Raw genomic sequence first — 72,089 nt, 5'->3', positions numbered from 1 at the left:
CACAGCTTTGTGCCAGTCTTCCAGATAGAGCAGCAAGTCAAACATATCCTCCTCTGAGGGATGGTCCTGGAGGCAGCATCTTGGGCATCAGAAAGAGATGGAAAGAACCAGTGAGGAGGCCACACTGCCTGTGCTGTCTGAGCAGAGGACAATCTACACCTGTGATGGAGAGAAATGGGTATCCAGAGGCAGCACCTTTTAGTGACATTTTAAGAAAAGGTCTGCCAGCTGGCGGTAGGAGATCTGGAAAAGACAGAGTATAATGAACGCACTGAGAGGTCACAAAGATCCCCTGGCTTTTTTGCAAAGGTTTTGCAAAAAGACCTCTCTGTTTTTTGGAAGTGCTTTCTTGCCTTCTTTAGTGGAGGCAGTCAGAGGTAAAACAGAAAGCAAAGCAAGTACAGGTTGAACATTCACAGTCAATAGATAATGTTAACAATCATTAAGCACTGTCGCCTGACTCAGCCAAATACCAGTTGTCTCAGCCCCAGATTAAAACACTGCCTAACAACCTTTTGGAGTACACCATTTTACAAAAGAGAGGCTTGACTATTTCTGTTTTCATTTTTGGCTGGCTTTTTCGAAGGTATAGGCAGTATCAACATAATGTGAAAGACACAGTCACCCCCAGGTTTGACTTTTCAGAAAAAAACAGAAAAACGCTTATTCTGCACTGTTTGTAAGGGTAACATTTTCATAATCATTGAGCAAGCCTCCCATAGAAAGACTTCCCACTACCATCTTCCTCCTACTTCTGTAAAAGTGTTATGAAAAAAGCTGGTAAATGGTAACTTTAAATTGCAATACAGTAAGGTAAGTAGGCTGCGAACAACAAGGAATTTTACCTAAAGTATCTTTCTAAGTCTGAAACAAAACAAAGCCTATCTTATCTCCACATCAGTTTACATGCTGTATTCCAGCAGGCTTCCACATTTCATTTTGTTTGAAGAAGTAAAATAAAAAGGTTTTACAGGAATTTCCCTTATTTTAAAATTACCTAATTAGTCCCCAAGTTTGCATAGATTTCAAACAAAAGAAAAATCAAGTGCAGTGAGACATAGCCCTTCCGTGCTTTTTTTATCCATCTGTTTCTCTGCATTTGGAGCAAGAAGGAAACATGGCAGAACTATTTAATGCAAAAGGTACTGAGAACATGGAACAAGTTACCAGTGTAGGGAGTTAGGGAAGAACATACATGTGTTCAAATTACCGGAGATTTGTTTCTCTGGTAGGGTGGACTGAAGGATGAAAATGCAAAACCGTGGGATTCAGCTAAACTAAACAAAGGAATTGATACTATATTTTGGACCGGATGCCTTTTTCCTGAGAAGATTTTGCTTCCAAATGCTTCAGGTGCAAACTTGTTTTCTGCTGAGACTGAGAGCCAAGAGCCCTTGATATGGCTTCTGGGTGTGACACGTGACTGCAGGCAGGGGGTTTCTGTTGTTTTTCTTCTGATGCAAGTCTTTCTTTTTTTATCTCTAAAGTATGTGCACTAGGAAAGGAGTCCTACAGGCTTCAGCTGAGGACTGGATTTTAGCCAGACCTGAGTGGGTACAAAGGGAGAGAAAAACAGGCCAGGGATGGGGATTGATAACGAGCTCCTTCAAGTTCAACGGGGAGGCTGGTGGATTCAAGGAGGCTGCCTGAAACTGACTGTAGACTAGGCATCTGTTCTGTAGAAAGGTTCTGTAGAAAAATCTGTTGGGCAAGAGCAATGGTTATGCCACATGCATAACAGAAATCAGAAAAACACGTACTCCCTTACATGTTTCGGTTCTGAGGCAACATTCCTCTGACATCTACAGAGGCAACACAACTCTGAATCACCTGAGGACTGAGGTTTACCTACAAGGCATCATTTCAACCCAGATTATTGCAGGGGCTTTGATATTAGCTCAAACACAGAACTGAGCTAACATGTCTGCAGGACTTCTAAATTAGAGCTGGCTCGCATCCAGACAGTTCGAAGCACAAGCAAAGGAGCCTCAGGTCTGTCTGAGATGTCCATATAGATGGATTCTCAGATAGAATGTTCTGAAGTGTTGCCTCTTGTGGTTACAGCTAGTGTGTGGGTGGCTGAGTTCTCTGAATCACACATTGTAAAAAGAGCAGTCTGACAGTTCCATTAACAATATAGATGGGTTTGGTTCCAGTATGAAAACCCTTCTTTTTGGAATTCCCCAGATCTGAGGAATGGGTTCAAGGAAAAAATCTGATTCCGAACTTGAAAGGAATTCACGTCTTTCACTCAACATTTACCACTAGGAGATGTTGCTAACTTTTACTATAAGAGCTACTGACCAATAACTCCCCGAGTGTTTCCCTGGTACAAAATAATGGCAGAGGTTGCTAAAATTCATCAGGCCATGTGAACACAGGGTACTCACACCACAATATAATGAAAGCCACTAGAGCTCCAACTTCATGTGGCTTTCACGGACCCACAGCTTTGTTGTGGAATTTTGCCTCTGCCCTGCACGAGTCACTGCTTTAAGAGGAATACGTAAAGGAGTCACTCTCGGTTTTCAGAGCAGGAACAGCAGGAACATCTGAACTGAACCATTCCAGGTGCTTGTTAAAACAGGTTTAGCCAAATGAGAGAGGAGAAAGGTCTATGAGGGTTATATTGCAGAGAACAGGCAGTCTGATATGCCACTGCCTGGCATTTTGTACTGTCATTAATTTCCACATGTGTAAACCAGGAGCAAGACTCTGCTGCTTCAAAATTCTTTGACCAGTTACAATGAGGACTACTCCTTATCACTGTAAATTAATATACAGATTAAAAGAAAAAAAAAGAAAAAGAAAAAGAAAAAGAAAAAAACAACCACAGAATACAGGCCTCACTCAGCCTTTACATCCAAGGAAAAGTACAGCTTATGTACAATGAAATTAGGCAATAAGGCTTTTCATTGAGGATATACAGATTTTCCTTACACACTGGATGTTTTCTCCTTAATACTTAAAACCCAACATTAACTGAGACTGCTGTATTGCTCTTCACTAGATACTGGTCTGAACCAAACCAATGAGTAGAGTGATGAGTTAAAGATCACACAGAAGTGTAGACAGCTGTTCTACATAAGACCAAATAAAACCCTGCAATGAAGATTAACCAAGAAGAGTTCTTCAGAAGATGCAAACAGGAAAGGACAGGTTTTTTATGCCTCTGCAAAGTACAGAAGAGAGGTGCTATCTGAGGCCTGTAAGTAAAAATGTGTATGAGCAGAAAAAAACAAGCTGGAGTGAGGTCACATCTTAGTCAGTGCCATTCTGGGAACCTGACTTCATTCTGTGGGACCCCAGCAGTGATGCTTTAAACGGCAGTCCTGGGCCTGAATGACCAGCAGACAGAGGATAAGAAGAAGGAAGTGACTGTACAACAGACAACCATTATTCAGCCTTATTACAGTGTAGTTGCTCAGTGTGGTTCATGTGGATTTGCCTAGGCTTGGAAAATATGCAGCAAACATTGACTCTGTTGGAAACTGATAGACCTCAAAACGTGATTGTAAAGAAGCAATTATTATCAAGCAAGACTTTTCTGCTGCGTATCAAATAACACAATTCTTGCACAATGCAATTTAACATTTTTATCAGTGACCTGGAAACAGACACAAAATGATAAAAGAAGTTTGGGAGGCAGATTAGGCTTTAAAATGGGCTGAACACTGACATGAAGAATTCAGGATCCTGAAGAATAAGTATTCAGCCAAGCAGTACATGTGTCAAGAAAGACTGTAAGCCATGATCTTAGAAGAGGACCATCCTCTCCAGAGAAGCAGGGACTCTTCGAAAGCAAAGGGAGAAGCTGCTGCTGTTAATCAGGTCATGCGAGTTCCTGGTGTGGTGCTTTTACCACAAGTTGAGTTGTATGTGTAATTTACGCTGACATGAGCAACATTGCTTTGTTCAGCTGTCATATCCACATGTTAGAGAGGATTTTGATAAATTGAAGGAGGCTAAGACAAGGACCCTGAGAATAACTGAAATATTGAAAAATAGATCTTTGTATAGGCACAAGGTCATTATCGTGTTTTAGCCTCCCAAAGAAAATGTTAGTGACATGGTTATTATATTTAATTTTATTAACTAGGAAAATGAAATAGCAGATTCTTGAGACTAGCAGCCAAAAATTTTACAAGGTGGGATGTCTGAGCACTGCATCTAAATGAATTCTGATTAGAAGGTGGATGCAACTTTTTTAATGGTTAAGTTTAATAAACTTTGGAACATCTTACCAAAGGCTGTCACTTCTTCCCTGGAAATGTCAAAATCTTGGGTTTAATGAGTCAAGTGAGTCAGGCTGAAAAATTTGAATGTGAACACATGACCTTCTAGAGCCCAGACATATACTGATTCCAAACTTTATGTGCATACTCCTGCACATACACCTGGAGGCTCAGGTTTGAGAGCTTCCCAGCCACAGCAGGGGAAGAGGCACAAGCACAAACTGCCTTTAATGTCTTTGCCATTCCCCCTGCCTCGGGTATAAGTCAGTGACCAAAAAAGAAGGTAGTAAGGCTCAAAAGAATGGCTTACAGATGCCAAACACAAACATGGTTCTAACACCCATCCTTTCTCACACAAAGGCAGCTGGAACATTGTGGCAGACCAGGTGATTGCACTGCTTAGTTTTCCAGGATGAAAAGGGTGGGGTTTTTTTGCGAAGGGTCATGGGTGGGACATTATTTTGTTCTGTTTTCTTTTCAAATATGCCACCATGTTGTTTCCGTGTTTTGAAGTAGTGAACTCCTGCTCTGTGCAAGGGAGAATGGTTTTCCTACACAAGGAAAGGGTGAATTTTTATGAACCATGGAAAGTCATGCTGTTCGTTGGCAAAGGCATGAGTATACACATTTTTGAGTTCATATTGGAGAACATAAAACCCAGTAAACATCAGAGAGGAAAGAAGGTTGCCTGGTGTGGTTATGATCTGGACCATGACACACATATTTCAAAATGTTCTCTTGGGAGAAAAAAAATCTGAAAATATTACAGAGAAGGGAGCAGAGAGGCAGAAGGGTTCTGAGAGAGGGTAGGTGCCTTGGGAAACATCCTTGAGGCTATGATGAAATATCTGTAACTCATAATACATAGCAGAGCCAAAGTTTAGGTTGGTTGAGAGGTTTCTTGCCCTGTTCTCTTAACACTTTGAAAGATGGGCTGCCTCCATGGGTGCATGTGTTTTGTATACTGCTTTGTAAATCTATTCCAGGTCACAAGAGATAGGAATGACATTTTGTAACATGATGTGTAAGTAGAGGTGTTGTTGTCTAGTAGACCTTCTCTGGTTTAGATCCTACTGAAGATCACGATAGATGAATTTTGAAAGAACCAGTTGTTCAGATCAACTTAAGATCAAGCTATCCTCTGCTCTGTCCATATGTTATATCTGCTAGGCACTGCTTTTTTTTATTTATTTCTTTGCACATCTTTGCAGCATTTGATGGTATTCTGGGTGTCCAGTAACGAGGGAGATAATTTCCTGTGGCACATAGCAGTATCATGTACTAGAGCTTCAGGGAGATCTACCCATTTCATTTTACGCATACCCCCTCACAGAACAGTGGTGAAAATGGAGTCATGATACTTAGTGATTTCCATCATTTAACTTTCTGAAATAGAAACCATAAAGAAATACTATGCATGCCATAGTACCATATAGTCAGGAACACTAGACAAAGTCTTCCACTGTACCAGTCTTGTTGTTAAGGGAGAGGATCTGCCTACTTTGGTATAACAGGATGTACTGCATATTTTGTAGCTTTGCCCAGTGCTCCAATCCCTGTGGGCTCAACCTTTTCAACAACAGCAATAAAAGAAGAAAAAGACTGAGGCCCTTCTCTTATATGACTTTTATTTTAGGGGGATATTAAATACAAAGGGTTTCACTCTCAGTGGAAATTGTCCAACTGACTCCAGGATAATGTGTAATCATTAGGAACTGGAAAAACTCAAAACTGCCTGTCTGTAGTGGCTTGGATAAGACCTGCTGGGTGCATTCCAGAAATTAATATTGCAGCTGTGATGAGACTTACTTCTGGTCTCTTCTTTCATGGTGAATTGTGCCCGTATGTCCAAGACCAGCATAAGCCTTATGCACCATTTGAGACCCATTTAATCCCTTAAAACAAGACTAACATAGCATTTAAATGTTACATGGACCTCTGGCCCTTTTGACAGGAGTGCGTGCAATACAAGATATGTGCTAATCATTAAAATGTATACTTTCCACTATTTTGCTGACAGTAAAATACATTCATAAAACTACCTCCCTGTTTTACATATGCTTTCTCTTATAATTTCTTCACAAAGCATCCTAGCCTGCAGAAATGTCTAAAACATTTGCATCTGGAAAGGAATATTGTGCAGCCTTCAGCTGGCAATGCAGCCTGTTTGTGTCCTTCTGATGTGCCTCAACAACAGTAGCAGGACTGTCCGCTCTAGGAAGTATTGCAGCTGGATAGGAGGAGATATGGACAGAAGAGCAATTGGTGCTAAGGATGTGACATCCACTCAGTATGGCTTTAGGCAGATTTCTTTTGTCTAATTCTAGTCCAGTCTTGTGCCTTTTATGCTCAGGGGAACGTATCTTCTGGTTTAGGTTCATGCCAGAGGAATCCTGTTTGTGTGCTCCATGCCCCCTACCTGGTGCAAACAAAAGTCACTCCAAAAGCACATTCATGGTCCTACCCTAGATGCACCCTGTGCACACTTGCATGCCTTCTTAGACAACGTACAAGGTAAAGAAGTGCTCAAAAAATGATCCTACATGTGGATTACTGTTCCAGAAGTACATGTGGGGAGGGCAAGTTGCAGGGTCTCCACATTTCACTTTCATAGCAAAGATTTCTATTTCAAGCAAAGACAAGCCAGAAGAAGCTTTGTACTGGGCAGTGGTGCCACCTGAGAGTGTTGGCCCCAGCTCCAGCCTCAGAGGACCTGCAAAGTTGTCTCTCCCCGAGTTTCAAGGACTCAGATGGAAAAATCCATGCACACGGCAGTAAGAACTTGATACCTTAAGCAGTGCAGCGTGTGTATTAATGCCAGGTGAGATCTGGCAAGTGAATGTTTGTTTTAAATTTCTCTTTAATCACTCTTACATTTTTAACTTTGAAGTCTGGGGAATTACATTTTCTGGTTTATGCCTCAGATGACATGGAAAAAGATATTCCACCTACAGTACTGGAATATCATTTATAGATGTGTAAATTCACAAAGCTATGCCTCTAACAGTTTGCCCACATGGAACCATCCCAATTTGCATCAACTGAGAACTTGACTGAAAAAAAAAAGTAAAAAAAAAAAAAAAAGAAGAAGAGCATTTAAGGCATTTTTTTTAATTATAAGTGCTCCAGTATTTCAGATCCAGGTATTTCAGAATATATCCAAGAACATATATCCAGCCTATGTGCAAAGAACAAACAAGATTGGGGTAGAAGTGAATAGACGCTATTTTCCTGCTCAATCAGTATTGAATTAGTTTTTGTTTAGATGTGGCTCATTAAAAATTTTAAGGCACATAGCTGCCTGAAAGGGTGGATTCAAGAATGGAGCTGGGAGGACAGGAAGAAATCGAACATACAAATCTTTGGAAAAATATTTAAAGAAATAATGATAAAAAGCAGTAAGGTTTGAAGGGGTACAAGAATACTTGGATTTAGTCAAGCTCTGTTTTTCTACTACAGATGTTCTGCTAACTAGAGCAGAGATGTTCAGAGACCACATATTGGCTGTAAAATCCTAGGACTGAGATTAATTAAATGTCTGCTGCTCCTCATACAAACTAGACTCCAGAGTTTTTCAGGACTTCTAGCCTTCCGAAAGAACAGCTGTAGAATACATCATGTGTATATCTTGCACTCTAAAAATGTATTTTTATAACAAGTGTAATTTTTTATAAAGAAAGTTTACCATCTTACCCTTCCTCTGATTATCTTGCTGCTGTTCTGAAAAAAAAAAAAAGAAAAGGAAAAAAAAGGATAAGAGTCTGATACTTACTATACTAACATCTGATACTTCCTGCAGAGCACTGTCTCCACCCAACATGTGGTTTTAAACAAAATTCATAGCAGGTTCAATGGTCACAATTATTCACTTATGTTATGGTTTATGTGAGTTCATTTCTTGCAACAGTCGTAAGAAGGTGACGACACCATTCCGGTCAATACGTAGGAAATACGACTTCTCACTTGTGCTTCCTTTCTCCTGACTGGACAATGTCATAGCTTCTTTTGATCAGTAAACTCACTCCTCCTCTTGATCATGCAATACAGGCAAGAAGTATATTTTTATTATCTGATACATTTTTATATATGATTAATCTTGCAGAAATCTCTTTTCCTCCTCCATAAATGGATACCCTAACAATTTGATTTCTAGCCAGGCCTCAGACAGTTTCCTACATCAATTTGATATGGTACCCACAACTTCACAGTATTCTTGTGTTGTTACACTAAAAGGATACTGCTATTTAAGCAGTGCCCAAACCAGCTTTAACACTGTACCCCTCATGGCTGCCTCCTTAGCTCTTACAGAAAAACGAGGCTGATGTCAAATGTAAAATCTTCAGCCTGCTGGAACTGTTATATACTTGATACATTACATACACATGCCACTTATAAAAACACAAACCCCAAGCCAAAGGCGTCTCCTTCTCTCCCACATGGCTGTAGTTGAAGAAGATGTCATTGACCATAAAGAAGCAAGTAAAACATTTTGCCTTAAAGCTACAGTGGTTCACAAAAAATAGATTTGCATTTCTTACCAAATATGACTGCTTTAAGTTTATGATTTTGTTGTAACCAAAGATATTTTTCTTCTAAACCTGGCCAATTACAACAACTACAGGTGGTCATACACAGTGGTGGCTTGTGAGGGGCACAGAGGCACAACCTGACTAATGCCATCCAGGAACTGTGCACTGAGGAACACCAGCCTGTGTCTTCATTGTGAAAATACTTTTTGTTTTTTCTGAGGTAAACGTTACTTGACCTTTAAATAAATAATGTAGGGCCTACAAAAACTTTGGACTGGACTCCTTAGAAGTGCCAGCTGTGTGTGGAGGAAATGCCAGCTGTGGAAATGAGAGAATGTGCAGCCCGCAGCAAGCTTCCCGCTACTGCCTTTGCCACATGCAATATGAGAAGGACGAAGAAGTGAGCTCAGTCTCCAGAAGCACTCAGTTCCCAGCGCATCTGGTAAGACTGGCAGGAACGGTGCACCAATAATGGTGATGTTGGCTTATTTATCAACCACAAAACCATTTCAATATCAACAAGCAAGTTAGAGTCAGTCAAAACAACTGCCAGGAGGTCTCCATCTGAATGGGCTTTCATAGCATGCAAGCCACGCAAAGACACATAGTCCAAATAAGGGACAATTTTGACCATGCCGCTGTCTTAAGGTGGGGGTCAACAGCTGTGTAACTTCTTCCAAATGCCGCTGTTATCTAGTCCTTTCCAGAATGCTAGCCAAAAATATTAATCTTTAAGAGTTATTTGCAAAATAACTTATAATGAGTATTTTATTTAATAATGAGCACTTTAGAAATGTCTTCAGTGGCTTTAATGCGTCACTATAGGAAAGCTTTAAAGTTAATAGATTAAACATTGTAATAATAATATTTGTAGTATTAAAACTGCTGACAAGACCACTAAACCATGGTGGATTTGAGAAGCAGCAAAGTATTGCCGATAGATTTTGGAGGGATAAAGATTTGAACAGCCTCCTGTTGCAGGCAAGCTTGATCTTGCTGATATGCATATTAAAAATGTCCCACTAAGTTAACAGAGGCTTTCAATTCTTAGAAGCGATAAAATTGTCCCATATAAGAAGTGTGTTGCTACAGGTAGCATCTTGGGTAGGAAATTACCCAAACCTGGGTCCAGTTCCCAGAAATAAACCTGTGTTGATAAATAAGTCCATCAAATGTTTTTGGTTGATAATACTTTAGAACATGTCAACCAGTCAATTTTCTTGGGTTTGATCGGCACTTCCTATAATTTTCTAAAAAAAACTGATATCTCTCATAGTAATTGCTGTCTCCCCTGTGTAAATGCATAGAACTGTCAGGCACTCCTAGCACCAGAAAAATAAAAGCTGACCAGAATTTTATTTCCATTTCCAAGGAGGAAGAGTTATGTTAATGGTGAAAGAGGGGTGGTGTCGGGTGGGACATCTCTGCTAGGCCTTGACTGTCAGCTGCTGTAGGCAGACACAGGACTAATTTGTTTACTGTTGACACTTGGATTAATGGTTTTCTACCCCTAGTAATATTACTGAGAATTGAAAAAGAGGTGATGTAAAACAGAACCTTTCTATAAGACAGTTTGAAGGGCATGTGGATAAAATTATTAGCAACTTTGTCAGTATCTCCATGTCTCTCAAGCTATTCCTTCTTATCAGTCCTTACAATACTTAGAGCAGTATTTCTTATGCAGCTAAAATGCTATATAATCAAGACTCCTCAGCAAACAAGGTTATTACTTGAAGAGTCATAAAAGTTTTCATGGACAAACCCAAGGGGTGAAATACAACCTCAATGAAAGCAGCTTGCAGCTCCCAGACTCAAGAGGACCACGTCTTTTTACATCAGGATTTCATTTCAGTCAAAATGTACAAAACTTGTGTTGTACCTTAAAGCTAATTGAGGATTTGTGGTTCTCTGTCTCTCAATTGGGAAAGGTCAGCTTTGAGATTTCCAGGTCAGAAGTGTTTGACAGGGATTTAGCGTCATCTGCAACTCAGGACATGCTAACAGGCTTTCTTGTTTAAAGGCAATGGTGTAACTGTAAAAAGGGGCTAAGAGGGCAAAATCGGGAGGAAAAAGAAGGTAATTCATTTAAGTGATCTATCCTTTTGCTTCAAGATTCTCAGACTAGAAGAGGGTTCCTCTTCTTGCATGAGGCATGACTGATCTATGTTTCCATTATTGCACCACTGAGTTACTACAGTTTTCAAATGTAAAGAGGAAAGACTTCATATCTGTGGGGTAATCTGCATGGGATAATTTGTACCTTCCTGGAAAGCCTAGATCCTTGTCTGGTGAAACAGGGCACTGTGGAAGCTTAGCCAACTTCTCCCATCATTTGGGAAATCAAAGACAACACAGGAGAAAAGCAGTGAGATGCACCATTTAATTACCAGTAACCCTTCTAAGCATTCTTATTTTTCCTAGGCTATATAGCCGGACAGTTGGAGTTATGCTGCAGCATGGGAGAAAATTACACTGGCTTCTTATGCACCATATGCCTTTTCATTGACAAGCTAACACTTTTTAAATGAGAGTGCCTGAGGTTTTTATCCAAACCGCATTCCTTATCCCATATCTCAACTTTAGCACCTCTCCCAGAGGAATCTGGGAGTTTGGACCCAGATCTATATGTAAATCCAGGGCTTGAACAGGTCCCAGTGGAGTCAGGAAAAATTTTAGATATCTACTAGGCTCAAATGAAAAGTAAAGTCACCCAAGAAAAAGCGGGATATAAATTACAGGTTCTTTTTAAAATCAAAATATGGCTTCTTCTTTTTTCTCCCTGTCTTTAATTTTTTTTGACTGTCTTAACTTTACAACCAGCTTAAAGTAACTGAGAAAATATTTAAATTTAAAAATATTGAATAGTCCTGGACCAATGCCCAAAAAATGTCATGTGACCTCCCTGATACATAACTCCTCACTTTGGAACTTACTGACTCCAGTCAAGAATTTTTGGTGATGATAAAATACCAAAATGTAGAAGAAGAAACAGCAGCAGGTTGAGAAATGAACTTTTGTTTGCAGGTATCACCATTTCCAGAAAAATGGAAAAAGAAGAAAGAACACCTGCAGAACTTCAGTGGATTAAATATTTCACAAGTATAACCTCACAGTTATGTTAATGTAGTCATTTACATGGCAACACTAATTTTTGAAATGTTTGTTGCATTAGTTAACTTGTTCTTTACAGAAGCGTTAGGGTCTCGAAGCAGCCCCTGGGAGCTACAGAGGCAGATGCTGGTCTGCCACCCTCTGCACATCCCACCACCATGGTCCTGATTCTGCAGAGTGTTACAGATGTGCCCACTACATTGCAGATAGAGCGATTAGGCTGCTTGCAGGCTGGGACAGGATTGAAGAGCTGTATCTACCTTGGAGGCCTGCAGCTAGAGAGCACCTGTTCCCAGCACACATCTTGGGACGTGAAGAGGATACATAAAATAAGCACTTTCGTGTTGTATGAGTCCGTGCTTGACTTGGTGCCAAGGCAAGGCAGCTGCTGATGGTGGGTCCCGTACCTCACCAGGAGGGAAGCCAGTGGAGTCAGACTCCTCTGGGGTCTCGCTCCTCTCACCTTCCCAGAGCCTAAGCTGCCTTTCAGCCCTTGATCTCGGCAGAGATTGATTAGTTTGCCAGTCTCCTCGCACTCAATGTTAAGGTGGAAAGCGCAGATGAAAAAAAGTAAATGCGGACATCTGCTCTTTGTGGTGTCCCTGCGGGAGCACGAAGCGGGGGAATGAAGACGAGGAGATAGGGTGAGTGGATGTGTGTGTCAGTCGGCGGGGGGATGATCTAAGTATCTGAAGTCATTCCAAAGGTCAAAGCAACCATTAACTCTTCCCCACCCTCTGTCCTCCTCAGGGGCTCGGGGGAAATCACAGTCCGCCCAAACTAGTTGACAGCTTGCCCGGACTTAATGACAGGCTGGGTGCAGACCAGCCGCGGCCGCCCAGACAAAGGGAGGAAGTTTGGTGCTGCCGCCCACCGAGAAAGGTGCAGGGGCAGGGGACACGCCGGGACCCGGGGGGCAGAGGCCGCTCCGCTCCCCGCCCCCCGCACGGGCGCTCCGCATCACCGACGCTCTCGGAACAGCCCCGGCCGCTTCCCTCCCTCCCTTCCTCCCCTGCCAAAGCCAGGCGTAAACCTGCCTCCTCCAGCGAACATAGCAAAATGAACGGCAGCCTCGGGCAGGAGAGAGGGGGAAGCAGGCAGGACGTGAGGTAAGCGCCGCTCCACTGTTCCGTGCCAGCGGTGACATCCCAAACACCGGGTGACTCTGTGGCTTTAAGCGATTCGAGGGAAATGTTGCGCTTTTCATACACAAACATTTTTTTTATTTTTTTTTTCTGCCGGTCTCTCTTTCCTTCGCGGCTTCCTCCTTCTTTTCCCCTCTCTTGCCTCCCTCTCTCCCGCTCCCTCTCCCTCCGTTTCTCCTCCCCCATGCAGCCCCCCCGCCTCCCCTTTCCCCCTCCCCTCAAGTTTCTCCCTCTGTCTGATTAAATGAGAAGGAAGTGTGGGAGTGGTGGTTTTGAAGCTCTCCCTTTAAGAGGCAGCCTGCAGTGACGAATTGTTGAAATTGCCATTGCAGGATGGCATTCCGCTATAAATTCATTGTTCCACCTCCTCTCATCTTCACATTTCTCTCTCTTCTCCTCTTGTTCACATCGACAGACTGGGGATAACAACAACAACAACAACAACAGCAAAGATACAGGGAGGGGGCTTTTACAGAAATCCGGGACGTTTTCCGCTTCTTGGGTTGCTTTTTTTTTTCATTTTCTTTTTCCTTTTCTTTTTTTTTTTTTCTTTTTGACCATCTCACCGGAGACGATCGAGGCGTTTCTTGTTGCCTGAATTTCTTCTCTCACCTTCTCCTTCTTCTCTTCAAAACAAAAGGGGGCAAAAGAAGGAAGGGGAGCCACCGGAGCCCAAGAAAGTGCCGAATCGCAGCAGACCTGCCCCCTGCCCTGCTGCCGCTGCTGGTGATGATTCAGTGACTACAGCAGAGAAGTGGAAGAGGAGTGGGAAGTGCTCAAACTTCCCGACTTGCCGGGTCCAAGCCTCCTCTCCTCCTTTTTCTCTTCCCCCCCCCCACCAACCCCATCCCCCGCCAACCTTTGCCTCCCCACCAGCAGTAATCTGGGGTTTTTTTGCCTCTCTCTCTCCTTCCATGTGCACCCGGCTCTTCCCTGCAGAGAAACACAAAGTTCACACGCGAGCGGCTTTTGTTGACATTTTTTTCTCTCCCACTCACACTTGACGCGAGTTTGGGAGGAAGAATTTTCTTCTTTTTTTTTCTCCCCCACTCCCCCCTTTTTTTTTTTTCCTCCCCCTCCTCCTTCCCCCTTCCCTCTTTCCCTTAACTACGTTGCTGCACTTCTCCGACCGGCTCTTTCCACCCCAATCCCCAACCCTCGTTATTATTACTACTATTAATTATCACCACACCGTGGCCGCTCCCGACGGCGAGGCAAGCATGCTCCTGAAGCTGCTGTCGCTGCTGCTGCTGGCCGCCCAGCTGCACCTCTCCCTGGCCCAGCCGCCGGCACCTGCCGCCGCTGCCCCGCCACCGCCCCGGCCCCGGCCAGACCCTCCCCCCGGGCCGCCCCGCCGCCCCCCGCCGCCCCGCGGGGCCAGCGGTGTCGTGCGGCGCCTCGACCCGACCTACGCGGGGGGCGGCAAGGCGGGGTACGTGCTCTACGCCGGGGGCCAGCGCTTCCTGCTCGACCTGGAGCGCGACGAGGCGGTGGGGCAGCGGGCCGGCGGGCCGCCGCGCTGCTACTACCGCGGCACGGTGGACGGCAGCCCGCGCTCCCTGGCCGTCTTCAACCTGTGCGGCGGCCTCGACGGCTTCTTCGCCGTCGGCCGCTCCCGCTACACCGTCAGACCGGCGCGGCGCGGCGCGGAGGCGGCTGGCCCGCGGATCTACGGGGAGGGCCCTGCCCGCGCCCCTCACCTCTTCCGCAGGGACCGCTTCAGCTTCGAGACGGTGCCGGCCCGCACCAGCTGCGAGACCCGCGACCCGGTGGCGGCGGCGGGGGCAGCGCAGGACGGCCGGCGGAGGCGGCGGCGGCGCCGCTCCGTCTCCCGGGCCCGGCAGGTGGAGCTGCTGCTGGTGGCCGACGCCTCCATGGTCCGCAAGTACGGGAAGGGGCTGCAGCACTATCTGCTCACCTTGTCCTCCATCGCGTCGCGGCTCTACGCGCACGCCAGCCTGGAGAACCATGTCCGGCTGGCCGTGGTGAAGGTGGTGGCCCTGGGCGAGAAGGAGAAAGGGCTGGAGGTCAACAGGAATGCCGCTACCACTCTCAAGAACTTCTGCAAGTGGCAGCATCAGCACAACCGCCTCGACGATGACCACGAGGAGCACTACGACGCTGCCATCCTCTTCACCCGCGAGGTAGGCATCACCTGGACTGATGGCAACTTGGTGTCCCTCGAGTGATGTGTCATGGGGGTGATGGGGCTGCAATGAGGCCGCCCTGGCAGCTCTCTGGTCATGTTGCCCTGCTTTGCCTGACAGTTGCCTCACGGCTCACACCTGCCTTTCCATCCAGTTGCACTGCATCTCAGGGTCTGGCACCCAAGCACGCAGCTGCCAGGAATGGAAGAGGGGTTGAAAACCCAACAAATTGTGTCTCTATGTGTGTGTGCCCCCTCTCCTGCGAGGTCATCCCCACTGATGACCACAGTACACAGTCATTTGTGCCAATGCGGTGCTGGGACTCCTGCCAGGGTGGAGGGATGGCAATTTGCCTGACTGGGGAACTTGTCTGGGGTCGCCTGACTTATCTCTGCTTGAGGGATGATGTTGTTCCATCTTCCCCAGCGAGATGTTTCACACACAGCTCTTCTCTGTCTGGGAAGGTGTTCCAGACAAAGAGCTGATAACGTTGCCTAGCCTAAATTAGTCCCCAAACAAACCTGCTAGTGAAAATGGTGGAAAACACCTTAAAAGTACACGCGACTTCCTCCTTGAATGTGCTGGGGTGCTATTTCCATCAAGAATAGCTCCACCACACTGGAAGCTGTCAGTGCTTGTGGTTCAAGGGTAGGACGTAAATGCAAACCACAGGTAAACAGAGCTGCAGAAGTTGAGTGAGTTGGGCTGCTGGTAAGGGGATGCAGTCTCTTTCTTATTCCCCAAGTGAAAAATGGGTGTCCTGATCAACTGTGGGTTGGATCTGGCCAGTCTTACCCATGCAGAGCTGTGACTTTCTCCCTGCCCGGTTGTTAATTAATTGCATTGCCAGAGGTCATTAAGGGACATTGCTCTAGTAGACATGTGGCTGAGTTTATGCAATGAAGTTCTTCTGTAAGAGTATCCCTTCAGCGGTTTGGGTTTGGTGTTTTCTTTTTTTCTCTTCCCCAAGTACGAAAAAAATAACTGCATGACTTTCCGTTCGTTTGAGTTCTGCTTTTCTACATCATAGGAGCCTGCCAAAAAGGATGCTTTGGATAGTTTGTGGAAGGAGTTGCTCCAGAAGGGGGGAAAAAAAGAGCCTGGCTTGCTTTTATAGCTGTAAATAGTTGAAACATTAGGTTCTGTGTCAGTCAGGCATCGCTTGTACAGCAGGAGCTTTTTTTAGCAGTTTAAAGCCAATTTGCAAGCTTTCATTTTTTTATCATTATAATCTAAATGAAAGCAGGCTACCTAGGCTGGTTCAGAATGCTCTTGCTTTTTTTCTATAAACTTCCTTTCTAATGGCTTATTAATTAAGCCTGGGCCAGAATCCATCACTTTTCACTAAGGAGTGTTTTTTTCTGCCAGTATTCCCATTTATTTCCCTGGGATTTATTACAATTTAGAAACTCTTAGAGACTGTGAATCTTAACATCAATTATTAAGTTAATTTGGATTGAGATAGGATGTGAATTTAAAGTGCACTTGCTTTACAGATGTTTATCTGTAATTCTTTGCATGAATGCCCTCCTGCCAGAATAAGAGTGTGCTGCTAATCAGTAATCCACTTTCAAAGACTCCTGAGCTCTGCATCTTCTATGTGTAGAGTTACTTCTTTCAGATGTAAGTAGTACCTAAACTAGACAAAATGTTGTGGTTCCTGTGGTCTCCTTCCACTCTTAAGATGCAGATATTGCTTAGACTGTTACTTAGGCATGTAAATGCTTTCTAGAGGAAAGCACAGGCTTCCGTTTTCTTGGTTTACATTTTAACATGTTTAACTATAGGATTAGCAATTCAGTATAACTTAATCGGCTTTAATGATTTGCTGTGTGCACACGCACATTGTTTGGCATTAAATTTCAGCATTTGACCCAGTAAGAACAACACTAGTTTCTTCCTACAATGTGTTCATGGTGGTCTTTGCAGGGAGTTATATGTGAGTCCACATGATTATGATATGCTTACACTTGAAATCTCAACATGAATCTATTTGCTTCTCTTGAAATATAAACATGAAAAGGGTTAAAGGATGAAAAAGCAGTAGAGATGTCTCCCAGAGAAAACAGCCCCACTTTGAACTAAAGAGAGATTTTTTCCAGTTTAGCTTTTCAATGAGAGTGGCAGCAGTTGGCAGGAGGATCCAACTTTTTACAACTATGTTTTGAATGTATGAAGTACGTTGCTTAGCTACTAGACGCCAAGCCGTGGCTGCATGTTTTGATGGGCTCTGAATACCGTCATGCTAATTTTTGAACATCCAGATGTCTTATTCTAAATGGCTTGGTTTTTAGACATGGGATAAATGTGTGAGGGACATTTTCCGTCTTTGTTTACTAACTGAGGCCACCTTGAACTTTGTGTCCCTGCATCAACAGGATAATATTTGCAAATAATTTGTCAGCCAAACACATACACTCAGTTGTATGTAACTGTTTATGTGTAGTTAATACCTAAATTATATATGCCTGTTGCCATACAAGTCTCTAATACAATAATTGTCTTCATTCTGGAGTGACATTCATTTGTATGTTATTTTTGACACCAAAAGAGGCTCTCTGAAAAGACAGTAGTTTTACTCAAGTTCCTTATGAAGGAAGAATCCAGTCAGAATTCAAACACTGTCACTTCTTCCTCCTCTGGTGTCATAACTTGTTTAAAGATAAATTAGAAACTATTGATAGACTAAGAGTGTGCTGGCAGTTCCTCCTTGTTATGAAAACGACTACTGGCAATTCAAAGTATCATCATCATCATTCATACTAGGAAGTAATTCCCATGCAAAAATATTTTTAGAAGGAGATTCGCCGATTCTGGATTAAAACATCCATGTGCTTTTGATCATAATCTGTAAGGGCTTTTAAGAAATCATGCTACAAAGCATAATGTCACCTGTTCAGGAGTTGTAAACACTGTCAATGAGCACAGAAATTACCTGTCACTAAATATTGCAGAAGCTGAGTTGGGTTCCACAGTGATAGCTTTAAATTGCCAAAATCTAATCAGGAGAAATGTGTTTTCCGAGCAATCTCAATCTGTCATTTCGACCCATCATTGCCAGTATCAAGCCTGACAGAGGTCTGACTTGTCAGAACCAAAAGGTGTTAATTTTTTAAGAAATCCTGTGAGAACTCTCATTGAGGCAATTTGGCCTTAACAACCCTAGAGATTACACGGGTTCCCTGCTGTTCAACTATGTTGTGGTTGAGTCCTTGACAGTGGCTGTGAATTTTTGGACTGCATGCATCCTCCGAGCATCCTCCATGGAATATGGTGGTGCAAGGATTTGATCATCTGGTGGCCAGGTGAGTCCTCTGCCCCATGGGGCAGTAGAGAAGTGTCTCTGTGGCAGGAAAAAGGAAGCACTTGTAAAGCTCTCTCCCCCTAGAGATTAGCTCGCTTTATTCTCAGTGTTGGTGAACAAAAAATTTAAAATTTAGTCTGTTTGAGGCCTTTTTATTGTGAACAGTTCCTGGAAGCTGGAAACAGGCTATCTTCAGTCTTCAGGTTTTTATAGGTGCAGCAAAATACTTCCCAGATTAATTGTCATGGTAGAAAAACACAGTAGACAAGACTTGCAAACTGCACTGGAATTCAGACTGTTCTTTTATGAGGTCTAGCCTGCTCAGCAATTATCCTCTAGTATTCATCCAGTCTGTTTCATAAGTGACCCTTAGTTAAATTTCAAGTGAAGTATTGAATGCATTTGGACAAAATCCAGTTCCCTTCCTTTCCTTTCCCCTCAATTCTGAATTATGTGAAAAGTAAAATAGATATTTCTCACAGTAGTTACAGGCAATGAGAGCAAGAAAAAATACTTTCCAAAGTGTTTGTTAGTGTCATCTGTGATAGTACCATCATGCCTGCCTCTAACAAAAAGGTCATACTAGAGCCAAAGGCCACTGTCCTGCCTTTTCCACACAGTAATTACATGGATGTTTTGTGTGTGATTTAGTTTAACTGTCAATCTGACAGTTCTGTTGAAATTTAACAGCAAGCTTTGGATGTATACATGGCTGTATAGATAATAATTTCATTACATGGAGCACACGCTTTCTTTGACTCTAGTTTGTTTGTTGTTGGTTTTTAAATAAATACTAGCATGTTCCCACAATTATTATCCCATATTAGTAAAACAGGTCACCGTACCAGTGGTCAACAGAATATATTTCACTACTTTTTATTATTATTCCTCTGAAGAAATTACAGTGCAATGTGTCTACCAGTTTCATAGCATTTTCACCAGTTTTGTTGCAAGTGGGGTGTTACTTGTGCAGGGAAAGTTGCATGATCTAATCTACAGAGACTGTGTGGAGTTTCCCCACAGAAGAGCTAGGGGTTAGGCAAGTTAAATAACATATGACTGAAACTGTTTGCTCTTCCCCTACCCATGCAGAAACCAAAAGCTTTGTGTGCATTTTGTCAATATTTTAAAATAATCCGTCATTTGCATAATGGTGCTGCATTTTCTTTATGTGCTTTAGGAAGAAAAGTTCTGGTATTATGTACATTCAGAGCATAAAAGCTTAATCCAATTCGCCCGTTTCTAATACTTCATTGCAGAATGTCCTTGGATGAGGAGAGCCTAAGGTCCCCATTCCATACAAGGGTAGAGTGAAAACATGCCTAAATATCCAGTCTGATGATGAAATAGTTTCTGAAGCCAGCAAGTAGCATGCATGTGCTAAACTTAGCCCAACAGGACATCACCCATATATTGAGTTTTCTTGAATTTCACCTTACCTAGAATACAGGCTCTCCTATCTAAGATTAAAATACCCAAAACTCAGGCCTGTATTTATCGTAATAACCTGAAAGGAAGACGACCTGAATTTTTAAGTGAAACTACTGGAGGAAAAGGTGTGATTTTTGTTTTGGTAGGTATCACTATCACTGTTTCCTCAAAACAACTGAACTTCAGCCTTTCCTCTCAAAATATGGCCATGGGAGGACAAGGCAGTATTGCAGTCTGTCTGACAGGAGTCCTTCCTCACTTCACAGCAATGGTCAGGTCTTGTCCCTGGTGCCATAGCCTGGACATCCCCATAAGCAAGATACACTAGTGTCTCAGGAAGAGGACATTTCACAGCAGGCTTCCTCCAGGGCAGCATTCCACCATTTTTGCTTCCGAATTCTCTCTTTTTAAGTGTCATAGTATTGGTTGAGGGGTAAAAGAGACAATATCCTAATAACTTTGTTCACCGTTTAGCCCTTATTGTCAATACCTTTTGTGGTCTTTTGTCTTAGGACTTGTGCTCCTTTTGACTTGCAGACATACTGTGTTCCTTGGGTGATAACCTTAATACTTTCTTTTTGGTCAAACTGTATTTTCCTGCACACGCGACAGTCTGCGTTGCTGTAACATTAATACATTTTGTCCACTTTGCAGAGCAGGGTATGGGAGGGTGGATGTGTGGGTCCCAAATACTGCCTGGCCTCCCTTTATAGGGAGTCCCTCCCTTTATAGGCCTGTGGTGAGAACACTACTGCAGGAATGCGGAAAGTCATATATAATTTCTTCCTCTGCTTGAGAGATTTTAGGTCTGTATCACCCACCTCCCAGGAGAGGTTCTTAACCAGTAGGTTGTAAGCTGCTCCAGGTGTTAAGGAAACTTTCCACCCCTCTGACCAAAGCTGTCACTGTTTAGCAAGTAATTCAAGATTCATATGGTGAGAATGAGAGGAATTGTGATCTGAAGCCACTGACTGGATTGCACGGCTTACAGCAAGGCAGCCTGTGTTCCTAAAGCATGGAGAGAAGACTGTCTCTGTAATTTACCAGAGGACTGTTTGGCGTAAGATACAGAAGCAAGCTGAGGAATAGGGACCAGAAATTAAGTCCCTTCACCAAGCCTGGCAAGTGCTAACTGCAGCCTGGGCTAGGGAAACCTTCAGCACATATTGTGCAACAGGAGGAGCCCCAGCTCCCTGAGCACATAGACATGCAGACCTTCACTGCAGACCGTAGACTGGTGTAGACCCTAGACCATAGGGTGATCTCCTGAGAAACATGCTTCTAAGTATCCTCATCCCTCAAAGGAATGTGAAGCTGGATCACCTTCGTATTGGGTGAAGGCTTTACCTGCTGCAACATTGCAAAGAAACGAGAAGAGCAAGCTGTGCTTTTAAAGTGATGTGCAGCTATTCCCAATGGAAAACCTAATCCTGTTGGTTCATGCACCTGATCTGAGAACATCTATAGGCTTCCCTCGGGAAACAAGGGTGGAGAAACATTAAGCATCTCAACCCCAATTAAACTTTAGTATCAGCTAAATGCTAAGCTGGTCAGAACTGTAAAACTGTGGCACTTTGGGGCTCATAAGCCCTGTGAAGGTTAGATAACGCAAAGACCAGAGGACATGTGAGACACGTTCTCTCCTCACATTCTACCTAACTGTCTGCATTGGTGCTTAAATTCTGGTTTGGATCCAGTCCAGAGGCTCTGGCCTAATATCACTGAACAGTTTATTCTTGTTTTTAAACCTACGGCGCAAATCAAAGAATTTCAGGTAAAATAAATTAACTGCTCCAACAGGGAGCTACGACAGATATCTTCATTCACAACAATGCCACGTATACATGGCAAACAGCCAGCTGCTCTTGATGTACTTAGGAATGCCAAGAAAACTTGGCCTTTAATAGGCTGTCTAATTAACTACTAGTCTTACAGTGTACAGCTCGGTTTTCCTAAGTTACTCCTTTGCCAAAGCTTAAGTCTTTACATCTATTGCCTCCTGTGTAGCAAATGCATTTTCTAGTCATTCTTCTCTTTTGAAGCTACTGCAATGCAGATTAAGGACCAGACTCTGCATTTTTTCTTTAGAAATGCCAAGAAGCACTTATTCTTTGAAACTTCTGCCACTATTTGTAGAGAATCAAATGTGTATATGGATCTGAGTAAGCAATTAACTTTGTTAATAGAACTCACACACCAGAGTGAAATAATAATTGAAAACTGGAGAGTCCCCACTTCCTTAATGCTTTAGCTGAAGTATGAAAAGTTGAGGAGACCCACACGGATTTCTTAGACTGCATCATTTCATCAGGACCTGCTTAACACCAAAAAAATTATTTTCAAGGGAAATAAAAGCTTTTCATGTACTCACAGAAACCTTTAATTCACAGAAGTCTCAGACTGCATTCCAAGACTGCCAAGGAAAACTAAAAATATAGCTACTGATGCTGGTAACAATCCATGGCCAGTACACCTACAGGAGGTTTAAGTCAAAATAAATTTTGCCATAAAGATTTAAATCAGTGGAAGTATAAACAGGCATGTTTTTCAATAGCATTTGAAATCATCCTGTTGAGAAGGACCACATAGCTAGGGAATGACGAGTTGACCTGATAGCAACCTTTTCCGACTGTTTGTCTCAGAGATGCATCTTGACTGGCTTTAGTTATGTATATAGTAAGTGATACTGTGAGAATAAATATATAAAAGTTCAAACCATGCAGAGGCAAGAGAAATAACAAATAAATGAGACTAGGAGTTGAGAACATAATGGAGCTGAATCTTCTTTAATCTGCCTAGGTGATTATTGACAATGTCAGCGTTGGCATACAAAGTGTATCCTCATGCAGTCACTGAGGACTGAAGCCTCCAAAGAAAACCAGGAGGCTCTGCACATGCTCTCAGTCTAACATGTAGCCAATGCTTGCCGTGCGCTACCAGCAGATGGGCAACCCCTAGATGCCTCTCCCCAATAAAAGATTCATACAAAGAAGCTGATGTTGGGAAATATTTCCTGTCCCTGTTTCCAGCATCCTTCACAAGCCTCCTCCACCACTGCCCAGCTGGGGTTCCATAGGTGTCTGCAGGCTTTGCTTGGACTGTGGGGTAGGTGGCACAAATACAGTCACAGCATTGGCTGAAGGGGACAGGCTGTTACTGTATCACTGTCCGCTGCTTTCTGACCACAGTGTAGGCACTCTTCACTCTTCTTCTTTACAGGTATTGTTGGTCCCACACCATCTGAGGACAGCTGTTTTCCAGCTGTCCATGGGGTGTTGGAGGAGCTAGGTAATTTTACAGATAAGCAATTTCCAGAGTCACTTATCTTCTGCTGTGGATTGTAACTAGATAATCTTTAAGATCCTTTCCAACCCAAACCATTTTGTGATTTTCTAGGAATGACCGTTAACTAATACAGCCCCTCAAGAAATTAATTTTATTTGACCTGAAGTTAAGGTGCTTCATAAAGAAAGCATAAAGCCTGCTTTGTTTTGTCTATACAATTGTTGATGCAGATGAGCACTGCCTTGAATGTTACTAATGGGTTGCTGAGATCTGTGGGTATGTGTCATACTCGGGGAAATGATGGAAAGGCAGGAACAATGGATTGATGAAGTGATGAGTTCTGAGGAAACCCCAGGCGTGCAGTGTGGTAAAATGTCAGTAACACGTAACATACGGAAAGTAACCCAGTGTTCCTGTGTCCAGTAGTGCTTACATATGTACATAACTATTTTTCAGATGTGTAATGAAGGTGTTGTAATGCAATCCTGTGCATAGCTTGGGAAATGTTGAGGGTGGAATTGCTAACTAGACTAGAGTCAGAAGGGCTGCTTACATTTAACGTATCTATTGTAATTTTCCGTATTCCACACATCCCATCAGATATAACTCTAAGGAATGTTATGAGTTTGCTTGCTTAGAAAGATTGTCTTTTTGTAATTATACTTCTTGTGTCATCAAATCTAGAGAACCGTTGTGAGGTTGGTTTTCTTCTGCTGGTATGGCTTCATAGCTGTATCACTGACATAGTTGCTTCTTATTTGTTAGTGGAAATAAATCATGCACTGGCATGAGACATCTGTGTGCTGATAAAATTGTGCCCATACTGGGAGCAGTGCTGATGTAAGTATCTATGTAATAATGACACCCAGATTCAAGAAAGACTAAATGACACAGAATGTGCATGCAAAGACAGGGCCTGAATTAGTGTATTTTATATGGTTCTTGGCACTATCAGCCTGAGAGTAATTTAGACCTTTTCCAGTAAGCTGCTTTCTGTCTTACTTATATGCTTTTTAGTACTTGTGTAAGAATTTCAGTTCAACTGTTGGTATGGATTCAGTTCAGATTGCACTAGTATCTGACTTCCTGTACTGCTTACACTTATTTATCTAGACCAATTCTATCACCATGAAAAGGTATTTATATTGGTACTATGCACATGCAATTTTTCTGAGTTCTGTTACTCATGCTGCTGTAGGTAAATCACTTGCAGTTACATAGACTTTATGTAAAATGTACCCTTAGACTGAAAGGGCCAGATCTAGAAGTGATACATAAAGAGCTACATGGATATGAAACTAAGCAAAAGTAATAGGAGTTTAAGCATTGTGGCTTCCTTTTTGAATATGCCTGGGTTGATAGGTTTTGTAGTAACACGACCTCGCTTATAGCCTCTTCCAACATTGGTCCAGAAATGCTGAATATGATAGAACTTCTATTTGCCTAAATAAAACTGGAAAAAAGTGCTTTTCATTCGAAGTATTTGAAAATTGGTATCCTTACCCTGTACCTTTCCATAAGCCATATAGAGCCAGAAACAAAGTCTGGGGAATTAATTGGATGGCAAGGTTGGGAGCCAGTGGTGTTAGAGGGAAAGTTCTCAGCATGTTAACTAGATTGCTACAGAATGGATGTTCTTCTTAGACCATGGATTATATCTGTAAAAATCTAGGAATAGAAGTACTCCTGAGCTTTATTTCTTCTCATGAGACTGTTTTGTTCATTGGGACTGTGACATTGAAATCTTGACTTTAAATAGCACCAAGAGTGCCCTTATTGAAAAGCATTCCCAGACTTCTGGAAGCCAGAGGAACTGATCCTGAAATTCTTGCTCCATATATGTTATATTGCTATGTAATTTTAGCTTGAAAATATCCTTTTTTTCATCACAGGGAAAAAAAAAAAACCCACAACCTTTTTCTTTTTTTTTTAAGAGTTGCTCTGTCACAGTATCTGTGAACTCTGTGTTTTTCTTTGACTTCACTGCGTTTTGAATCCTGTGCATTTTCCAGATTGCCTAAATTTGAAACTATCATAATCAGTGAACACTGTTGACCTGGAGCCTCATACAGGATATCTGTTACTCAGATAAATTCTGAAAGACTTCATGAAAAGGAGTCTTTATAAAAGGAGATCTCAAGGGAAGAAGAGAGTCTTAAAAATGAAGGGGGAAAGGGTCCTCTTTGATCATTTTGATAGTAGCATTCAATAATACTGTCATGCCTTGAAAATTACATTTTCATTCAACCACAATGAAATGTCTAGGAGTGTTCCAAATGGCATGGTGCCTAATTCTCCTTCTCAACCAAACAAGCATATGTATGCACACTCAAATTAGTAACCTTCCCTCTGCTTTGGTAGAAGCACTGAGAAGTTATTGCTGATGGTTAAAGCACCATGTCCAACTAAAGCTACCTTCATCATTATCAGTATAATTATAATTATAATCCTGGAATACAAAATGAAAACTTAATGCTATCTGCATGGTTTTTGGAGACACCCCATATCCATAAGTAGGAAGCATGTGATCAAGCCGTTGCACTACTAAGACTAAGGCTTTTTTGCTCTGTCATATGACTCTTTAAGCAACCTCTGAGCTTAAATGAGTGGTATATTGGGTAATATATTATTAAATATTGTACTACTCAACAGGCGTGACATGAAAGTCATATAATAGAAGCATAGAATGGTTTGGGCTTGAAGCGACCTTAAAGATCATCCAAATCCAACCCTCCTGCATGGGCAGGGACACCTCCCACTAGATCAGGTTGCTTAGAGCCCTGTCCAACTTGCCCTTGAACACTTCAGGGATAGGGCTTCCACAGCTTCACTGGGCAACCTCTGCCTGTGTCTCGCTACCCTCATTGTGAAGAATTTTCTCATAATGTTTAATCTAAATCTCCCATCTTCGGTATAAAACTTGCCTTTTATTAAAAAAGGGGATCTCTTGTTCAAAGACTGATCAGGAATCTGAAGCTTTCTTTCTGTGCCTTGGTTCACCTTCTGTAGAGAGATACTTCTTCTGTTTCAGTTGTCATTGAAGAAATGCTTCTACAGCATGTATGTTGAGTACCTAACTCAATGCAAGTTTGCACCTCTGTATGCATGGCAGAAGTAAAATTTGAATAACATGAATTAATTACAGAATGTGTGCAAATCCTCTTAAACTCAATTAAAATATTCCCAGTAGTTTTATTACGTTGACATCTTTAGATGGAAACTAATGCTGATGTTTCTATCCAGGTTCAGTGGTTTGCAACGGGCTGGTGATTTTAACCTGTTGGTACCTATGGGTGTAAAATTTTATTTTCATTTTGGTTTATGTTTTGTTTTGTTTTTTCCTTCCTGGGCAGGATTTATGTGGGCATCATTCATGTGATACTCTGGGAATGGCAGACGTTGGGACCATATGCTCTCCCGAGCGCAGCTGTGCAGTGATTGAAGATGATGGCCTCCATGCAGCTTTTACAGTGGCTCACGAAATTGGTATGCAGTGCCTTTTCTGTTCGCTTGCCAAATCAAACACTTGTAACAGCTGCATTAGTAACCAAAATACTTTGCAATTAATTCCAGATTTCTCCTGGTCCACATACTCACTTGGGGATTAAGGCTGTATACATATGCACTTCAGGGTTAACTAATAAGGGATCAGAAGGCAAGTGAAGGCACACAGTAGGTGTTTCCTTTCTGACAGTGTCGTTTCTAAGCCGTAGTTGAAGTGAAAATTCAAAGGCTGCTGCTACTGTCCACAGATGTCAATACGTGTCTCTTCTGAGAGAGCATTTGACCCATCTACTGTAATTCACATGCATCTAGTGCATACACAGTGGAAAATAACTCACCTTTTTGAAGTACTTCTATGCTCCACTGTTACGAAACTGATTCTTGGGACAATACATTACCTACAGAGAAGGCTTTTATGGAAAAAACAGAATTCTGATATTTTTCTGAGTTTATGGAAATTTCACCTTTATGGTAAAATATGGTACTATGTGAATCCTGAAGCAAGTGAAGTACTATTTAGGTGATAAAAACTTGGTCAAAAAACTGTTTAACTTTGTTTCAGTTTCCACTTCAGTGGACAGCAAGTTAATGTAAGGAGCCTTACATACACCCTTCAGAAGGATTTGAGATAGAACTAGTGACAGAAGAAAGTTCATATTCTGGGACATTATGTCTGTCATTATACATTCCTTGAGAGAGACTGCTTCCATCTTGATTATTTTTAATTTACTAATGTTTTGTGAGCTGTGTGTGCTGGAAATACATTCAATATGAGGACTATTCATTTTGATGAGTGAACAGCAATTTAAAAGTGGAGAACTTTTTTTTTTTAACATTCTTGGAAGGCAATAACAAGGAAAGGAGAACTTTCAGAGAGAGCCAGTTTCTGAATTGCCTTGTACCTCATGCCAAACCAAAGTAAAGTTTGCTTTGGGAGTATCATTGCAGTGGTTCAGTTTTCAAGGAGCTAGCAGGTAGAGCCCAGGAGTTGTGTGCCTTATATATACCTGGCTCAGCAACCAGAGGTCACCAAGGAAAAAGGAGTTGGCATGTCAGTGACCTGACCCTTCAACGATTAGTGAACCTAACACTACTGCTCTTATGGTGCCACAAAGAAAAAAAATCAGTAGTGGCTGGAGAGGGATCACGTTGCAAGAAAAAATAGTGTTGTGGGAAAATAAGTCCCTAAACCAGAAATTTTAATAAACAAGAATATAATTACACAAGAAAAAGCCCTCTGAAGTCACTATTTCAGAGCCTTTGGAGATACATGCAGCAATGTCAAATACACCTTCACATCAGATGAGTTAAGTGACATCCAACCTGGACGCTGTCAAGTTAATGACCCATCATGAACCTGGTCTAGAACTGGGACAAGTAGGTAGATGGCAAACTTAGCCTGTCACTCAAAGGCCAGTCTCCTAGAGAGACTGCTTTTATCTTCTTGCATCCAGAAGTGATGCTTACTGCTGAAGGTTAGTGGGCATTGGAGAGGTTGGATGAGGGACCTTCTTGTGATGCCAATGTTTATATATCTGGTGTCTGAAGAGGTGAGTAATGAGTCTCAACTACCATTTTATCAGGAATAAGTGCGTGTTTAGATAGGTTAAGAACATAGATCAACAAAGATTGGGATGAACAGTAAATACAGATATTATTACTATGAATCCCACACAAAGGAAAGTGAATTATTTTTAGGGACCAAGAAACACGTTTTTGAAAAAGAGCCATTTTCATACCTTGCCATTTACAGGAATCTGTAAGAGCTGTAATTTTCAATGTAAAAAAAAAGTATTAATTGAAACTAATAAGTACTGTAATGGGCAAAAAACCTCTAGTTTGAGGTTGTTTAAAATAACATCTCTTTTTTTTTCTCTTCACCATAAAATTTTAAGAAAGGAGGAGTGTCAAGTCTCAAAATGATCTTTGTATATGTGGCCTGAAGTGGGAGAAGTTGAGAAGAAAACAGCTAAAATTGCTTGAGTACTTACATTAAATTAAAGGTCAAAAAAAAGATGAAAAATAAAAATGTGGCACGGATACCGTCTAGTTAAGTACTTTGGGGAGAGCCTTGCTTTATTTTATTTGGAGACAAGATTTCTGTCTACCACTCAGAAGTCTTAAAGTTCCCCCTGTCCTGTTGGTAAGGTGTGGCTCTTTACATTTGTAGCAACTTAGTTATTTGAAGGAATTCACCTGACAACCTAGGAGATGCCCTGCATGGCAGAGGGGATGCTACAGGTTCTAAGCCTAAGGTGCTCCTTTCTGTCAGTAGGAAGTGCAAGGTGAGCTGCTAAGTGAATCAGAGTCATTGTCTGCAGTTTTTTAAATAAACCTGCTTCATGTGCATGTGTAGCAGATGCAGGATTGTTAATATGGACTTGATCTGGAGAATGGTGGTGTGTCCTCACTTTGACTTCAAGGGTATCTAACTGCTCTTGTTTCCTCTCTGAAGGAACCAAGGGCATTTTTTAGGATCATATTCTTTCTCTGGAAGGCAACCAAGATGGAATTGCAGCTCAACCAAAGAGGACAAAACACAGTCCAGGGGCTCAGGCTGGATACGTGCATAGGAACCTAAAAAGCAGCCTGCTACAGAATGAAGCCTGCTGCCTCTGTTGCCAAGGTTTCTACTACATTATGTGTTAGATGTTTATTTTATTTATTTCAGATAAAACAGATGGATTTTGACCAATGTTTTTTGAGGGGAAGAGTATGAATAGCATACCATAACAGGCAAAATCTCTAAAGAGCTGTAAACAAGCAAAGAAACAGGTGCAACCAATTTCCTAGTATCACTGATTAGCTGCCAAGAAGAGATGGAGATCCGTATATAAAGATTGATAAGGTAGGATTTGAATATTGTCCTACTTGTATGTAGGAAAAACAGGAATAATTTGTCTCCAATGTCAAATGCAGAAAATGAGGATAATACTCCTCAGATTAAAGGGAAGCAGTTCTAATAGCATAAATGTTATTTTTAAATCCGAGCCTGTCAAGACATCCAGCCACTAATGGTAGATTCATATATGGTTATTTTATAGCAAGGGACATGCTGCCATCAGTTTGGACATCAGTAGCTTTGCTATCATAAAAATAGTCTTCTGAAGTCTTTCCTGAAATCATCAGCTCATCTTCATCTTGTGGCATATGGATGTCTTTTTTGACTTGAAGCTACTCTTTTGGCTATACCTCCATAGCTTTGCAGGGATGGCTGAGCTAGCTTAAATATAGTATGTAGACATTCTGCAAATCTTTGTTATCATCTGCCAACTGTCTGTAAAAAAAAAGTTTCCTTAGTCCATGCACTTCCCTTCTTCACAGAGGCATCTGGAGAAAAAGATTAAAAAACCTATGATTGCTCACAATCTCAACATTCGTTTCATGTTTTTCATAGGTCAGCACCAGCATATCTCTTCTCCGTATACCCCTTATTAAAATAGCCATCAGGAAAAAAAAAAAAAAACAACAAAACAAAACCAACAACACTAGATTGGGTTAGAGATTTTGTCACTTTTATAGTGTTGAATTACAAGCCAACCTGTGCATCCCATGAAGATAAGCATGACCCAACATCACCAACAGACACAATCAATCAATTGGAAGTTACATTTAACATCTCTTGCGATGGAGTATATCCAGTGCATGACAAATTCCTTGTTTAGTAGCCTGGTGTTGCATTTTGTGATGCAGTTGCTGTCAGAAGTTTCTGCTGACTTCGGCTTCTATGCTGGAGGCCCACATGCTTTGGTACAGACAGTGCACTGCCCTAAAGGGTTTCTCATCTACAAAAACAAAATGAGAAGAGTTCAAGAGAAAATAAGTGGAGCTACTGCTCATTTTATCAATAGACAACCCAGAATCACAAAGGAAGTCAAGGAAAGCCAAGGATTTAACTTGTCTTTTTTGTCCTTAAGTACAAATGCATTCTGCCTGTAGTCTTTAGCGCAGGCAAAACTCTAGGTTAGTTCACTGAGAGTTACATGGGTCTAATAACTTAAATTATATATGTCTTTATTCTTTCTATCAATCTTGAAGAACTTTTTTTCTTTTTTTTTACTATTTTTTAAGAGGAGATACAAAGAAAGCACTGCATTTTTGCTCAGTGGTAATGTTCATTTGACCTTTTGCAAAGTTCCTATTTGCAACCACAGTGGTATGCTATTACTCCTTCTATCCTCCTGAGTAATATGGTTTACTGATGTTCTTTCCAAGTTTTTTATTTTTAAAATGTAACTTTAAAATTGCTACATGGAACTAATTAAACCTCTCCTTCATTAGTTCTCTTTTATCTTTTCCATGTGACTTTTGAGAAGGGCATAAAAGCAGTCTTCAAATATATTTTAAAAAATGTTGCGAAAATTTACGTAATAAATCTTCCTCCGTGTCCACCTGGGACAGCAAGGGGTAATGGCCTTAAATTGCAGCAAGGGAGATTTACTTTAAGCATTAGCCAAAATCATCTAACCAGGACAGTTAAGGGCAGAAATGAATTGCTTGGGGAGGCTGTGAAATCTCCATTACTTGAGGTTCACAGGATCTGCTGGCTAAAACAGCTGTGGCTTGGGAGATGCTGCTCCTACCCTAGGGCAGAGGGATGCACAAGATACCTTTTCAAGGTCTTCTCTCAGGCTCATTTTCTATGGTTATGTGAAGTTATCACAGCTTCCTCCACAGCTATACTGTATAACACCTAAAATCAAGGAAATGTACAGAAACTAACACTAGAAAATAACATAGTGAACACCAAATCTTTTTCAGTAAGCCATCATTCTCTGGCATCTGCCATCACTGAGGACAAAAATATCCCAAGTGCTGCTAGCAAAGTGTAGTGCTGTATTAGAGAGCATAATTTTATATAAAGAAGCCATTTTAGAAGTGAGGTATCATTTCTGGAGTCCCTACTCAGTTCACTGAAATACATCAAAATACCACTTTGCTGAATTCTAAGTAGATTGAAAGTATTTCTTCAGAGCCTGAGCCTATATTTGAGTTGTAGGCCTCTGTAGAAAGAGGGCCCTGTATACTGTGTCTAAGCTATGTAGCCTGTATAGCGAACTGTATGATTCTGACCCTTCTTCAGAATAAACTGAAACCAAGGACAATGTGTATGACATTTAAATTATTGTCCTGCTTTAGATTTACACAGAAGAGTGAAAAAATACTCTCATTCCATTTCTTACCATGTGCTCATTTTGTATACACTCAAAGTAGATAATGCAGTCATCTTTTCCACTGCTGAACATGTAGCCCTTTGATTTCAAGGCTGTCAAGATAAAGCAGATAAAGACAACCTTCAGACTTGACAGGTACAAATCTTTTGTAGCCTTTCATTTCAAGGGGGATACATTGCTAAGGGCACAGATTCATATAGGCACATGAAAAATGGTGAATGTTGTCTGACTTTCGTATTATGTTTCCTTAATGACAGGTGAACTTTAGGCAAGTAACCAGGTATTCATAAAAAGAGAGAGAGAGTGTACTCATCCTAGTCTTCTCTGATGACATAAATCAAGAAAATTGCTTGATTCCTTCTCTTTGAATCTTTTTCAAGGCTCTGCCTAAGCTTCTGCTTGCAAAAGCTTTTGAATGGAGCCCTCATGAACATATCCCCTTTAGTTAAGAGGAAAGATGGATGGTCAAAACTAAGCCTTCACAAGAGGTTAAGAGTGAGGCGGAAAACTGAACTGATGCTTCACAGTACAAAAATCAGCTTTACAGAAGGTTGCTAGTTAAAATTTTGAGTAAAATTCTTGGTTTTAGATAAGTTATAACATTATATGTAATTTATAAATGTTCAACACGTGGTACTTAAAACAAACCTTTTTTAGTGAAGGTGAGACAGTTTGTATGAAAAGTGGAGAGATGCAAGGGGAAAATTGATATGATGTAGAAAAACTGAATCCTCAGGTTCTCAATATGCTTAACTTTTCTTTATCTACCATGTACTTTTAAGTGTGAGTAGATTGGGGATCTTCATGTTCTCAGTGTCTACGGAGCGATTCTGACAAAGAGCTGAGAAGATGGAGAGCCAAGTTCTCAACCAGAGACTTCAGGAAGTTGCTCAGACATGTCACTAACATTGCTTGAGTTTTCAGAGGTTTTCTGAAGTTGTGCTGGTCTTTGCATACATGTAACCTCATAAAGAATGAAACTGGGTTTTGCCTGATATTTCAGAACACTTTTGGCAGTCTACTTGGGAGTGTTAGGTTTACAGTTGGACTCAGTGATCTTAAGGGTCTTTTCCAACCTGAATGATTCTATGATTTTAAAAGAAGTCCACTTCAGCTATGTGTGTCTGAACCCCCAGTCTCCCAGATTGCAGGGGAAAGTAAGGATTATTTTCCTCCTTGGCAGGTAAATACTACTGATTATGTAGTTCTTGTGTGGAAGGTGCTTCAAGTAGAGAGAGGAAGGCAGAACTACCCAATAAACAGCAGGCAATTCACTTTTTTGCATTCTTGCACTATACTCTGCCAGACTTCCTTCATTTACCATCAGCTGCCATGAATTACATTCTTTGTGAGTTAGTCTCAGTTGGACAGATGTCGAATGAGTGTCACCATGTCCCAGTTTTCATTAAAATTAATATTTATCTTCTACATGCCCCATTAATTAGGATAGCAGATGGAGTGTTGACCTCCAAGACCACGTATTTTTAATGAGTGGTTGAGTCTATGTGGACATAGTTGTTTCTGATTGCCTAGTCCACATTGCCTGGACAGAATCTTGCCTGCAGATTGTCTGTCTGGTGGGGGTGATGTATCTCTGATCTCCCACAGAAGTCTGTTACAACAAGCCGTTTCAGCAGAAGTTTGTTTTGTGTAAAGTCTGCAGGAGGGGTGTATGAATGTCTGATTGTGGTGCTTTTTTTTTTTATGTCTGCTCCTGAAAAGAAGCTGCACTTCAGACTATTGTTTCATTGAGTCTAAAGAACTCTTTTAGGCCAGAAATATTAAAAACTGCCTCTGGGCAGGAAATGTAAAAGAAAGAGTGACTTTTTTGTGTGTGTGTGTGTGTTTTCTTTCATAAGTGATGGATAGCAGTCAAAGAAAAGAAAATTGGAAGGAAAGTTCTAGTATGAAGAAAGAGGAATAGCTAGTTTAAACTTCTGTGCATGCTTTTTGTAAGGTCGTATAATTCAAAACACTTCTGTTATACAAAAAAACAACTTTACGAATCATTATTGCTTAGGTCCATCATTTTTAATGCAAAATTCCCATGACTTCAAGGGGATTTCTGAGTGATATCAGTATGCAGTTCTTAACGAGGAGCCAAGTACTCACACAAGTTAGAAAAACAGTACATGCAGAAGGAAATGGTTTTATTTTAACAGACTTACCGCAAGCAATCCTTTTTTAGTGAAGGAGAGAGTGAGAGGTTCGTGCAGAAGGTATGGGCTGGTGATTACACCAAGGAATGTTGAACCAGGAGCTTCCTGACTCCTGATCCTGTGAGAGCCAGTGACTCACTAGCTAACCTTGGGCAAATCACTTGACCTTCTTTTGTACTTCAGTCATCCCCACTGAAAATTAGGTGAAAGGCATGACCTCACTGAAAAACACATGCTTCATTGGAGCTGAGCTTTTCTAAGAAAACAAATTACAATGCCTGCAGCATTTTTAGCATGCTGTGTCACTTTGCATATGTCCTGTGATAAAATTCAGTGCAAGAGCTGTACTTTGACAGGCTGTTCAGTTCAAGCACTAGAGAATCATAGAATCATCAAATGCTAGGTCTGTGTATGTCCATAAACAAGATTGTGTTGGGTTTTTTCCCAGAAAAAAGAGCTTTCACCATTTGTGTTTTAGGAAAAGCTGGGTTTTACTTGCTGTACATTAAGGTGCTTTTTGTTTTCTTTATTCTTATACTTGAAATACCAGTGGGGGAAAAAAAATTATATTAGAGCATTTTTTTTTTCATGCTGTTGACACAGAGAACCTCTACAAATAGTCTGACAATGTGTTTTAAGAAAATTCAGAAATATCCAAACTTCTCTTCTGCTTTCCAGCATTCCTAGGAAGAAAATAGTTGCAGTGCAGTGTGCTTCATTACACATCCAGCATAGCTCTCATGCACTCCTGATTTACCTGCAGAGCAATTTGTCTCCTGATATTTAGAGAAGATGGAAGTTTTAGCTGACTTGTCATAATTGCTTTGGAATATTGCCACCTTATTCTAAGGAATATGCACCTCATTCATACAAGGTGTAGGAATTCTTTTTGCACCTGTTGGGGGTATTATTTCCTGTTGTGCTGTAAAGCAGGTGTTGACCTTCTGTAGTTGTTGGGATAGGAGAGCTTGTGCAGTGCAAATTGCACTACCAGGAATCCAGGCAGCACAGGTGAACTGGGATACAGGGGCTGATGACTGCTGATGACTTTTTAGTTTCTTGCTTCAAGGTCTACACAGACTGAGCTGTGTAGACCAAGAGTCCCTTGCAGACGATGTTGCTGAATATACATATATTCCATCTGCAGGTTGCTTTCATATTGCTTTCAACAGTTTACTGATGTAGTCACACTTTGTCTCACCTCAAGAAGAGAAGGAACACAGTGAGGAAGGGCTGTTGGTCCATTTAGCTGGTTGGTCTTTTTGCCATTTGGGAAGGAGCCACTTTAGAAGAAGGCTAGCTCCTTTCACTTGCACGAGGGTAAACCCTGCCTCCTCACCATCTGTTTCTTTTACCATTTTGTGCATTCCTACAGCATAACTTAACTAAACACCATCCTGCTGGTAAAATTATATTATGTCATTTTCACTCAGTGGGAACTGTCAACACCAGTAAGATGCTTCATTAAGTAGAAAACATCAGATGATCTACTAACCCATTCTCAATCAGTCATCATTTAACACAGCTGCTGGGAGCCTTTTTTTCTCTCTCTTTTTTCAATAGCCTGGTTTGAAGTTCATAGCAGTTCAAAACATTGTGGTGCTAAAATTGGCATAGTTTTTTAAAGCCTTCATTTTAAGATTTGTGTTAATTAAGTCTTTGCTTTTGCCCAGAGCTTTCTGTGGCATTATGTAGGGACCACCTGCCATTTTTTCATGTTGGATCTTACAAAAGGAAGCACCTTACCAGTAAATGCTAGAAACCACACTAATGTCCTGTGTGTGGTACTACCAGCATGTTCATGGATGCGAGGTGTGAGAGAGAGTCTTTTCAAATAGGAAGGGAAGTGTGTCTTCCTTAGTTCTTGGATAGAAAAGGATGAAGGGCGCAGGTGTAGAAATACTTTGTTGTTCTCATTTCTGTAGGCAGTATTTCAAGATTATGAATCACTGTGATACTTTCCATTTTTATTACTTTTAATGAAAAGCAAAAACAGTTTTAAAAGTCATTGGAAGTTTGTCATATTTTCTTCTGTTTTAAGTTTGATCAGGATGCCTTAAAACAAAAAGTTAGTATGGAGAGAAATTTAGGTTGTGATAAGAATTAAGAATTTTAGCTTCATAAAATTCTTTGAGAGTTGGATTTGCATTGTTTGTAATCATACATGCAAAGCTAACTGGCAAATCAGTATGGACAGATAGAATTAATATATTTAATACCATGAACAGATATTACCATCACTAACATCACTGATAGCTAATTTAGAAACTCAAATACTGACAGTGAGAATTGTATATTTTTAAAATTATTCACTACCTAACTACTTCCTTCCTTGTAATATTTTTTTTTTACTTTTTAAAATTATTTTTTAAAAAGTGAGTCTCCCAAATATTTTGAAAAGCTTCTTCTCAGAAAGCTTAAGTATGCCAAATAAGTGACTAGTTCTTGTTGTGCATGAGAACAATGGCTTGATTTAATATGACAAAGTAGATGCTGTTAATGAGGTGTGTCCTCAGTTGACCCCATTTATTATTGTAAAGTATAGAAGTTATGATGCACTCTAATCAAAGGTAAAGCCAGTAGCTTGACACTTTCCAGAAGATGACTGTGTTTCAGTTTTCTGTGCTTTTGCCAAAGTATTTGGGATGAAATGTTCTGTGCTGAGTAGTTGCCTGAGAAGCATTTCATTTTATTTATTTACACTGAACTACTCCACAGAAACTGTCCAGACATTTCTGAGAGAGAGACTAATTTGCAATCATTTTATGGAAAAATTTGGAGCTTCTCTGCTAAAAGTGAAGAACTTGGAATTTGGCTGCAAGCTTTCTCATATCTGAAGGATATTTTTTTGTGTATATGGAGGAGGAAAGAAGATAGGTAGAACAAGAACTTCAGACCACAGCTCAGCAGCTACATCCTCTGCAGAGTCAGCACATCTTTCAGAGTAGAGAGGGATGGAAATTATACCATCTTTAGGCAGGGAAGCCAGGAGCAAGCTAAAGCACTGTAAACTCCCTGGCCTGCTGCAGGGGAGTTTGCATTGCCCAGCTGTAATTTCCTAGTTTGATGTGGTGCAACCACATTTCTCTGACAGTAGATAGTCAACATAGAGGTTGCTTACAAATTGTACTGCAGGAGAAGTGGGGGCTGAAAAACAGAAAGACTTAAGAAAATGAAGATGAAAGGTCTTTCTGAAGCCAGGTCTGATGAAGTTGGTACAACAAGAAACTTATACACACAAGCACTGTGTGAAAAGTCTTTTATAGTCATAGGGAGCAACGAGTAACCTGGAGATATCAAAGTTGCACATTCAGAAACAGCAGTGTTAACAGAAACTGTGTATCAGCACTGTTACATCTTTTGTTCTGTGCTCATGTGGAATGTCTGCCACATAAGATGAACAAAGTTACAATAGGTGAAATGTGGTTATGGAAGGGATTCCTGTAGAGAGTGATGTTGTATCTTAAATGGGTGGAGTGTTGCAGAGTGGTATCAGAGGTTGTGGAGGTTAAGAAATTTGCATTCTGCCTGACAAGACAAAATCCTTTACATCACAGAGGTTTTGGATAGTTCTAAATGGTGCTATAAAATGTTGAGCTTTCAAAAAAATTAAAGTTCTCAAATTGCTGGTTTTCACCCAACTATTATTCATATCCTACAGTGAACACACATCGTGTGCCATGTGATGTTATTCAGCCAGACTTTTTTAACAAACCTCCAGCTTTTGTTATTCACCCAGAGCTGTTTAATACCTCAGAAATGAAACTCCTTTTCCATTGACAGAACTGCATTACCTTATTTCTCAAACATGCTGCAGTGAATTAATTTCTTGAAGTTTTACAACTATGAGAAGTCTTGGGATGTTAAATACAAAAGCATTCTTCCTGTAACCTTTAAGCAGACAAGTTGCCTTAGAGAAGGCTGCTAGAGTGAGACTTAGGTCAACCAGTATGGTGTTTTCTTGTTTGCTGAGGTAATTTTTTGCAAGTATTTCTGTATAATTGATAGGTAATATATGGATGTTCAAGTGCACAGATTCAAGTAAAGTACAGGAAACTGTCTGAAACTCCTGAACAGCTCTACAAAGCAGTGTGTGTGTGGTTCTTATTTAAATGGGGAGCTGCAACGTATATTCGAGTGCATGTGAACAAAAGCTAGAGGATAGGGCTATAGCCCTCTCTAGTAAATGTTTGCTTAAGTTAGCAGAACACTAGTGAAACATGCTACAAAGAGTTATTTAACATCAGCAGAAAATGTTGCTAGTCATATTGCTACTAGGCGTGTGTTGAGGTTCATTAACCTGTCAGCTCTGCTCATAGTTCTCAGACAGGAGGTGTGACCTGGTGCCACTTCATGCATTAGCACAAATACAAGCATAGCAATAACATTGGATAGAACGGAAGCCAAAAATAACATCATTTTTATGTTTCCTGAAGACTCCCCTCGCTGGTGTCTAAGACCTTGGCAGAGTCAGAGGTAGTCCTCACTGGCACGGTAGCTGGTGATTCATTAAATGCTTAGCCTGAAACACTTCCACAGAATTTGTTCCATAGGCTAGAAGTAATGCACTGATTATTTGGTTACTCTGTCAGAGAAATGTGTCTGCTTGAAATCATAATCTTAGTAGGTAATTTTTTTTCTCAACACCAACATTTGGCTTAAATAAAACAAAGCTGTTGTCATCTTTTCAGAGTAGGTATTTATATAGTGCTATGTCAGATTAAAACTTGATAATGTACCTACTGTTATTCAGGTGTCTCAGTGCAGAATAAAATTAGCATTATCTGCCCCATAGATAATGAGTATTACCAAAGGAAGGTGGTTTAACCTGTCAGGAAAAAAAAAAAAAAAAATATATATATATATATATATATATATAAACCCAAATCTTGTATATAAAACACATCAGTGATTAGACATGCCTTCTGTATGAAAGTCTGACTCACTGTGTTTTTGCAGCAATGTACATCTGATAAAGCATTGCAGTAACAATTAGCAACAGTAGTAACAGGGGAAGAAGTGCTCTCATCAGTGTTAACCCCGTTTCCTTGAATGAATTCTTACTAACATTTATAATACTACACGGCCTATTATTCAAACAGTAGCTGTAGTGAATGATGTTGGTAAATGTGTGCCCATGAGGGGAAGAAAGAAAAAAGGAGAAATGCCTTCTCTGTTTTCCTTTCCACCTCCCCTTCAGTGGGGACTGAATAACTGCAGAAGACAGATTGGTCATTCTCAGTCATCACTGGTACAACTTGAAGTGACAGACCAAGTTCCTCTTGTCACTTTTCCTGTAGCTCCATCCTTACGTCAGGAACCCAGCAACACTGGGAGTAAGGCTGCCAGATGATACCTTGACTTCTTCACAAGGCAGAAACCCTTATTTCTGATATCATGCAGCCTTAACACAGACTCCTGGTCAGACAGCTACAGCTCTGCAGTGAGTGATGCCTCCATGTCTTTCCTCTTGGCATCCACAAAACAAGACTTTCTACATGGAAGAGACTATTCGAAAACATTATTCATATTTTTTGATCCTTCAGCAAGGAGTGTATTTTAGGAAATTACATACAGTTAGCTTGTAAAATGCTAGCATTTTTGTCAGTTTAGAAAGATACCATTCTTTAGAAAGAACTTCCTAGGCAGTTACAAAGCGTCTTTACAGAGTATTAGTCTTTCATGCTGAAGATAGTTTAAAAAACAGTAAGAAATACATTTTTTACTAATAAAAATGAGTAGAGTTCCCTTTAGTTTTCATCAGGTTTCAGCAGGCACAGTTCAATGACATGTCAGCTGATGGCATTACTTCCTTGCTATATGTAAGGGTGTAAACTGTCACAGCTTTTTTGTCTTCAAGTAGACATACCATGTTTCAAGTGGCTGCTGTTCAAAGTTTGAGAATGAATTATACAATTCATTTTACCTTGACTGTGAGTTCTAGCTGGTAAACCCTGTTATGGGTAGTCATAACGTTTTATTGATTTGTTTCATTTCTGTAGGGCACTTGCTTGGTCTTTCCCATGATGACTCCAAATTTTGTGAGGAGAACTTTGGCTCCATGGAAGATAAGCGCTTGATGTCCTCCATTCTGACTAGCATTGATGCTTCAAAACCCTGGTCCAAGTGCACTTCAGCAACTATAACAGAATTTTTCGATGATGGTCATGGTATGTATTACCACACCTTGTCTTAGCTCCATGTTAGTTTTTACTGTGATCTGTTTTTGTAATAAGAACATCTTCTACCAGCTTGCTCATTCCTTGCTTATCTTCGGGACTATGTTGGAGTTGCTTGCAAAACAAGGCAAAGGTTTGAAAGGCTGACGGAGTCTCCTCCTCCCTTTGCATGGTTCAAATGCAAGGAAAAGAAACCATTGACAGCGTGTGTGTTGGCAATAATTTGATTTGAAACATGGAGAGGTTTTTTTTAAAAGTATTAAATTAGTCCTGTCTTCCCAAATGCCACAGGTATGAGCTGAGAGAATACTATGAAGAGAGGACATAAGGAAATAGCTTTTTCCTCACAGAAATGAAATGGGTGATATCATTTATTTAGCATTAGAATACACATATGAGCAGAGTGTATGTTTTACCATTAATGAAATCTATTATATTTATAATGCCATTATATTTATAACATTTATAATGTAATTGTATTTATTATGTTTCTGGAGCGGGGCTGTAAGCAACAATTAAGACTCCTGTGTGCTGTATGGGATAAAAGATTACTTCTGCCCCGGGAGTTCACCTTCCAACTCATATAACTAATATTTGTTAAATATGTCATTTACCCTTCAGAGAATAATTGCAAAACTTTCATTTTCCAAAAGCAGTAATAAAAAAGCATAGTCTTGAATACTTAATGAATTTTAAAGTCTTCACTGTGCTCCCAAAGCAATGGCAATTCTTAAACCATTCAAATTCCAAAAAGCTGAGCTAAAAATGACATAATTGAGTGAATGGATCAAGTTGTTATGGTAACTGTAATGCTTATGGATAGAAAGTATGGTATGTCTGCTGAATATAAAGCGTTTTTTGCTTTTAAGTATTTTGTCAGCTAATTTAAGTGCTCTCTGAAATAATTTATCCTGTTTCCCTCTATTGGAGAATTACTTCATTTTTTGTCTCAATTTTATTAGATCCATTAATCTGTACTGTCCTGTTTTATAGTATATACAGCCTTGGCGTTGACTTTATATTACAAAGTTAGTTTCCACATACGAAGAGAAATTTTCCTTTTTGAGTTTAGCTACTGAAGTACAATGCACTGGGGTACACCGGGGTTAAAAAAAAAAAAAAAAATGACCTCCCTCACCATCCACGAATAACCCATTAGAGAGTGCAAGGAACTCTGAACTGCATTTTCTCTTCTGGTCCTCTCCTCCTGTAGGCAAGTAGAAAGGTTGTTCTCATTTTTTCCCTTTTTTTGTGACTTGCTAGCTACTTTCTCCAGCAATAAAGCGATCAAAGAGAGCATTTCTCTCACCCACATCACCTTCAGCTTGTTTTCACCTGGGAGGATACTTGAGATTTGGACCCTTATCCATGAACTGGACCCAGTCTCAGTGTGGAAACAAGGAGGGGCTGTAACAATCAGTCCCACAGGTCTAAGAATAGACTCTGCCAGGTGTTTGGGTTTTTTTCCAGTAAAAGTAGGCAGGAGCTTCAGGTCCTTCAGAGTTGCATTATGGCCTCCTTGTTCAACATTAGTGCTGTTTTCCAGGACACTAAGTGTAGCAGTCCTCAACTGCTGACCCTCTTCACAAAGTCATGGATTCTTTGCTGCATGTAAAGGGCTTAGTAGATGCATGGGTTAGGGTACACTGCCCTTTCTAACACTCAGGAGTAGTTATCGCTCAGGCATGTAGTCTCCAAGAGTTATTTATCATAGAATCATAGAATCATAGAATCCTAGGGGTTGGAAGGGACCTCGAAAGATCATCTAGTCCAACCCCCCCTGCCAGAGCAGGTTCACCTGGAGTACATCACATAGGAACGCATCCAGGTGGGTTTTGAATGTCTCCAGTGAAGGAGACTCCACAACCTCCCTGGGCAGCCTGCTCCAGTGCTCTGTCACTCTTACAGTAAAAAAATTTTTTCGGATATTATGTGATAATAAAGAAAATTTTAACCTCTCCTCATAGCTCATAGAGGTCCATAGTTCTCTGAGAATTGATTTTATTACTGATGTTATTGGTGTGATTTAAAATATACAATGTTTAGGAAATCTTTACTTGATAGATCAGGCCTTCAGAGACCTTTTCTAAGTAACAGTCTTGCTTTTCTGTTGAAGTTTATAATTTTTCAGTTATTTATTTTAAATCAAATATTTGAATTAACACAAACACTGTAAAGTAAAAATGAAAGGCAATTCTTTAAATTGCAGTTTCTATAAATTATTGTGCTGAAAGGACATGCCCTATTTTAGGAAGGGAGCTTCTGGTTTCATTTTCCTCCTCCTGCCAGTGAATGAATTCTTAACTCCATAATTCCAATTTGTAATGTATGCTGAGTGTACCAGAAACCACAGGATCCTAGTAGAGCATGAGAATGCCTTTCAGACAACTTTTTGCTGATAATAAAGCAGTGCAAATGTTCCATATTTCCATGTTTACTTTAGAATAAGCATGTGTCTGCTTTTTGGATTTGGATTTTTCCTTAGCTGGGGCAAATGTACTAGTTTATAGGCGCAATGTTGTCCTCTCTTTTCAAGAAGGATCTCCCCTGTAATCTTCCCACAGAAAGGAGAAAATCCTCTCTTTCTCAGGTGCTGCTAGGCAGAGGAAAAAAAACTTAACCATCCAGGTGTAATTTTGAGCAGTACTGCAGGCATAGCGTAGTTGAGGAAAGCAGAAAATAGCAGTTGCAATGGAGGAATACAGATATTCACACTCCAGGCTTTGTTTTAGAATGTTTGTGACCAGATTTTGCAGAGTTACAGGAAGCTTATGTGGGAAACTTTGAACAAGAGGAAATGCTTCCATTCTCTGATAGGTAGCATAAGCAGTTGGCACTGAGCTTTTGGTCTTAACAGGCATGAGTTTATGAATTGTGCTTTGTGACAAACAGGGCATGGCAGCATTTGTGTGAGGAAATACATAAAGTGCTTAGTCTGGTGCTCCTTATGGGTAACCATAAGGAAGCATTCATGAAGTCCAGACGTTTGGATCTGTGAACAGCATTTTACTAAAAAAGAGCAGTCAATGTCTTATTAAAGCTTTAACTAAGTTTCCCATATAGATGTAGATGTTTACTCCATACGGCTGTAACAGCAAATATCACAGTCTTGACTCTTAATTCCTTAACATGGTTTTGTCAAGTACTGACATTCCTACTTTTAAAATTTGGAAAGCGATGCTGGGGAGAAGAGTCATCTTAGAAAATACTGGTATTTATTATATAGGTAGGTGCTCCTAAGCTAGGTATTTAAGTTCCTATCATAGTGCAGGGTCATCTAATCGATGGCATCGATGTTTTGACTGATCTCATCAGTTGCAGTAGTGGTGCTGAATTACACTATAAACTCATTTGTCTGAGTACTGAAACATCTGACAGCTGACTGAATTGCAGACACCAGCATTGCATACAGTTAGAGTCAGCTAAATAAATCCCAATATAAATGTTTCATCCAAGGTCAACCAGGAGGTCTGGAGAGGATCAAGGTGCTGATTTCCTGTCTCCGGAGGCCCACTCTGAGAACTATAAACATCATTGTCATGATATCACCATTTGTTTTATGCTCATGAGATGACCCCAGACAGCAGAAAAGGCTGAGTTAGTGTCCAGAAGACAGTGACATTTATTTCCATCTGCTTTTAGCCAACTCTCTTCTAAGGTACTAATTGCCTTTATTGTCATGCCAACCACCAGCCTGTGGTATGATTGCTTGAGATTTATTGTGTTTAGTCAGAGTGCTTGGTGCTCTGTGCAACCTGAAACAAGGACTATTTCTATTTTAATTAATTTATATCCTGGTTATCTGCTTCCTGCACAGATCTTATTCTGCCTTTTTTTCCCAAGATATATTGCACATAACTTCAAGGAGAGATAATGACATGGCTTAATTAACACTGTCATCAGACAACAATAGTGCTTTATTTCAGGGCTTACAGATGGTTCTTTGGTACTCCAGACAAAAAATGAGAATAGTGCCATGTAAGCTTCTCAGACCTGTTTGTTATTCACATGTGAAAAATACTCAAAACAGGTGTTAACTAAAAGTATTGACAAATCAAGTATATACAAGGATATGACTTCTTTCTTTCTTTCTTTCTTTCTTTCTTTCTTTCTTTCTTTCTTTCTTTCTTTCTTTCTTTCTTTCTTTCTTTCTTTCTTTCTTTCTTTCTTTCTTTCTTTCTTTCTTTCTTTCTTTCTTTCTTTCTTTCTTTCTTTCTTTCTTTCTTTCTTTCTTTCTTTCTTTCTTTCTTTCTTTCTTTCTTTTTTCTGTAAGTTTGTATTTACAGTCATGGTAGATGTCAGTGATGGGCAGCAGTGTCTGCCATGGCAAATATATGTGTTGGCAGGATGTTTTAAAATACTGAATAATGGTTGTATTTGGAAGTTTGGTAAACATTGTGGTATATAAATAATAGTAATGTATATCGCTAAATGTTGACATGTTTGTGCCTTCCCATCACTGCCCTAACACTAAGTAGCTTCCTCTCTGATCACAAGGTATGTAAAGTAGGACTTCCACTGCTCTTTACTTTTACAAAGTGTGTTTCTGCCTGCAGCTGTTGCCAATTATGTCCTTTCTAGAAACTAGAGAAAAAAATCTGTGCATACTCATTCTCCACCATGACTTTAATATTTTACACTGCAACAGGGTTTGAACACTAGGGTACTTTTAATTATCTTTCTCTCATGGCACTTGTTTCATCAGTTGGCACTGGCACACCTTGTCTTCATTAAAAATGTCAGCATAATCCATATTAAAGATAAGACTAGGATAAATCAGGGTCAGCAAAGGACAAATGGAACAAGTTTAACAAGACAGTTTTTTCATAGTAAGTGATGATGCAGAAAGAATTCTTGGCTGATTTGGCTCATTGGCCTTAGTCTTAAGAGGAAGAAAAGAACAATTGCAGTACGTCTGTGTTGTAGAGGGAAGACACAAGCCATTGAGAGATAAGAGGTATTCGATCTGTTTAAATTCACTGCCATCACTTGAAATTCTGTCCCAGTTTTGTGTAAATAGTGAGGATTTTATAGATAGTCTTTTTTCACCTATGACCTAACTGAGGAACACTGATGTAGGTTCCAAAGTGAGGTAAATTGTGGTAAGTTGTTTTGGCCAAGGATAAGTGAAGCTTGCCCAGACCACATATCCCTTTCATGAAGTGTAAAAGAGGTTACACTGAATAAATATTTCTGCATGTCAACAAGTAAGTTTTTCAACAGGAAAAAAATCTATCGGTAGATCTTCTAGAACTGAAATGTGAGTTCTCATTTTTCGAGTGCCAGGCAAATCTTGATCTCTACAATGTATCTCATAACACGTTAAATTCTTTATGTTAATGCTATTTTTTTTCCTATTATTTATGTATTTTTGTATAAAATGGATAGCTCTCTTCAAACTGATTCCAGGAGCAGCCAAGTATCATTCCTTACAAGGAAGCCCAGTCCAGATTTGCTGCCACCATTAGTTTTGATATGCAGCTTATTTTTTTCTTTGATCTCTTGGGGTTTTCATCTCTTTTTTTTTTTTTTTTTTTTAAGTGGCTCATTAGTTGCAAGTCTGGTTTTTGTGATTTTTCTGGCATCCCTTTAGAAGTTTTACTATTTCTGATATTCTGTCTCAAAATTCAAATGACAACTTCTGTGTACTTTACAATGAGTCTTGATCCCTCCTTAAATCACAAATCGAGAAATAAAATGGAATGTGTTCAGATTCAATTCAAGTAAAGGAATCCAGGATGAAAGGCCAAAGGGACACCCTCGAACCAGAAGCAGACAGCTCGACACTTGGTGTACTGCTCAGTGAGAACACAGTTGTAATAGTATGACCTTGTCCAAAACCTGGTGACACCTCAGAGAACCTTTCCATTCACATCAGCATCCTTTGAATGAGGTTCACTGTCCTTATCAGTCTGCCTAACTTGAATGACAGATTTGCAGCACTGCAGAGAAAACTAGGAAACAAGTAATAATAGGTTGGTTTGCTCTTTTAGGTAACTGTCTGCTGGACCAACCAAGAAAGCAGATCCTGGGCCCTGAGGAGCTCCCGGGACAAACCTATGATGCCATTCGTCAGTGCAAACTGGCGTTTGGACCTGAGTACACAGTGTGTCCCGGTATGGATGTGTGCTCCCGCCTCTGGTGTGCAGTTGTTCGCCAAGGTCAGATGGTGTGTCTGACTAAGAAGCTTCCTGCTGTGGAGGGAACGCCATGTGGAAAAGGGAGGATCTGCCTCCAGGGAAAATGTGTTGACAAAACCAAGAAGAAATACTACTCAGTAAGTTACCAGCTGTGACCCTAGGGGATTCTAGAAGGCGTGATCCTCAAAGGTGCTGATTTTTGTGGGAGTGAAAGGGACTTTATGGAACTCAGATTGAAAGCTGCCTTACTTTTTAACAAGTAACTGGAGTGTTATTGGTGAGAGATGTAGGAAAAATGCTTCTGAGTTTCGGGAAGCATGTTTAATTCTTGAAATATGAAAGCCTTAATTCCTCAAAAACTAAGAGCATCCTTTCAGAGTAGAGGATTTGCCCATTCAGTAAGTCTGGTCTCAGGACATACGGAAGAGTTGTCAAAGGCAATATTCTTAGCTTCCTGACTTCTTGGCAATGAACTGCAAGGTAAATTAAATCTGTAAATTTAATTTATAGTCCTTATATGAATGGCCACAGGGCCCTAACTCTAGTGGAGACAAAGATAGATGAAGCAATTTCTGGAAGAGAAAAGTTTGTGCCTACAGTGACAGTCTGCTCTGTCAACTTTTATATTGAAGAGTCCTCAAGCTCTTGAGAACTGTCAGCTGCACAGTTCAGATACTTCTAAATTAACTGGGTAGATGGTAGCTCTGCCTCTTCTCCTTTACCCACAGGAGAGGTATGAACTTGTAGAGCTTTATGAAGATATTTGCAAACTATGTGAGTCATTCTAATCAGGGTACAGCCCTTTTAACATCCATTTTAAACAGAATTATTTGCTTCTTCATGAAGTATCTGTAAGTGGTTGCAAGACTCTTCTAGGGAGCCAAATTAGTAGAGTTGCAAACTATATCCAACAACTCCTTCTTTTGGCAGTAATTCAGAGCAATGCCTATACATCACAATAATTGCATTTCATTAATCACAGATTATCCTTATGAACATATCCTGGGAGCTGAATCCCCTGGATCTAGTTTAAGGGGCCCTGTTGGTGGGAATAGCAAAAAAAAAAAAAAAAAATAGAGCAGCACACAAGACTGTGAACACTACTTCTGGTGCATGTTTGTCTCCCATGAACCAGGCTGAAGGTGGCTGTGCAGAGCAAGGCCTAGTGCCACCCTTGCATGCACAGTGCCAAATTAAGTGTCACTGATGTGCAGATAAAAGACAGAAGTTAACTCTGCCGCAGGAAAGAAGCCTTCTAAGAGCTGTTATCCCTGATTAAAATGACCAAGGAGTTGCCTGCAACTGAGAAAAACATTAGCAGTGTATGTGAGATGGAGCACCTTTATTTGCACACAGCTGTTGTCCTTACCTCCCACTGTCCCATATTTTTCAGGCTTCAAGCCATGGGAACTGGGGGTCCTGGGGTCCTTGGGGCCAGTGCTCCCGTACCTGCGGCGGAGGAGTTCAGTTTGCTTATCGTCACTGCAATAACCCGGCTCCCAGGAACAACGGCCGGTACTGCACCGGCAAACGGGCCATCTACCGCTCCTGCAACGTCGCGCCCTGCCCAGCCAACAGTAAGTGCCACCGTGCCAAAGTGCCTTTGTGCTCCAGCCTCTGCCTCCATAGACAGTAAATACTGAACCCCCACTGAGAAAGGAAGGAACGAAGGTCCATTGTAGTTTCTGCAAAATGTATTTTCCGAGGCAACTCATCATTAATACAATACCTCATTCCTCCCCCATAACCCACCATGACGCCATGCAGAAGGGATACTTGACTGGAAATAAATGTCAGTCTTGGAAAAGCGAACCATAGTGCAAATTTAGCCCTTTAATGCTTATTATGTCACGGGAAGATTTCCAAGCTAAAGCAGTTGAAGGATTTGAAGGCCAGTTCTAAGTAAAGAGATAAAGTGACATAACTTCAAAATTACTTAAGAAAGAGGTTGGAATAATAGATGGGCATAATGATACTTGCAGCATAATCTGAAATAGTCACTAATGATATTAATAACTCTACAGCTAAATCTTTTCGACAAGAGCAGTGTGAAGCAAGGAATGGCTATCAGTCTGACTCCAAGGGTGTCAAGACATTTGTTGAATGGGTCCCCAAGTATGCTGGAGTACTTCCCGGAGACGTTTGCAAGCTCACCTGCCGAGCCAAAGGAACTGGCTATTACGTGGTATTTTCTCAAAAGGTAACAACATCCCCAATCATGATTTCATGCTCTAGTTTAGAAATGTCCTGTGTCTTAGAAATCTTTCCCTACAACAGGGGAAAAGAAGTTAATCATACAATTCAAATACCATTGTAGAGGCAATCCCAAGTGCAATTACAGGTTAGGAGACTGGATTGAGAACAGCCTTGTGAAAAAGGACTTGGGAGTATTGGTTTATGAGAAGCTCAACATGAGCCATCAATGTGCGCATGCATCCCGAAAGCCAACTGTATCCTGGTCTGCATCAAAACAAGCGTGACCATCAGGTCAAAGGACATCATTCTCTCCCTCTACTCCACTCTTGTGAGACCCCATCTGGAGTGCTGTGTCCAGTTCTGGAGGACCCAACAAAAGAAAGACATGGAGCTGTTGGAGCAAGTCCAGAGGAGGGCCATGAAGATGGTCAGAGGACTGGAGCACCTCTCCTGTGATGACAGGCTGAGAGAGTTGGGGTTGTTCAGCCTGGAGAAAAGAAAGCTCCAAGAAGACTTTATAGCAGCCTTTCAGTACCTGAAGGGGCCTACAGGAAAACTGGGGAGGGACTTTTTACAATGGTTTGTAGTAATAGGACAAGGGAAAATGGTTTTAAACTGGAAGAAGGTAGATTAAGGTTAGACACTAAGAAGAAATTCTTAAGTGTTATGGTGATGAGACATGGGAACAGGTTGCACAGGGAGATTGGGATGCCCCCTACCTGGAAGTGTTCAAGGCCAGATTAGATGGGAATTTGAGCAACCTGGTTTAGTGGGAAGTGGCCCTGCCTATGGCAGGGAGCATTGGAACTAGTTTATCTGTAAAGTCCCTTCCAACTCAAACTATTCTATGATTTTATGATTCTATGATTTAACTGTGTGATTAGATTTAATGGTTTGATCCACTGGTTATTCATTACACTGGAATTGGCCTCTGAGATAAGTTTTTCCACTTATGAGAAATCATAATGGAAGACATGATAGCAGGAGTGGTCATAAACGGAGACATCATAATGGGTGACGTCATATAAGGGAGACGTCATAATTGGTGACGTTACAAATGGAAGACATACTGAGAGACATTTTCCATTCATGAATATGATGGGCCTCTTGGTGTACTCTGCACTAGTTTGCTTTCAGTGGTGGATAAAGGGGTTTCTGCGTGGAGAGTCATCTATCTTTCTGGGGTTTTCTGGAGAAAATGTACTATGAGTTCAGGAGTAAGTTTTACCCTGAATTATGTTAAGGGAGTCCAGAGTAACTCTTACAGAGCCAATTAATACAGAATAATTAGCCAGTCAGTATAGATGTGACTTGTGGTCAGTTTGTTATATTAGATACAGTTAGAACTGAAATGTTTCCATGCTTTGCAGTTTTCTGCCTCTAAATATAATGAAAGTAACATTTAGAAGTAGATAGCTCAAATGCATGGCTATCTACAAGTAATGTTGCTGATATTATTAATAAGTTGTAAGATCATAATTAAAGCCAGGGTCATTTTAGTGTCTTACAGTGGAGTTACCTGTCGTTGCTTCCAGCCCTTTGCTAAATTTCATCTGCTTGTGTGTTGAGAATGTTAGAGAAACTCAGTCTGGGCTGTCAGCATTGGCACTCTGTTCTGTATGAGTGATATAAAGAAGTAACTGGGTTTTGCCAGTCAGATTCACAAGGGCAAATCTTTTCCACAGTATTTCTAACTAGCGGTCATTTGCTTGTCCAGGTAACCGATGGTACCGAATGTCGACCGTACAGTAATTCAGTCTGTGTCCGGGGAAAATGCGTCCGAACTGGCTGTGATGGCATCATCGGTTCAAAGCTCCAGTATGACAAATGTGGGGTGTGTGGAGGAGACAATTCCAGCTGCACAAAAGTCATGGGAACCTTTACCAAAAAGAGGTATTGATCCTGAGTTTTAGTAAATGTATCCTGTGCAAACAGCAACTCTGTTATGTGCTTGCTTGCTTTCTGTCTCTTAAGTGCAGCTTAATTTCCTATGAAGACTGAGAGAACATGTACATTGCATGTGCTTTATTGCACTTCATAGATGTTTACAGCTGGCCTCTTAACATTACCCCAAAACTGGCAAATAATTAACTGGCAAAACTCTGTGCCCAGTTAATTTCTGAACAAAGTGCCAGTGACACAGGTGAGCAGCCCATTAATAGGAATTTTGCCTAGAATAGGGCATGGCATCTTGTGCTACTTGCTGATCTTTCTGGTCAGGTGGCTGTGGTTTCTCAAGGAGAGATGAAAGGGAAGAGAAAGGTGAATCAGGAAGTTGTTGAGGTCAGAATAATCTGGGTGTCTCTGAAACGCTGCATTTCGCAGATGATGCTGCGCTAGCAAGGTACTTGCTGACAACGGGCTTCATGTCATCTAACTTTGTATGACAACGAGGACATCCCACCTGATTTAGGGACAGATTCCTTGCATAGCTTTTGGAGTGAAACAGACAGCAGAAGAACACAGCTCTGAAAGTCTTCCTTAATAGCTGAGAGGGATTAGAGCCTAAAAATACCTTTTCACACTGCTGAGTATATATGGAGCTTAGCTGACTAGATGAGAGGTCAGAAATAAACACAGGTTTAAACATGGCATTTGCTATATCCCTTCACATCTACTGGCATAATATCGATCTCTGGATGGATATTTTTTGAAGTCAAAATATTTATAGCAGTTATTCATAAGGTATTTTGCTGTCAGAGTTCAACTTTTAAATATAATAAAACTTAATGTGAGTAAAATAAAAGGAACCACCTCCAGGGTTTTCCCTGATCACATTGAGGGCAGCGGTAAGCTTTGTACTGAAATATCAATGTCAAGTAAGTCTGCCTTCTGTCTGAACTGTTGTTTCCCTCCCTCTTAAATTCTTAAGATACATGGAAAAATGAGGATTTTTAAAATTATGAGTTACATAGATTCCAAGTTTTCACAGGACAACTCTAGCATTTTACTCTTAGAACCTTTCAGTCAACAATTTCTACTCGGTATTTGTGACTGCATTAGTGTATATCTTTTCAAATGTACAGAAACTTGATGTTTGTTTATATCCTCCAGATTCTTACATAGCATATTGAAAGCTACCAGGAGTTGAAATCTTACTCCTGGAATGACCTTTTGTTTCTCTACATTTTGGCATACTGATTTATTGCAGTAAAAAATGCCTTTGAGAGTGATTTTATTCTAAAAATAAACATAACATCTTTTTTCTGATAAACTAATGATTATTCACCTAAGGATGGCAAGACACCTCTGCCAAAAATAATAACTTTTGCATCCAAATTAGTAATGATATAAACCAAATCCTTTCCAATTTGTAAATATTGACATGTCTGGAATCTCTACATGAAGAAGACCGTGCGATACACTTTATGTGATTTAGTCCCCAAAAAAAATGTTAAAAGGACTCCATGAATTTCAGTGAGGCCAGATTTGTAGCATACAGTTACGTATTTTTTTCTGTATATCAGTAAAGTTAAAATAAATAATGTATTTGAGATAATGATATGTTCCAGCACATTTGCAGATTTGAATGTTTGTCACTTTCAGAAGAAGAGTTAAATATATTTTTCTAAATCTGAATTATGATATTTCGTAAGTAGCAACTGAGAGGACTCTGGGTGGTTACAAACTAAACATTCAGGTGCACCTGTTAGACACAGGACAATTAATCTTTGGCTTTATGAATTTCAAAGTGAACAATTTTTTTCTCAATTATCAAGATTATTTTAAAATGTTCCCAAGGTATCTCTAGCCAGCTGTAACTCTGCTTGTGCTTTCCTTAATTATCATGATAGCAAAGACAGCAAGAAACAGCTGTAACCAATGCATATCTCATTATCTTTCCTTGGCAGGCAAAGCATGCATTGTATTTCATATCTCCCACCCTTTGCTGAAATACGTATAAGCTATCTGTTTTTTTTCATTTGTCTTGTATCTGACTCACTACTAAAGCTGAAGATTAAGCAATTTGAAATAAGTGTGGTAGAAATTTCTTCAAGGACGTAAGAACGCAACAACAGACAAACAGTGGAGCCTTGTGAAATTAGTCTTAGATGAGTCTCAAGACACATGGATTTAGAGCCTGAACTAAAACGAAGCAAGATGTGTCATGCTAGTGACTCCATTAGGCTTTGCAGTATACTTGAGGTTTATTCTACTGAATACTCTTTTTTTTTTTTTTCTCCCTCCATTCAGCAAGGGCTACACAGATGTAGTGAAAATCCCAGAAGGGGCAACGCACATCAAAGTTCGGCAGTTCAAGACTAAGGACCAGAGCAGGTTCACTGCCTACCTGGCCCTGAAAAAGAAAAACGGTGAGTACCTTGTCAATGGCAAATATATGATCTCCACTTCAGAAACAATCATTGACATCAATGGGACTGTCATGAACTACAGTGGCTGGAGTCACAAAGATGATTTCTTGCATGCAATGGGACACTCTGCCACAAAAGAGGTTCTTATTGTGCAGATACTTGCGACTGATCCCACTCAACCAGTGGACGTCCGCTACAGTTTCTTCGTGCCAAAGAAGCAAGGGCAAATGACTAACTCTGTCACTGGCAGTGGCAGCAGCAGCAGCAAAGTAACTCCCCAGCTGATGCAACCCCGCTGGGTTACGGGGCCATGGCTTTCTTGTTCTCGAACATGTGACACAGGATGGCACACCAGGACTGTACAGTGCAAAGACGGGCATGGAAAATTAGCTAAGGGATGTCTTCTCTCTCAGAGACCGTCAGCATTTAAACAGTGCTTGTTGAAAAAGTGTTAACCTGTGTTTGTGATCTTCTTTAAAAGAGATTTGAGTAAGCCATTGTTGACATACTGGTATTAGGTCTGTCCAGACAGAGAGAAGCAAAGGCTTCAATGTACTTACATACAGTCGCAAATTATGGGCAGAATCTGCCTGTTTGGACCAAATGAAGATGTGCACTGCTTTAAGTAATAGTAGGGTGATCTTAATATGTCAAAAAACTTAAGCATTAAAGTTGTTATACGCCCTCTGTGTCTGCAAAAATACAAAATAAAATAATGCAAAAGAAGAAAAACTAGTGAATGGAGGATCCTGGGATATTTGAAGGTTACAGAATCATCTCCCCTTTTTCACCTACCTCTAATACAGTATGTCCGTAGAAAATGTCACATGTATCCACAATACCACAGTAGCTAGCTTATTTTATACTGTTTTGTAAATATCTTCCATTTGGTATGTCACTTTATATCACTTGGTTCTATTAAAAATCAAAAGAAAAACTACATAAGCAAAGTGATTGACCAAAGTATATATGCAGCCCTTGTGGACTTGGTCCGTTCTTCAGAAAGGGCTGCAGGTGTTTTACTGGAAAATTAAGAGCTTGCTGCTGGTTTTAAAAAGTAGTACCTTTTGATTTTGACAAGGGGAAACGCATTTTCATGCTAGGAATTTCCTGACAGCAGATCATTATTCTATGACAAATACTGTGTTTCCACCAAGAAGTTCTCAGAAGGAGCGTTGCAGCAGCTTGCAGACCAGGGATCCCCACATTTATATTGCTGAAATTCCAGCACTGTCAGTGACTCCTCGCCATGTGTATGTCAGACACACACAGAAGGAGGATTTGGCTGCTAGAAGGAATTTGTGTACACTTTGCTTGTAAATCTTCCACTAGTTACAGCCATGTCACAGCTTGGGGTCCTTGTTTTTGATGAACAATAGCTGCTAGCGTCTTCTTTCCATAAAACAAAGACATACTGTATTTTGTAGAAACTAGTTAGAGAACCAAAAATTACAGGTAAGATAATCAAAGGCCTCCTAGCTCAGATATTCTGAGGCTGTGTTCAACTGCTTTCTCTGTTATTTTCTCTATGGCTTCCACCTGGAACCTAACAATGTGTAATGTACCTACATCTTCTGAAGAGGCTATAAAGGTCAAAAAAACACAGCAAGCAGTTAATATTTTGTCACTGTTTTGTCCATCATGTCTAACTCTGGTATTCATCTTACCAGCAAAAGTTTGTAACTATTTGTCTTTTCTGATTGTTTTGTGTGTGTTTTGGGTTTTTTTGTAAAGCTATAGAAGGCATTCATGTATTGTATATCTACTATGTTTGAGAGGAAGAGGGGTCACTAGGAAGTCAAACCACATCAGGATGTGGAGGACTTGCCCAATATCAATAAGACTGTTTCCACAGTACAGGCAGTAGCTGGTAAAAATTTTTATTGGCAGCAACTTCTGAATCCCGTTATTGCCTGGTAAAAGTTCTGTGACCAAGGATGGGCATTTCACCTTATGCAAGTAACAGGTGGAGGCTTGATAGAAACCCTGTTAAAATTGCTTCCTTTTATATCAGCAGGCTTTGAATTGAGCCCTAGAATAACAGGTACCAAAAGAAATTGTTATTATAGGCTGATGAAAACAGAATCCCATCTGTCTTTTATTTCTTCGTTCATCCACACTGGAGAGTATGAGACTGCAGGAGGATTTTCAGACAAGTCTCCCAGCTGTAAGCCAGTAGCACTGAAATACTAATATTTCAAGCACTGAAATACCCCAGGCTTTTCTGGAAATCCCAATAATGAAATCAGTAGAGAAAACTTGTTGGCATTTGTAGCAAGGGCAGGTCTCACTCCAGGCTGACAAAAACATGTTTTTGCAACTGTGGCATGTTTGTATGAATTCTAAGAAAGCATGTGATGATTTCAAAACAGCATAAGATTGCTACATCTACGAATGTGAAACCTGGAGAAATATCTATTTTTGTACCCTCTTCTAAATAAACAGTCAAAGGGGCAGGGCCTCCTTCTCTGTCAAAATGAATTACCAACTAATGTTACTAGTTGTCTTCAGTTTTCAAGAAAGAGGTGGCCTTCTTATTAGTAGTCCTATGCAAAATTGTGGATTTTGAGGAAATTCCCTACTTAGTCTGTGATCCCACCCTAAGACCTGAAATCAAGGCTCTGAATAGTTGCAGAGTAAAGATGTATGCCTTTGTTGCCTATTAATATAAGATCACTTTGAAATGTCTTATTTTCAAGTAATCTAATTGTTTACTTACGTATGACACGTTCTAGAATCTCTCAAAAAAGTTCATAACAAATAGAAACCATCATGAGAGGATGAATAAGGAGACAGTCTCAGTGTAGAGTTAACATTTGTCTCTGCATACAGCTGCTGTATTAAGTGGCTTTTTTTTTTTTCCTGTGTTTTATCATAATAGAGACAGGATTTGCAAGTATTTGCGTTTGTTTCCTAGTAATAATTTATTATATATTCAACAGAATAAGTAAAGCTTTTGGATGCTATACAGGCTCCAGAAGAGAAATACCATACACGGGTATAAATTTAAAGCTTCCTTAGATCAAGAGTATGTTTTTTCATAGAAAGAGTTTATTTGTAAAAAAAAAATAAATATGCAGGTTAACCACTATAGTGATTTTTCCCTTATCACCAGTGTAATAGTGAAGCAAATGAGTGTGAGCAAAAAGCAGTTCCCTTCATATGGTGAGAGGGCAAAGGGGACAGACCAAGGAAGCAACTCTGAAAGTGTAAGATAAACTCAGTCAGCCCGCTGTAGTTAACACTTGGTTTGGAGCTGGTTTTGTCATCAGACTCCAGTTCCAAACCTTGCTTTTGTCAGTCATACCTGTCTCGTGTAACTGACAAATGAAAAATTGGTGCAAGATATGTGACTGTCATTTTAACTTGTGTTCTCAACTAAACTCCTTGTCACTCACACTGTTATGTCATTGTTTACATTACTACCAAGTGCTGCCAAGCAGGATTCATAAAATGCATGTAGGAATTAGAAACCCAGGGTATTGCTCTTTGCATAGAAAGAAACAATCCTCCGTGTCAAATTCACTGCTGACTTTTTGGGACACATCTCCAGTGCCCTTAGGTGGAGTTGGACCCCTAAGCATCAGTGGTTTTTAGAACATCTGCTTCTCAAATATAACATTCTCATTAGGAAAAAGCCTATTATCTTTGGTTTGATGGTATAGAAGAAATTACATTTAGCTGCCCTCCTGTGGAAACAGTTTTATCACAAGGGGCAGAGGGAATAATCTTGTGGATTAATCACAATTGTAAAAAAAAAAAAAAAAGGCAACACAGCACTGAAAAAAATAAAATAATTTATTGTTTTTTCAACTGGTATGTGAATGGATGTAATGAATTTATTTATTCTTATTTAACAAAAAAAAAAACAAAAACAAAAACAATTGTGCAAATTCTATATTTAAAATGTTTTGCTATCTTCTCTGTCTCTCTTTCTCCCATTCTTTTAATTTATGCTTCAAATTTGTGTTAAAAGTACGCCTTGTGAGTTTACATAATGTATGGCACTGGTTATTTTTTGTATGTTTTTATTTAGAAAGCTTTCTGCATGAAACAGGAGTATATGTGTATACAGGTGTGCACACTGTATAGATGTATATTCTTTTTCTGGTACCATCTTTTCCTTAGAGAACTTGTCAGTTTTTAGTTTTGTGACACCTTATGCTCAAAGCTCCTTGTTACACTTCATTTCAAAAATCTCTTACCTAGCAACTCCCAAAGGTCTGTGGACCAAATAAAAACCCCACAGCAGCTCCTAAAGCAGTCAGACAGCCGGTGTCTGCTTCACACAGGTGCGTGCGGTTCATGCTGCACACCTCAGTGATCTACCACTGAAGCTGGTAGGAGTCTACTCTAGGATTCAATGGGAGCAAGTTGAGGCTTGTAGTGAGAGTTCTCTAGATGTGAATGAAATTTCTCTGAGTTGTCAGGGTGGCAAGTGAGTCTTCTCTCATGCAGCTTCTTACGTTTAAGTGAAAACACTACAGTGAAACTCTGTGCCTCTTTAAAAATATAGCAGAAACAATGTATGATTTGGTTTATGAAGACTGAAGCATGAGAAAAGTTATTTTTTCAGTCTTCTCACCATTTATATACAGAGATAAATATGTCCATACGGCTCTAAAAAGTCAATAGACCAATTTGGAAGTGCTTTACTTCATTGTATTCTAGCTCTTTGCACCACATCAGACAAAGTTAGGCACAAAAAAGCCAGCAAAGCCTGCATTCCCAGTGTTTCCTTGAAAATAACAGTATCTGTTTCCTTCCACTTTTCATCCAGTGCAACTACTCCTGAATTCAAAGGAACTTGTATTGGTCCCAGTGTAAGGAAGAAAAATCAATATAAACAAACATACAGCTTTTCTACAGTCAATTTATTTAACAGTACAACTTACTTCTGCAGCCAGTTCTATGGACTGCAAATAATCTATTCCAAAGTATTGAAAGTTATCTTGCTTTCGGTACCCACAGTCACACAAGTTAAATTCCAGCTCAGCCTCTCTGCCCAATGTCTGCTGCCATCCAGGCACTCCTGAAGACTCAGAGCCAGCCAGAGACTAGATGAAATGGTGCTGGCCAGTGGGTGATGCTTCCTCACTGAAGACCCACTCCAAAATGCCAGGGAATGACTACAAGCCTTGACTTTGAGGGCCTCTCTAGGGCTGGCTTTAAACAGAATTTGTAAGGATGATACAACATTTGTGGGATTTCAGCAGTATGTTTAGGTGAGTGTTTCTTCTTGTGCTAATTAACGTGGTGCTGTTCTTTGTACTGGGGAAGATAGAGCCTACGGCAAGAGGCAAAATTAGATTCTCTGAGCATGGGCTGCAATTTTCAGAAAAAAAAAAAAAGTGTTGCTGGTTTGTAGGAGCTTGTTCCTTTTTTAATTAAGTGATTAGTTATTATAAAGTTGAGAGAGTACATCTTTGCAGTCATACATTTAAGTGGTAACATTTTCAAGAGGGTTTTTTACTGTGAGTACACTGGTACTAGCTTGTATGGTAAAGATAGTTCAACATTCTTGTCTTGAATCACATTGGAAATGCAGGTATTTCTGGTTTATCACATGTACCAGTAATGGCTCTTAACATGAGAAAGGTCTTCAGCTGGCACCACTAAATGTAGCTTTGGAGTTTCAAAAATTTTATTACGGTGTAAGTTTTCAGCGATAGCATACAAAATTTGAAACACCCCAAACATATTCTTAGTCTTCCAGGTGAGTGGCATAAGAGTTTATCTCCAGGTACGCCAGGCTAAACATGTCTGTACTGTCCCACTGCTCTGCATACTGTGGAGTTGCAAGTCAAAAACAAAACCCAAAATGTCATTTGCCCTGGAAGTTGTTCATAGAGGCTCACTGTCACTGTAAGGACACTAAAAACATTTCCACGTACATCAGCATTGCATAGTTCATGTCGAAACACATACATGGGCTTATGTAGAACTTATCTGTGGCTGGATGCAAATACATATTTATTTATTTTTTATGTGTGCAAGTGTATACTTGTGTATATATAAGCACATATAAGTATGTATATATACAAATTAGTATTACTCCCCCTCACAGAGCAAAAGTACAACGGGTTGAAATACTCATGCAAATTCAGAGTAACTTCATTACATCATTTGGCTTTGCAGGAGCTGCTTCAGACTTATGCCACTTCTAAGTGACAGCATAATTTGTCTTTTAATTTATAGGAACAGGTTTACAGAATTTATCATATGAACTGTGAAGTTTTCAGATAGCTTATCATATGAAGCATACTCATTGACAGTCAAGCCTATGTGCATTGTTAAAATCCTATTAGATACAGGAAATAATACACTGAATTGAAGCAAGCTGGAGAGAACATAACTTTCCTGTATAGCCATAAATCTGCTTAATTTCTATTGCCAGGTCATCTACCTAACATCAGATAAAACGAGAGAGGTATTGTAGGGAAGACTAATGGGAAAGCACAATGTTTGGTTTTACTTTGTTTGTTTCATGTGCCTCTTTATACACTTGATCAGTGTCAGCATATTCTGGGAAGTGTCACTTCATGCATTACAGGTAACTTGGCTGAAATACCATACCTTTTGAAAAACCAAGATGTATCACAAGACTTTTTTTCATCCTAGTACGTGTCTAATCAAAGAGTTAACATTTTTAGAGCACTACTATGTCAACCAGTTTACATCGTAAAGAATATGTTATGCAAAATATAAATTCATTTGAACTGAGTTGTACAAGGTCTACACTGTACTATGACACATTGAAGGCCAATATTTTGTTTTGTAAACTATTACATATGTATAATGTACCTGTTGTAATCTTAAAACATTTGATTCTGTGATTTCAGTAAAAGTAATAAATATAAAATGTATCATAGGTCCAAAATTCTTGTTCTATATGGTATATTTGTGAGCTACTGTTTGCCATTTGTTGCCCCAGTTAGAGACAAATGAACTAATAGAGTTTGAGCTGATCCCTACGTTAAGGCCTAAATATTCTTTCTGTATGTAAAATTGCACTTTAGTTGTGGTGGGGTGGGATTCTGTCAAAAGTGTCTTTGTGAGTCATGAAATACAACAGGAATGTGAAAAAGGGCCATCTAGTGCCTCTCCAGAGCCTCAAAGTTCCTATTTGCTGCAGTCCAGAAAGATGGTATATACTGGTGATCTCCTGAGCATTGCCAAAGCCCCCATGAAATCCATGGGACATGTCCAAAAGCAATTCCTGCAGAATTAGTGGATTAGATATTCAGAATGAGATTCATAATTAGGCATATAAACCAATCTAAGAGTAGTAAAAACCAACCAGAATGGTTAATGGCAGTGTCCGATGTGTGCAGAAGTGGTGGTACATTGTGTGCATCAAAGGAAGATAAAAGCAGTAATTAGGGGACTGGGCTGGTGGGACAGACCTGTATACACACTGCAGTTGAAATGTGGCGCTTAAAATACATTATTACCAAGACTTACTTTTCTAATAGAATCATATTATTATGCATTATAATTCAATTTGCATGCTGATTTCATGCTTTCGTTTCTCATTGCACAGCATTGAGTCGGAATTTTTCCTGTTCCATAAATTATGCTTTCTTTCCAGAAGTGAAGGTAAACTTACCCTGGCTAAATCTTAGCCCATATGCATGTCTAGTCTTTTGATTGCTGGATTTTTTATAAATGTGGAGGTTTTCTTTATTTTGTTTTACAAAATCAAAATGAATTTGATTCTTATTTACAGAAACAACTTATATATGCCTAGGAATAGCTTTTCTTCCTAGGTCGTTCAAACAACAGCAATGAGGCTTTACAAAGCTGCCTGTATCTATAGAGAGGTCCAGAGTCTTACGAGATATGTGTCTGATAATCTGTTACACTACACAGAGATATGGTTGAACCATATTACAAGGGAGCTGTCCTGCTAGTGCTTGGCACAGTGTATGTCTATATATATGCACAATATTACATCTTTATAATATTGCTAATGCATAGTCTATACGTATATAAAGATGTTTCAGAAGACCTTGCCTACACATTTACACTGGATGGTTATAAGACTGATCGCTGCCCATCAGAAATAATACAGTGGTCAACATCAGTGCACGGTGCATTGAAGAACCTGTGTTTGAAGGCAGTTTTGCCTTTTACCCTGGCTGAAGGGTTTAGAGAGATCAGTCATCTGCTATGCTCTTCACTAAAAACTGGCTAACAGGTTTTCATCCCTCCCTGCATCTTTCCTCAGACAGGATGCTGGGGCAGGGAAAAACCTCTACCAGCTCCTTGTCTCCTCCTGCCCACCTGCAGGCAGACGTGCAAATTGTGCCACAACTAGGTCCTCTACTTTTAGATATCTTTGTCTCTTAGAGAGCTCCGCAGGTGTTACCACCTCTGAGATACTCCAGTACTTCTGAATTTTTGTCTGAATAGCAAGCTTCAGTGTCACCGATTACAGTCATCCTGTTTTCCCAAAATTCCATTTTTATTTCCCAGTTTAGAGTTTGCAGTAGCTCTGAGAAAGTCTTTAATTGGAAAGGAAATCCATTCACATACAAGTCAGAGCAGAGACAGCAGTATAGACTTTCTCAAATGTCCAACACTGTCATAATCCCATTACTGAGCAGGGACTGTTCTGTATCAGGAAGATGAACTCATTCTCTCTTAATGTATTTTCCATCTCTTCATAACATGACATTTCACCTTTTCAGAAACTATACATAATTATATGGGAGGAGGGAGGCTTCATATCCCCAGACTCTGAACTTGTAAACCCAAATCTCATTTTTAGGTGGGGATGCAAGATGGATTTGATCCAATTTCAGTCCTCTAACCAAATAGATCCTTAAAAAAAAAAATAATAAAAAAAAATTAAAAATTCCTTTTTGGGAACCTCAAAATATACCCAGTAATTAATCTAGAAAATGTTCAAGGGTTTCCACACTGATTAGACTGTTACCTCACTGTCCGTGTGCTGTGCTCTGCAAAAATTATCATTGTACTCAGACCACTTGGCATTCTAAGCTGAAACAAGGATAGTACTGGAGAGAAGGTATGTGGGAAAAATAATTTAATAAAAACCAAGGAAAAATTATTACTTTCCATGCTTGGTGGACCAGAGCAGCAATCTCTTTGCTTTTCCTTGATTATTCTGGGAAAAATATGTCTAAGTGAAAGCACACAGACATTTTCTTAAGCAGCTGTTGTAGCAATCATATGCAACCTAAGAATGAGCTTATTAAAAGAGCTATTGTGGCCATTGCCATCATAGTGTCACTTCTCTGAGTGTTACTAAATAGAGTAAGACAGGATAGTCTGATGAAATTCTGGAGATTGCATGTGCATTTAGATATGGGAGAGAGAGGGTTGGCGCAGGAGGCAAAAGGTGTAAGAAATGTTGCATTCGGTCATCTTTATTAGCTTTAATGCATTTTGCCACTGGAAGTTCATAAGCATGCATTTTTGCAACCTGTAATTTGGTTCACTGGTGTTCCTTTATTTCTTCCATCTATGCTTCTGTCTCAGTAAGACTTTACCTACAGGCCCCAAATCTCTAGACTTAAAGCCAAACCCTCCTACACGTCTCTGCCTGCATAAGCCCGAGTTCTGCTACACAGACTCACGTCAGTAGGAATGCTTCCCAGTAAGTCGTGACTGCTGCCAGATGGGCGCTGAAGGAATGCTGTCCCCTGCCCTTGCAGCTGCCAGGAGAGGAGGTGAGCCCAGCAGAGAGCCCTGCTGGCATCAACTCTCAGACTGACTCAGTGGGTGAAGTGGGCTGAATTTTCAGATCCCGCACATGTGCAAGGACACGCCTATCTCTAGCTTATCTGAGCACTTTGCACAGGTGTGCATCAGAAATTAATTCTTTTTAGAGTGCAGGCTCCGAGAGTCGCCTTTACCCCCCTTATGCATTTGTGGTGTTACCTGGGGAGAGTGCAGTCAAAATGGATTATACTTTTTTTTTTTTGCCTGGAGGCACTGAGACACTTACTTCTTGTCAGCTTTGAGTTGTTGCTGTAGCAGGTGTGGTGCCTGGGCCCTTTGCTGAAGGCAGCTGGGTGTCCTCATGCCCACTGGTAATTTTGCTGATCTGCTGTATTGATCAAAGGCCATATTCCGCAGCCAGGTTTGCAGATGTAAAGTTTGCCCTAGCCATGCCAGTAACCACAGAAGGGCCATACATCTTTGCTAGTGCACACAAAGTGCACATCCTTGCAAAAAAAATGTGCAAATTGCCCTCAACTGGCAATCCAGCAGAGGGCCATTGGAAACTGACCTCGTGCAGCCATAAAGCCATGGAGGTACCACAGAGAAACATCTGCTTGGTAAGCAGGAAGGCACCAGCACAGTGAACATCGCTACAGTCCCGTAGTGCCCAAGAGCATCAGGTAACTCACATCTTGAAATCGTTGAAAGTTGGCAGCAGGCCACAGGGGTAATTGCTTAGATGGCAGCTACCCAATGGGTTGGCAAACAAGCTTAGTTACCTAGTAAAGGTGGTCTGTAACTAAAGGGTAACAAAAATTGTACTGGAAACTTTCAGAGCACTTTAAAGTGGTCAATTTAAGACAGGGCGCTTCCCACTGGAAGTGGTCCTTTGCTGAAGGCTTCACTGTACTTAGGGATGGTTTTGTCCAGGAAAAACAGTGTAGATGCATTCTGTGTGGGCTGGGAGGAATGTTTTCACACTGATATTTATGTGGCATGCTAAGATCTGACAGCCATCCAGAGGGGTTTCAGCCAATGTTTCATTTTAAATATATGCTGCACACAACTGAATAAAAGCACGTGAAATGTCATTGCTCCTGAGGGATAAACTGAATGGCAGAGTGGCCGCAGATGGCAGAGACAGACTCCATATGGTAAACCAGCAGCTATGGAGATATAGGTTATTTCAGCAGGAATTTGAGCTATGAAAGGATTTAAGGGGAAATTACCAACCAGTCTGGCATTCAAATGCCAAGATCCACAGTCAGACTCTTGGCCGTACAGGCATACTGTAATGCTCTTCAGCTTCACTTCAAAGGGAGAAAGGAAGTTACAGGACTTCTCTGTGTAAACCTCAACCTCTTCATGTATGCAGGAAACCACCATCAAAATGCTAACCTCCATTGGGTTAAAACAGGATGGTGAACAGAGGTATTATATATGAAGAACTTTTCTTTTGGAGAAGAGAGAAAGAAGCAAAAGATGTTTTATTTCCCTCTCCAACAAAATAATAATTATTTTGAGATGAGTTCATTGTGTATTTTGGGCTATTTTTTTCCCCAGAAATAGTTTCATAAGGCAGAGACAGAGCCAGAACCTAAGACAAGCTGTCAGGTTACTGCAGAAAAACTTTGCCTCCAAAAGGTCTTTGCTTGCCTCGGCCTGCTGAAGATCTTTCCAGCATGACTCCAGCCTCGGGCTCCTGTTCCCCAGGAGCCATTTCCTTTGGCCACATTCATCATGTTTATTTAAATCATCACCTGGTTTGTTTTCAGAGCTAGTCTAATTTCTAGAAATATGTAAAAAAGGATGATAACAACCTGGTAAAATAGGGGAAGAGGAAAAAAAAAAATACATTGGTAAAAGAATTAGGAGATGTAGTTACTTCTTGTTTACAACTACAAAAGAAAAAAAGATGGGGAAAAAGCTCCAAGAAGGAACAGTATCTATGAAAGGTATCTCTTCTGTCTTGAACCTGTATGTAAGCCATAACCAGGCAGCATCCAAAAGCTTTGGAAAATTCAGGGAGCTAATTTGGATCTTGTAGAAATCCAAGTATTGGGCTAAACTCTAAAATAGAAAGCAGAACAGATAAGAGAAGGGAGTAGTGATAGATACAGTGAGGGACAAGTAGTAACTAAGAAGGGAGCTTGGACAGTTTAGGATAATTTAATACACAATTAAACTTAGCAGACAAATGTAAGGAATACAAGGTTTTTATTCTATATGGATTTCCATTAGAGCTAGGAGCTGAAAATTTCATAGCCAAATTGTTCAAGGGAATGTGGACATTGTTAGAAAAAACCTGAAGATTGCACCCTAGGTGGGCTTATCATTTTAAGCCTTTTGAAAGCTTGAAATTAAGTCTTAGATTATTTATTTAATTAGATGTGCCAGGAGGTTCCTTCTCTTGCCTGGAAGCAATCGTAGTTGCGACATACATTACAGTTCACAAAGCGGTGGGAGTGAATCGGTCATTCCTAAAGTACTTCCTAATGTAATATTTGTGTTTAAAGCAAAGGGTTAGTAGGTAGACTAGAAAGTTTCTTTGATACACATGCTCAGGTCAGTAAGATATTCCGTAGAAAATGCAATTTACCAACAAGGGATTTACACTGAAGTTTGATTAACAAATGCCCCAAGGTCTCTTGGTGTCAATACACCAGAGAAAGACACTGGCTGAATGAAACAGGAATGTGGGAGCACTTCTCTCTGTGGGACAAGAGTAAGGGGCCCAGCTGAAGGTGCATCATGACCATGTGTTGCAAAGGCTCATTGAGGGGCAGTCTGAGAGGTTCTGACCCCAGAAATTTGTAAGAATGCAGATATAAAGCCTGCCCGCGAGTCAGTGTTTAAGCAGGGGAACGAGTCCAATTCACACGACTAGCTCAGTAAATGTCTCGTGAGCAAACAAATAGCCTGGTCATTTGGGACACATTTCAAAGCACTGTATGAAAGTAGCTAGAGGACCACAAAAACTATGTTGTTATCCACATGGCAGTAGACAGAGGTTATTTTAGCAGTGTTAAATATTTTCTGATTCCAACAGCATACAAAAAAGTGCCAAAGAAATTTGCCAGTGACAATAACTTGTGGTGTAATGTTGAGGATTAAAAACTTTTGCCTGGGTTTGACCCAGTATAAACCATCCCTCTGTCTACTCCAGTAATATTCAGTGTTACCCAACTATATCTGGGCTTTTTTATCTGATTAGTATTTCAAATGAAATATAGATAAATACGAAATCATATCTACACTTAAGGCAGAGTCTTCAGTGTCGACTTAGAATGCAACTCATGTTTCTAAATCATTTCAGTGAATTTGTAAATCCTCTCCTTAAAGGTTTTGAAAAATATATATTATTATTTTTTCAGTCTGCTATTTAACACCATAGCGTGATTCTAGCCAAGCCCTGAAATCCCACGCAAGGCAGATTATGTTCGGTCCTCTGGCTGTCTACATATTTTCCTCCACTATGTACCTTACAAGCCAATGCCTGAATATAGCCCTAAAATCACATCCTTAGCATACACCCAGGAGACCACATTCACTATGCTGTCACCCATCATATTGAACCAATTGATTCTACCAAGACTGTTAATAAAAGCATAATCTAAAAAAATACCTTTTTACTTAAAGCCTGGGGGGTTTTTTAATGGTATAGTAGTTATGGCAACTGCTTCCTGCCACCTCTGCTGCCAAAAGCCACAATCCATCCATGAAAAAGAGCTCCTCCATCCAAACACATTTTTCAGTGGACAGCAACATTCCCTGGCTAGAGCACACTCTTCCCTTCCCTTCAGCCAAACTGGAAGCCAAACAAAATCTGTAACAAATGTGAGCTGAGAGTGAGGAATTAAGTGAACTTCTTTCAAATGACTTTGTATTTTTACACGTACACGCAAGAAAAAATAAAATAAATAAATACTCTCAGGGAGAGGCAGGGGCTGGGAAGGGGGAGCGAGGCCACCCCCCAAGACTGTTCAATGAAAAAAAGTGGTTTCCTTTCTTAGAATATATATTTGGGATTCAAACTCTCTTAAAAGCCTTGGCATAATAGTAATTTAAAAATTAGTGAATTATTCCTCATTTTATCCCAGTTTTATTCTACCACAGAGGTCAGCGGCAGAATTTCTTAAGTCTGGTGTATTTCCTGCATAATGATCAAAGTTTACTTGTGAATTTGAAAAAAAAAATGTCCCTATTATATGCTAGTACCAAAACTCAGCTTCTTTGAGTACGTGCTTCTGTTCTTGACACAAAATAATTCTTAAATTTCCTGTTTGATAACATGGCAAAGCTTTTAGAAAAGCTTTACAATTTTTTTATGGAATGTATTTATAAATACTTTTTTCAATGTACATTTATTTGGAGCTTGCTTGTCTTTCCCTTGCCCTGTTGGCTGTGATCTTTTACCCACTCAGGAAAAAATTAACACCTTATCCAGCAGATAGTTGTATGATTTCATGCTTTCTTGTTACAACAAAACATTGTAACAGACCACTTAAGCAAACAGTGCAGTGCATTGCTCTTTTAATCTCCTGCATAACAAATTAAAAAAAGGTACATCAGTGTCAAAAATTTGAATAATCAAGAATCCTAATGAGGTGAACAGCCACTTATAAAGAAAAAATTATCTTACAGACACTTTATTAAAACACAACACAACCATCGTAGAATCATAGAATTCTTTGGGTGGGAAGGGACTTTAAAGATAATCTATTTTCAACCCCCCCTGCATGGACAGGGACACCTCCCACTAGACCAGGTTGCTCAAAGCCCCATCCAACCTGGCCTTCAACACTTCCAGGGAAGAGGCAATCACAGCTTCCCTGGCAAACCTGTGCCAGAGTCTTACCACCCTCACACTAAAGAATTTCTTCCTAATGTCTAACACTGAACACAGTACTCCAGCTGGAGTCTCACAAGAGCTGAGTAAAGGGGGAGAATCACCTCCCTCAACCTGCTGGCCACGCTTCTTTTGATGAAGCCCAGGACACAATTGGCTTTCCAGGCTGCAAGTGCACATTGCCAGCTCATGCTGAGCTTCTTGTCCACCATCACCCCTAAGTCTTTCTCCTCGAGGCTGTTCTCAATCCATTCTGCACCCAACCTGTAACTGTTCTTGAGATTGCTCCAATCCAGGTGCATGACCTTGCACTTGGCCATATTGAACTTAATGAGGTTTGCCTGGGCCCACCGCTCAAGCCAGTCAGGGTCCCGCTGGATGGCATCCCTTCCCTCCAGTGTGTTGACCACACAACACATCTTGGTGTTGTCAGCAAACTTGCTGAGGGTGCACTCAATCCCACTGTCCATGTCACAGACAAAGATGTTAAACAAAACCTGTCCCCGTATCAACCCTTGAGGAACACCCCTTATCACTGGTCTCCATGTGGACTTCAAGCTGATGATCATTATTCTTTGAGTGCAACCATCCAGAAAATTTCTTATCCACTGAGTTGTCCATCCTTCCAATTTAGAGACCAGAATGTCATGCGGGACAGTGTCAAACACTTTCCACAAGCCTAGGTAGATTATATCAGTTGCTCTCCCCTTCTCCACTCATGCTGTGACCCCAGGTTAAAAGGCCACCAAATTTGTCAGACATGATTTACCCTTGGTGAAGCCATGCTGGTTGCCACCAGCCACCTCCACATTTTCCATGTGCCTTCAGAGGATCTGCTCCATGACCTTGAAGGGCTCAGAGGTAAGTCACTTTGAAATTTTTGGCCGGGTGTGAAAAGATAAGGCTTGAGTTCCAGTACTAATTAGGCATTGCACACATCATTAACAATTTCCACCACAGTAGCTTTGGCCTAGAAGATTTTTTTGCAAACAAATTGCAGAAACAGTGTGGACAGTGTAAGCACCAAAAAGCACACACAGTACACAAGGAATAGCAGGGAAGAAAAAGCAACAGAAAAGACAAAAGTCCAATCCAAAATGTTGAGGCTGATATTACTATGGTTTTGCTTCAAAGCTCTGCAACAAGACTGCATCTCCTAGTATTCTGTGTTAATGCAGTTCTCACTGATTAAAACCCTTTTTCTCCCCAAGAAGTACCCACCTAGCTGAGATTTTTGCCTTCAAAATTATTTTTGCTGCCTTCATGCGAGTGATGTATTATATAGCTATGTTAGGCATTTTTTGTTCTTTTATGCAATAAACATTAAATTCAACAAGATCAAGTGCTGGGTCCTGCACTTTGGCCACAATAACCCCAGGCAGCACTACAGGCTGGAGGAAGAGTGGCTGGAGAGCAGCCCAGCAGAGAGGGACCTGGGAGTGCTGGTTGACAACTGGTTGAACATGAGCCAGCAGTGTGCCCAGGTGGCCTGGAAGGCCAATGGCATCCTGGCTTGTATCAGGAATAGTGTGGCCAGCAGGAGTAGGGATGTGTTTCTCCCCCTGTACACAGCACTGATGAGGCCTCACCCTGAGTACTGTGTGCAGTTCTGGGCCCCTCACTTCAAGAAGGATATTGAGGTGCTGGAGCAGGTCCAGAGGAGAGCAACAAGGCTGGTGAAAGGGCTAGAGGGAAAGTCTTATAGGGATAGGCTGAGGAGGCTGGGGTTGTTTAGCCTGGAGAAGAGGACACTCAGGGGGGACCTTATCACTCTCTTCAACTACCTGAAGGGAGGTTGTATTCAGCTGGGGGCTGGGCTCTTCTGCCAGGCAACAAGACAAGATGGCAGGGCCTCAAGCTGCTCCAGGGCAGGTTTAGGTTGGATATTAGGAAGTATTTCCTCACAGAGAGGGTGATCAGACATTGGAATGGACTTCCAGAGAAGTGGTGGAGGCACCGTCCCTGGATGTGCTCAAGGGAAGGCTGGATGTGGCACTTAGTGCCATGGTCTAGCCAGTGTGGTGGTGTTGGTCATAGGCCGGACTTGGTGATCTTAAAGGTCTTTTCCAGCCTTGGTGATTCAGTGATTCTGTGATAAAGAGCTATTGCAATATCAGCTCAGAGTATTTATAAATCCCTTCCCACTGGTTAGCTTCATGGCAGGAGTCATCAATTGGCCCCCTCATGCATGTTCTTCGTGTGCAATTGAGGTATGTGGCTAATGGTGGAGTTAGACAAGCCATCTCTGCAGAGCAGTTCCAAACAAGAGGAAGGCTGTGCACTAACAGGGATATCCACTCCCTGCTTTTGTCTCCAGTTCCCAAACTTGAGCCAGCATGCATTGCAGCAGCAGCAGAATGAAAGTAAATTAGAAGAAAAGCCAAAGCACCTATATATGATGACACAAAAGAAAATTACATTCGTCTCTGCAAGGATTCACTGACTAATTCATTTCTTGGATTTTCTCCCAAAGAAGCCATGCTGGGTTGATCCAGGACTAAGCCAGATAAAAGAAGATAGTGTCATTCAAAGCTTAATCCTAATCAAGTATCTCCAAGTTTCTCTTAACTGTGAAGTTGAGCTGCAAGATTTCAGAATTTGCCTATGCTTACACAGGTCAAATGAAGTGGTGACAAAGAGGCAGCAGAAGATATCCTCAACCCTGTTACCCAGCTGAAGGAACTGGAAGACATAAAAGCCATCATAATCCTGTTTTAAGTAACACAGAGAGCAGAACCACAGCCAGGAACGTACTGTGGGCTTCTGGGTCCAAAACAGTGATATAAACCAACTGTTTCTCTTTTACCAGGATTTTTTACAGCTGCTTGTGGCATCAGGTTCACATTCTTTGTTTTTTTTTCATTCAAGTCCCCTCTTGCAACTGCATCCACAGAAGCAGTTCCTCCCTGCAGACAGAAGCACTGGTCCTGCCTACAGTAAATTAAATTACTCAAGCCAGGCACCTTTGTTAATTGACAGAGAAAAGTTGGCACTTGAAACATAGACGACTTGTGGCTTTTGCCATTGACCTTAGGATAAGATGAGCTGTGCTCCGCAGGCTCTTGTTTCTCTCCTTTGACTATAAAGGGAATGAAGGGTGTCCAGGTGATTAGATGTGGAGAAGGCTTCCACCTCTGACCAGACAAATCTGACCCTGGCTTCAGACTGCTCTACAGACTACTTTATGGTACAATGGTTGACTTCTATGCAAGTTGGTCCATGAAGAAAAACACTGTTGTCATAGAATATTCCAGTGGCATGTTGTCTGCCAAGAGTGCATTACACTGATCCTCTTATTATTTTTTTTTAAGTCTAAATACATAAAACTGTAGCAACTGTTTCAAAGTCATTCAAAAACTTAAAAATACATTTTCACACTGGGGAAGGGTTTCCTCTCATGGACTTTGGAATCTGCATCTGAAACAGTCTTTGGAGGTGCCTTTTAGATTCAATAGAGAAAAAAATGATGCTTCACACATGTTATTCCGTTCACCCTACTGTAGACACCCATAATAGGTTAGACTAATTGCACATTATAAATGTGTATTTCTTTCCAGTGACAAAGGGACATAGGGTTCAGATATAGAGAGCTACAGTGCAAATGTCTGAAAATTAGTGCAATGAATCTCGTTCCAGATCTCAAAAGGGCTGAAAGTGCTCGGGAGCAGTATCCTGTTTCCGAAGAATTTTCAAGCAAAAACTCAGTTCCAAATGGTTATAATTCTTTCCAAAAAATCTACTGGATGAAGGCAGGTTTGTTCTGCAGCATTTTTTTTTCACTGAATTACCATTGTGAGAAGTACTAATGCTCCAGTTCAGACTCTCTCCCTCCCTATCATCCTTCCCCCTTACATCCTCCAGCTCTTACTTCATTGCAAAGCTATTTTTCAGCTTGTGCATGAAACTACACATCCTCTTTGGTACAGAAAATGTCTGCAGTGAATTCAAAATCCCTCAGAATGTGAAGGCTGTACATATTACAATGACTGTCAGAAAAATGCTTTGCTTCACTCCCCCCACCCACAATATATTCTGGTGGAGTGATCTAATTTTTATGCTATGCCTTATTTGCAGAATTTTATATTAATACGAAGTTGTTTAAAATCAAATTACTAAGGCCTTGGAGAGATGTGAAAGAGTTTGTTTCACTTGGTGTTGATATACAATATTAAAATTGTATGTTACTACAGAGCTTTCAAAGCCAGTTATTTAATTATATGTTAGTACTGTTTATTACAACTCAGTACCCCCATTACACATCTAATATTGGTAAGCCTTTAGCTTCAACAAGCTGTGACAGTGAGATCCAAAATGTAACCATGAAATATTTGGTGGCTTTGAAAGTTACACATTGTGCAGAATCTCTCAGTGAATAGATCTCGTTGCTGTGTTACAAACACAAAGAGAACCTAGCTCTTTGCCCATTCATTGAGTGTATACTTCCACCATCTCTTCTTTTTTGGCTTCTTTACCTCATAGTGAATAAATGTAATCAAGCCAGCTGGTGCTTCCATGTCTGTGCACAGCTTTCTGCAGGTGCCACTAAATCATCTTGAATATGCTCCAGCTCATTCCCTGAATAAAATTATGATGTCCAAGCTTGTTTTTACAATTATAACCAGAATGGTTATAATATAAACATATATAATAAAATTATTATATAAGCCAAACTGTCAGAAATACCTTAGCTGACAA

General features: G+C 40.5%; 1 protein-coding gene across 1 annotated transcript; it reads left to right on the top strand.

Moving 5' to 3' along the window:
• The first annotated feature begins 14,240 nt into the window (after positions 1-14,240).
• Positions 14,241-53,324, top strand: ADAMTS5 (ADAM metallopeptidase with thrombospondin type 1 motif 5). Its single transcript, XM_051625399.1, has 8 exons — positions 14,241-15,164; positions 26,541-26,673; positions 40,027-40,194; positions 46,197-46,480; positions 47,737-47,920; positions 48,368-48,543; positions 50,257-50,432; positions 52,734-53,324. The coding sequence occupies exons 1-8, from the start codon at positions 14,241-14,243 to the stop codon at positions 53,305-53,307; spliced, it is 2,619 nt and encodes an 872-aa protein (XP_051481359.1). The 3' UTR covers positions 53,308-53,324.
• Positions 53,325-72,089: the final 18,765 nt, after the last annotated feature.

This window comes from Apus apus, chromosome 1, assembly GCF_020740795.1.
Source record: "Apus apus isolate bApuApu2 chromosome 1, bApuApu2.pri.cur, whole genome shotgun sequence".
NCBI classification, from domain to species: domain Eukaryota; kingdom Metazoa; phylum Chordata; class Aves; order Apodiformes; family Apodidae; genus Apus; species Apus apus.
The sequence above is the reverse complement of the archived record's forward strand: the minus strand, read 5'-3'. Positions and strand labels throughout refer to the sequence as shown.

What these genes read in the sequence shown, in the direction of transcription:
- ADAMTS5 (XM_051625399.1), top strand. Translation starts at nt 14,241, where the DNA reads ATGCTCCTGAAGCTGCTGTCGCTGCTGCTGCTGGCCGCCCAGCTGCAC. An exon ending in ATTTTTCGATGATGGTCATG is followed by an intron (nt 40,195 to 46,196) that starts GTATGTATTACC and finishes TTGCTCTTTTAG; the next exon opens with GTAACTGTCTGCTGGACCAA. An exon ending in CGCGCCCTGCCCAGCCAACA is followed by an intron (nt 47,921 to 48,367) that starts GTAAGTGCCACC and finishes ATAACTCTACAG; the next exon opens with CTAAATCTTTTCGACAAGAG.